The 71,309-nt window shown below is 51.8% G+C and overlaps 2 protein-coding genes across 11 annotated transcripts; both read right to left on the bottom strand.

The window, feature by feature from the left end:
* Nucleotides 1-36,314: 36,314 nt before the first annotated feature.
* On the bottom strand, nucleotides 36,315-39,945 carry LOC147991692 (uncharacterized). Its single transcript, XM_087525450.1, has 4 exons — nucleotides 37,998-39,945; nucleotides 37,743-37,827; nucleotides 37,322-37,588; nucleotides 36,315-37,238 (listed from the first exon to the last, which is right to left on the bottom strand). Exons 1-4 carry the CDS (start codon nucleotides 38,385-38,387, stop codon nucleotides 36,832-36,834), a joined length of 1,149 nt encoding a protein of 382 aa, XP_087381576.1. The 5' UTR covers nucleotides 38,388-39,945; the 3' UTR covers nucleotides 36,315-36,831.
* A 7,123-nt stretch (nucleotides 39,946-47,068) lies between these two features.
* Nucleotides 47,069-58,131, bottom strand: LOC147991691 (uncharacterized). Of its 10 annotated transcripts, none has more exons than XR_015603944.1 (8): nucleotides 57,438-58,131; nucleotides 57,231-57,369; nucleotides 56,015-56,269; nucleotides 55,432-55,471; nucleotides 48,773-53,821; nucleotides 48,519-48,603; nucleotides 48,098-48,364; nucleotides 47,069-48,014 (listed from the first exon to the last, which is right to left on the bottom strand). XR_015603944.1 is itself a non-coding variant. In XM_087525453.1 (2 exons), the coding sequence occupies exons 1-2, from the start codon at nucleotides 48,372-48,374 to the stop codon at nucleotides 47,608-47,610; spliced, it is 684 nt and encodes a 227-aa protein (XP_087381579.1). In that variant the 5' UTR covers nucleotides 48,375-48,509; the 3' UTR covers nucleotides 47,069-47,607. The 10 variants fall into 10 exon arrangements, 1 of the variants encoding a protein (XP_087381579.1); XR_015603932.1 differs by having other exon boundaries at nucleotides 55,359-55,471; nucleotides 57,438-58,130; XR_015603947.1 differs by having other exon boundaries at nucleotides 48,773-55,471; nucleotides 56,015-56,217.
* Between the last annotated feature and the right edge of the window lie 13,178 nt (nucleotides 58,132-71,309).

Genomic DNA, 71,309 nt, shown 5'->3' with positions numbered 1-71,309 from the left:
CAGGCGGTCAGCCGGATCTAGCTTTATCTGGTGGTATCCTGAGTAAGCATCCAAGAAACTCAACAGCTCGCATCCGGCCGTGGAGTCTATCACTTGATCAATCCTTGGCAGGGCAAAGGGATCTTTGGGGCAGGCCTTGTTGAGGCTCGTGTAATCTATGCACATGCGCCACTTGTTGTTCTTCTTTAGCACGAGGACCGGGTTGGCGAGCCACTCTGGAAAGAAAACCTCCATAATGAAGCCGGCTGCCAGAAGCCGGGCTATCTCTTCTCCCACAATCCTTCTTTTCTCCTGCGACAGTCGGCGGAGGGGTTGTTTGACTGGTTTTGCGCCTTCTCGGATGTGTAGCTTGTGCTCGGCGAATTCCTTCGAAACACCCGGCATGTCCTTAGGGGACCATGCAAAGATATCCCGATTCTCACGGAGGAAATCGGCGAGCTCGCCTTCCTATTTGCTGTTTAGGTTTGCCCCGATGATGGCGAACCTTTCTGGGTGCTCGGGGTCAAGAGGTATCTTCTTCGTCTCCTTGGCCGGCTGGAAAGATCCTTGGGCATCACACTCCTTGGGACCGGGGGACAGGGCCGGCTTTTTGCTGGCCATGGCCACGACTCGGTCCAACATCTTCTTTTCTTCGGCAATCACAAGGGACTCGGCCAGCCGGCTGCTGGCTGCTGCGCACTCGGAAGATTTCTTATAATCGCCGGCTATGGTGATGATTCCCTTGGCACTCGGTATCTTCATCTTGAGGTAAGCATAGTAGGGAACAACCATGAACTTGGCCAAGGCAGGACGTCCAAGCAATGCATGGTAGGGGCTCTCCAGGTCCACTACTTCAAACCAGATTGCTTCCCGGCGGAAATGATCCTTGTCCCCAAAGAGAACATCAATCTTGATCTTGCCAATGGGGGCGCAGGACAGGCCAGGTACAATGCCATGGAACACAGTCCGAGTAGGCATGAGTTGCTTCGTCTTGACGTTCAGCTTCTCTAGGGTGTCACGGTACAGGATGTTGATGCTGCTCCCGCCGTCTATCAGCACGCGGGAGAAACGGGCGGCGCGTCTGTCCGTTGCAAGGGTGGCATCCAAAACCAGCGCATAAGAGCCGGGAGATGGCATCATCTCTGGGTGGTCAGCCCGGCTCCAGCTGTAGGATCGAAAGTATGTCTAGAGGGGGGGGGTGATTAGACTACTTGACCAAATAAAAACTTAACCTTTTCCCAATTTTAGTTCTTGGCAGATTTTAGCTATTTTAGGACAAGTCAAGCAATCATCACATAATTCAAGCAAGCATGCAAAGAGTATATAGGCAGCGGAAAGTAAAGCATGCAACTTGCAAGAATGTAAAGGGAAGGGTTTGGAGAATTCAAACGCAATTGGAGACACGGATGTTTTTCCCGTGGTTCGGATAGGTGGTGCTATCCTACATCCACGTTGATGGAGACTTCAACCCACGAAGGGTAACGGTTGCGCGAGTCCACACAGGGCTCCACCCAAGGGTAACGGTTGCGCGAGTCCACACAGGGCTCCACCCACGAAGGGTCCACGAAGAAGCAACCACCCACAAAGGGTCCACGAAGAAGCAACCTTGTCTATCCCACCATGGCCATCGCCCACACAGGACTTGCCTCACTAGCGGTAGATCTTCACGAAGTAGGCGATCTCCTTGCCCTTACAAACTCCTTGGTTCAACTCCACAATCTTGTCGGAGGCTCCCAAGTGACACCTAGCCAATCTAGGAGACACCACTCTCCAAGAAGTAACAAATGGTGTGTAGGTAATGAACTCCTTGCTCTTGTGCTTCAAATGATAGTCTCCCCAACACTCAACTCTCTCTCATAGGATTTGGATTTGGTGGAAAGAAGGTTTGAGTGGAAAGCAACTTGAGAAGGCTAGAGATCAAGATTCATATGGTAGGAATGGAATGTCTTGGTCTCAACACATGAGTAGGTGGTTCTCTCTCAGAACATATGAGTTGGAATGGTGTGTGTGTTCTGATAGCTCTCTCATCGAATGAGAATGAGGTGGAGGGGTATATATAGCCTCCACACAAAATCCAACCGTTACACAGTTTTCCAATCTCGGTGGGACCGAATCAATAAGCTCGGTCGGACCGAAAATGTAAACCTAGTGACCGTTAGTGATTTCCGGTGGGACTGACATGCAACTCGGTAGGACGATATGGTTAGGGTTTGGGCATATCGTAATCTCGGTGAGACCGATTACACAAACTCGGTGAGACCGAATTTGGCAATTAGCTAACCAGAGAGTTGGCCAGGCAAACTCGGTGGGACCGATTTGCTCTTTCGATGAGACCGAGTGGAACTCGGTGAGACTGAAAGTTACAAAGGGGAAACACTGAGTTTACATTGCAATCTCGGTGGGACCGATTCGCTCTTTTGGTAAGACCGAAAAGTTACGAAAGGGAAACAGAGAGTTTGCAACCCCATCTCGGTGAGACCGAGATCCTTATCGGTAGAACCGAATTGCTAGGGTTTGGCAGTGGCTAATGACAAGTGAAACTCGGTGGCGCCCGATAGGAAGAATCGGCAGGACCGAGTTTGGCTTAGGGTTTAGGTCATATGTGGATATGGGAAAGTAGTTGAGGGTTTTGGAGCATATCACTAAGCACATGAAGCAAGAGGCTCATTAAGCAACACCTCATCCCTCCTTAATAGTATTGGCTTTTCCTAAAGACTCAATGTGATCTTGGATCACTAAAATATAAAATGAAGAGTCTTGAGGTTTTGAGCTTGAGCCAATCCTTTGTCCTTAGCATTTTGAGGGTTCCACTTTCACATCCATGCCATGCCAATCATTGAGCTTTCCTGAAATAATCATCTTGGAATAGCATTAGCTCAATGAGCTATATGTTGTTATGAATTACCAAAACCACCTAGGGATAGTTGCACTTTCAATCTCCCCCTTTTTGGTAATTGATGACAACATATAGATCAAAGCTTCAACAAATGATAATAAGCATGAAATATATCGTCGCTTTGAGAAGTATGTGATAAGTAAGAGCTCCCCCTAAATTTGTGCATATTTAAAATTTGCTTTGGACTGCAATTGCACAAAGAGTTAGAGTCATGGGTTACTCTTCCATGTCACATACATCTTGGTGGAGCGCTTAGAATGATAAGAATGAAATACATGCACTCATCACCAAGAATAATGAATGATCACATAAGATAGATAAGATAATAGCATTAAGCAAGCATTAAGTGTAGCTTATGATCAAACACATGATCATCAATGTCTCACAAATAATGACGTAGTATCTCAAGCACTCAAAAGCAAACAAGTTCAAAAAAACACCAAATAAAGCAAGAGAGAAAAGCAACACTCTCTCTCTCAAAGCCTATGATCTATACATATTCTCCCCCTTTGGCAACAAGTTACCAAAAAGTTCCTAGAAAATGCATAGCACTAGATCGACGCTCAGGCTTGATCTTCAGGTGGTGGTGGAGTCCGGATCACTCCAAGGACGAAGGCTTCGGTAGATGCTGAAGTATACGCTGGAGTTGGAGCTGAAGTAGATGCTGGAGCTGGTGGAACTGAGGCTGTGGCTGGTGCTGAGGTGGTGGCTCTTGTGTCAGCAACTAGCACGGCAGACGACCTCGGACCTCTTGGCACTCTGGCAAAGGCATGAGTAGTAGTCCTGCCTCTCCTCTCCTGCATGTCCTCCTGGAGCTGCTCCACTGCAGACTGAACTTCTGTTACTTTGACATCTAGGTCATAGAACTTCTGTTCCATGATTCTCTCTAGGCTCTGCTGATTTTGAGTGAGGGTGGCCAGACTTTGCTCAATCCTCAGCGTGGATGCAATCAAGTAACCAAGCTGCTCTTGTTTAGTCTTCAAGAAATACTCAGATGCCTCCTCTTGAGTTGGCATCTTGGCAGCTTTCTCCTTCCTCGCCTTCTCCTTCTTTGCATAGGCTTGTGCAGACGATGGCTCGTTCTCAGTCATCACAACTTCATTGTTCTCAAAATCTGGACGGATGGGCAAATGTTCCTTGTCCAATAAATATATGCCCGTGCCCATCTTGGAGTTGATGAGCTCCTGAATCTGAGGGGCATATCCGCAGCTCCTCTTCTGGTCTACTGTAGTCCTCTTGATTGTTTCCACTATGAGGCTCATCACCTTGAACTTCTGAGGCACATCAAACACATGTAGCAAGTTGATAGCATGGCCTCTGATCATCTTGTGATCTCCAGACTTGGGCAGTAAGGTGTGCCTTAGTATCCAATTGATCGTCGGGAGCCCTGACAGAAGGTAATGTGCTGAGCCAAACTTGAGGTATCAAGTGCTTCATTTGGGATCTCCTTGTACATATTTGACATTGAGTTGTGGTCCATTTTCTTCTTGGCATAGATATCCAAGTCATCATCTTGCTCCTCTGGGGCATTAATGATCTGTGCCCACTCAGCAACTGTGGATTGGTACCTTGTACCCTCAGACATCCATGTGATCCTCCCATCTGGATAAAACTGAGCTGTGGAGTAGAACTGCATGATGAGTTCCTCGTTCCACTTTGTGAGCTTCTGCCCAACAAAGTCAGCTACTCCACAAGCTATGATGCTGTCTCGCACTCCAGGATAGTGCTCCTCATTGTCCTTGATGTATGTCCAATCAACCCATCGCATATCACAGACAATGGGCTTCTTATCTAGCAGCACTGTCTCATAAAAATCCTGCTGCTCCTTGGTGTGAAACCTGTAGTCCACGGCAGTCCTTCTCCTTGAAGCATATGGGTCTGCTTCTCTCCACTTTCTCAGCCCTGAATCTCTCCTGAGCTTCATGTCCTCAGCCACAGGATGAGCATCGTTGTGGTCTGGGATCTTGGGCTTTAGCTTCCTTAGGACATTCTCTTCCTCTTCTTCAGCAACAGTCTCAGGCACTGGGGCCTTGTTCTTTTCAGCTGCAGGAATGCTTCTTGTGTTCCTCTTTGGCTTTGGCTTTGGAGCTGGCTTGGCCTTGGAAGCAGCTCCCCCTGATTTTATGGCATCTCCCATTAGCTTGGGTGCCTTGGGTGCTGGTGCAGCTACTTCTTCTTCTTCTTCCTCTTCCATGATGGAAGCTTTGCCAAGCACTCTAGCCACAGTCTTCTTCACTCTTTCCTTTCTTTTCTTGCTCTCAGCTGCAACTGGCTCTATGGGCTTCTCAGTTGACATTCTGGCCTTTGACATGGGCTGCCTGCCTGCTGGCCTTTTGATTTTCAGGCCTGGCTTAGTGCCTTGAGCTGGCTCAACTCTCTTGGAAGTGGCCTCTTCCTCTGCCACATAGTCTTCATCTTCGGAATCAGAAGTCCTCTTCTTTCTCTGTCTCGTGGCAGCTTTTGGCAAGTTGCTAGGAGTGCTCCTGCTGCCTTCATCAGAAGAGCTGGAGGGACTAGTGCCCTCACTCATCACCACTTGCTGTTCTGACAGATTCTGGCTATCACTCTGGTCTGACAAGCTGCAAGCTCTGACTGCTGACCCTGTGAACAGATTATAGATGAGGTAGAAAGGATGAGAATCACAAAATGCAGAGATTTTTGCAAAAAGAATGATCCAAAAACTTAGTTTTAGTTTCCTACTGAAATCATCTCGGATCTACCGATTTTCAAACTCGGTGATACCGAAGCAGTTTTGGAACCTAAACTAGTGAACTCGGTAGGACCGAGTCACAGTTCGGTGGCACCGAGACTGCTAGGGTTTCACAGAGTTCCAAAATCGGTCACACCGATAAGTAATTCTCGGTCAGACCGAGTCTCACTTGTGCAATGGCATAAGCCAAATCGGTGGGACCGAGTTTTTCAACTCGGTGGGTCCGAGATGGTTTCGGCGGAAACCTAAACCTAGAATTTTTGAATCAAACCTAATCTATGGGCGTTTTGACTGGATAGAAGTTTATCAAACGTGGCTAGAATCAATATGATCACAATGTGCTAGGAATCAGATTGAGGAATAGCACAAAGATCAAGTCCATACCCTAGTTCGGCGGGGACTTGCTACGGCGGCAACGGCGGGGCAGAATTCCCGTTGACGGCGATGGAGACCAGCGACTGGAGGCGGCTGGCGGCGAGAAGACGATCCGGAGACCACGAGGGCAGAGCAGGCTATCGCGCGGGCGAAGGGGTTCGGAGAAATTTCCAAATTTTTCCCGTGACTATATATAGCCCGACCCTGTCGGTGTGACCGAGTGGAACGACTCGGTGGCACCGAGATTCATAACTGCGTGCAGTTACTGAAACTCGGTGTGACCGAAAGGTTCAAATCGGTTGCACCGAGATCGAAAGCCTAGATCAACTTAATGATCTCGGTAGGACCGAAAGTGGAGTGTCGGTCAGACCGAGAATCATAAAGAGGTTTTGGAAGTTTAAGTCTATGACGAATCGGGGACTCCGAGCGCTCCTGACACAGAGTGGTTCAAATCTGACTTGATCAAATTTTGTGATGCAGCATGAATAGAGTTTGAGACGAGAAAAGCATAGATAGCTAGAGGAGGTTCTTAGGCATTCTTGTCCATCCACTTGGCAAAAAGAAATAAAGCCGAACAATCAAAACAACAAGTGGATGTCCTCGAATGAGTAAAATATGCAACCAGCATGCTCACACAATAAGATGGCGAATGAAATATGTGACAAGGAATGCACAACCAATTCTAGCATCTATCAAGCAATTTGCGATGACTAGGTCATCTATATATGAGTATATTGACTTAGGAGTCAAGTGAGATCACTTGATCATAGGTCATACTCATCGTTTAAGCTCAAGTGGGGTTACCACTTTTACATAAAGCATTGTTGTGTTCACATCTTTAGAGTTGCTTTAGCTCAGTCTTAGAGTAAAGCTCCCCCTAGATGTGATATCCCCCCTAAGAGGGATGAACTAACCTTGGGTTTTGTCGATGATGACTTCATGTAGATATTGAAGATGTGGATGCTCAATGTTGATGTAGATCTCTTGGAGCTATCCATTTGAGTGAATTGCACTTTCAATACCTACATGGGTTAGTCCCACAAGGAACAAACAAGGATATCCATAGACATAGAGTGATGCACACAAAAGATGATGTCGATGAAAACTTTTAGGTTACCTTGTCCCTTGTCTTACCAACAAGAGGGTTTGTGACTCCTTGAACTAGTGCAAGATGTGGAAGTTGATTGCACTTGTTCTTGCCAAAATGATAAGAGTGAAGTATGTTGGCGGAGTCACCCTCAAGAACTCTCTAGTTCTTCTTCTTTTGGATCCACATCATCTTGATGGGAATCCTTGGAGTTGTAGTCGTGCTTGATGAAGTGGAGCTTGAAGTAGTCTTGGGAATCCACTTGACTAAGGTCTTTGGAGCTTCTTCAAATACATCAATTTCCTCTTGAAGCTTGTCCTTGCCTTTTTGCTTGTAGTCTTGTGGTGGAAGATCATCTTGAGCTTGTGTCCCCTTGAAAGAAGTATACTTCTCATGTTGAGGGACAAACTTTGTCTTGGGGTATTGATCTTCTTCCCACTCAACTCCATTGGCATTGAACTTTCGCTCAAAACCAACACCTTGATTCTTCCGGTGCATTCCTTGATCGCGCACAATTTCCTCGAAGTGCTTACTCCCGGCAAGGCTTTTGTACACTCCTTTCTCTATAATTCCCTTCAATAAACTATTTTCTTGCTCAAGTGTAACTTGGCTAAGAGAATCATTAGTGGAATCAAGAGAGCTACTAGAAGTAACAATATTTGATTTAGCATGATCATTGTTACTACTAGAGGAAGAATCTTTCTTGTTAGACTTGACTTGAGGCATGTAAGTGGATAAGAGCAAACGCTTGGCAATGTAAGAAGAACTTTTCTTGCAGAGATCATCATTGATTGCTTTTAAGAACTCATGCTCTTGCTCAAGATTGAGCTTTTCAAAGCGTAATTTCTCATGAGCTCTTAAAAGTTCTTGATGATCTTCGAAGATGGTTTCATGAGCTAACTTAAGAGTGTTTAGCTCTTTAGTTAGGGCCTCAATTTTCTCCTTATCTCATTCATTTTATCTTGATTAGCATGTTTAATTGACATTTCATCATAGTATTCATCACTAGAGTTGTCAACAAGCAAATCATCACCTAACAAGTCATCTTCATCACTATTGAAATCAACATACTCGGGGTGTGTTACCTTAGGACCTTTGGCCATGAAGCATCTTCCAATTCCTTCATTTTGTGAGTCAAATATGTCGTAGGAGTTGGTTGACACAAGTGCTAGACCGGCAACACCTTCATGTTGAGTATCTTCGGAGTCGGAGTGATAACTTCTCTCGGAGTGGCTGTCGGAGTCGGAGCCGGATACCCATTCACCAACATGAGCTTGATGTCTTCGTCTTGTGTAGCCCCTTGATGATTTTTCCTTCCTTTCCGAATCCTTGCTTCTCCGTGAGTATCTTCGTTCATAACGATCATCTCTACTCCTTCTCTCTCTTGGTGGTGATCCTTTGCTTCTTCTTTTTGGAGAATCTTCTCTTCTCTTGTAGGGAGCCGTACACTCATTGGAATAGTGTCCGGGTCTTCCACAATTGTAGCAGTTTCGCTCTCGACTAGAAGATCTTTTGTCATTGTAGGACCTTGACTTGGAGCTTCTATCTTTGCTTCTACTCTTGTAGAACTTGTTGAAATTCTTCACCATTAAGCTCAATTCTTCATTGAAGTCTTGTTTCTCACTTGATGATGTAGGGGCTTCACATGAGGCTTTATGGGCACCACTTGATTTGTTGTGAAGTTCCTCTTTATCCTTAAGTGACATCTCATGAGCAACAATTCTTCCAATCACCTCCGTTGGCTTGAGATCTTTGTAATTGGGCATCATTTGGATCAATGTGCACACGGTATCATATTTTCCATCCAAGGCTCTTAGAATCTTCTTGATGATGAATCTATCGGTCATCTCTTCACTTCCTAAGCCGGCAATCTCATTTGTGATGAGAGCAAGCCTAGAGTACATTTCGGCGACACCTTCACCATCCTTCATCTTGAACTTGTCAAGTTGGCTTTGAAGCACATCCAACTTGGATTCCTTGACAGAGTCGGTACCTTCGTGCATATCAATCAAAGTGTCCCAAATTTCCTTTGCATTCTCAAGGCGGCTGATTTTGTTGAATTCTTTGGTGCACAATCCGTTGAAGAGAATATCACAAGCTTGAGCATTGTATTGCAACATCTTCAACTCATCCGCGGTAGCTTCACGGTTCGGTTCTCTCCCATCAAAGAAGTCACCTTGCAAACCAACACACACAATAGCCCAAACGGCGGGGTTATGTCCAAGAATATGCATTTTCATTTTATGCTTCCAACAAGCAAAATTAGTACCATCAAAGTAAGGACCTCTACGATGATAATTTCCCTTGCTAGACGCCATACTCTCCTAGGTTGTGAAACCAAGGCTATGACCACGAAAAGCTATGGAGATCAAGCAAATGGAGACCAAAGCTCTGATACCACTTGTAGGATCGAAAGTATGTCTAGAGGGGGGATGATTAGACTACTTGACCAAATAAAAACTTAACCTTTTCCCAATTTTAGTTCTTGGCAGATTTTAGCTATTTTAGGACAAGTCAAGCAATCATCACATAATTCAAGCAAGCATGCAAAGAGTATATAGGCAGCGGAAAGTAAAGCATGCAACTTGCAAGAATGTAAAGGGAAGGGTTTGGAGAATTCAAACGCAATTGGAGACACGGATGTTTTTCCTATGGTTCGGATAGGTGGTGCTATCCTACATCCACGTTGATGGAGACTTCAACCCACGAAGGGTAACGGTTGCGCGAGTCCACACAGGGCTCCACCCAAGGGTAACGGTTGCGTGAGTCCACACAGGGCTCCACCCACGAAGGGTCCACGAAGAAGCAACCACCCACAAAGGGTACACGAAGAAGCAACCTTGCCTATCCCACCATGGCCATCGCCCACACAGGACTTGCCTCACTAGCGGTAGATCTTCACGAAGTAGGCGATCTCCTTGCCCTTACAAACTCCTTGGTTCAACTCCACAATCTTGTCGGAGGCTCCCAAGTGACACCTAGCCAATCTAGGAGACACCACTCTCCAAGAAGTAACAAATGGTGTGTAGGTAATGAACTCCTTGCTCTTGTGCTTCAAATGATAGTCTCCCCAACACTCAACTCTCTCTCATAGGATTTGGATTTGGTGGAAAGAAGGTTTGAGTGGAAAGCAACTTGGGAAGGCTAGAGATCAAGATTCATATGGTAGGAATGGAATGTCTTGGTCTCAACACATGAGTAGGTGGTTCTCTCTCAGAACATATGGGTTGGAATGGTGTGTGTGTTCTGATAGCTCTCTCATCGAATGAGAAGGGGGTGGAGGGGTATATATAGCCTCCACACAAAATCCAGCCGTTACATAGTTTTCCAATCTCGGTGGGACCGAATCAATAAGCTCGGTCGGACTGAAAATGTAAACCTAGTGACCGTTAGTGATTTCCGGTGGGACTAACATGCAACTCGGTAGGACCGATATGGTTAGGGTTTGGGCATATCGTAATCTCGGTGAGACCGATTACACAAACTCGGTGAGACCGAATTTGGTAATTAGCTAACCAGAGAGTTGGTCAGGCAAACTCGGTGGGACCAATTTGCTCTTTCGGTGAGACCGAGTGGAACTCGGTGAGACCAAAAGTTACAAAGGGGAAACACTGAGTTTACATTGCAATCTTGGTGGGACCGATTCGCTCTTTCGGTAAGACCGAAAAGTTACGAAAGGGAAACAGAGAGTTTGCAACCCCATCTCGGTGAGACCGAGATCCTTATCGGTAGAACCGAATTGCTAGGGTTTGGCAGTGGCTAATGACAAGTGAAACTCGGTGGCGCCGGATAGGAAGAATCGGTAGGACCGAGTTTGGCTTAGGGTTTAGGTCATATGTGGATATGGGAAAGTAGTTGAGGGTTTTGGAGCATATCACTAAGCACATGAAGCAAGAGGCTCATTAAGCAACACCTCATCCCTCCTTAATAGTATTGGCTTTTCCTAAAGACTCAATGTGATCTTGGATCACTAAAATATAAAATGAAGAGTCTTGAGCTTTTGAGCTTGTGCCAATCCTTTGTCCTTAGCATTTTGAGGGTTCCACTTTCACATCCATGCCATGCCAATCATTGAGCTTTCCTGAAATAATCATCTTGGAATAGCATTAGCTCAATGAGCTATATGTCGTTATGAATTACCAAAACCACCTAGGGATAGTTGCACTTTCACCAGCTGATAGGCTTTTCTGACCAGTGCATGTGCTCGGCGGGGTTGGTAGCGACCACGTTGACTTCCTGGTGCTCTCGGCGTCTGCTGTGCCGGCCTTCGGGCTGGCTTGTAAAGATGACATAGGCGGCATGCTTGTCGGGGAACTCATCATGCACAGCTCCGACTGCTGGCCGAGCGGTCGGCGGCTGCGGAGCCGGAGGCGGCGGACCATCAGGCAGAGGCGGCGCGAGCCCTTCGCCTTTGGAGATTCGGGTGAGCCAGTGGCACTTCCGGTTTGTGTGGTTGGACGGCTTCGAGCCGCTGTGGAACTTGCACGGGGCGTCGAGAGTTTGCTCGTAGGAGAAGGCCGGCTGCCAAGCCGGCCTGCCGCCCTTCTGTTTCTTGGGTGCGGGCCGCCCTTCGGGCCGCTCGTCTTCGACTGTGGCCACCTGCCGACTGGTGGAGAGCGGCACGGGGCCCTTGCGCTTGTGGTTGTTCTGGTACGGGCGTTGGCCGGAGTCCCCAGCCGGCGTCTTGGGCGCTGGGTTGAGTACCTTCCCGGACGCGTCTACCCGGAGTTCAGTCTTCATTGAGGAGTCGGCGGTGGCGTACTTGTCCGCTATGACCAGAAGTTCGTCGAGGGTAGTCGGCTCGTCGCAGAGGAGCTTGTGCTTGAGGAGGGTGCCTTCTCGGCACCCGGTAGTGAAGTAGTCTATGGCTTGCACCTCGTGCACCCCTTCGCAAGAGTTGCAGAGCTCGGCCCAACGCGTGAGGTAGTCGTGAGTGGACTCGGCGGGGCCTTGTACGCACAAGGAGAGCTGTCTAGGCTTGGGAGCCCGCTTGTAGGTGCTGGTGAAGTTGCGGACGAAGGCTTCTGTGAAGTCTAGCCAGCTGTTGATGCTGTATGGCCTGAGGCTGTTGAGCCAGGTCCGCGCCGTGCCTTGCAGCATGAGGGGCACGTACTGCACGGCAACGCGCCTGTTGCCGTTTGGTATGCGAACCGCTGTGGAGTAGTCGATCAACCAATCTTCCGGCTTCACGGAGCCGTTGTACTTGGGCGTGTCTCTTGGGAGCGAGAACCCTTTGGGGAAAGGCTCGTCGCGGATGCGGGGGCCGAAGCAAGGCGGGCCGACATCATCTTCTTCTTCTAGCGCCAGGGATCGCGCTAGGCGGTCGATCCGATGGCGGGCGTCGTTCTCGCCGACTCCCTCGTGGCGACCTAGTAGGCCGCTGAGAGTTGGATGCGCGACAGGCGGTGGGGTGGGATATCTCTCCCCACGAGGCGGAGGCGGAGGCGGGCTGCCCCGCCGCTCCACGGCCCAGGGACGGCCTTCTGCGTCTCGCTCGATGGAGATCCGGGTTCGGCTTCGGCTGGCAGCCGGCTCTTTCTCGTGTCGCGCGCGGGTTTTACCCGCAGTCGGCGTCCGGCTCGTCGCGCCGTGCTCTTGGCGCGGGGAAGGGCTTTCCGCGCGGGCGTCGGCTTCGTGCCGCTGTGCGGCTGCATCGATTAGCTGCTGGATGCGTCTAGTCATGTGGGGGAGTTCTTCGGCCCCCGGTCCGTCTAGCTCGTCTACGGCTGCCTGGGCGGCGCGCAGGTTCTCGAGTGGAGTGGCGTAGACTGGGCGGTCAACCCCTAGCGTGTCGGCGAGGGCAGCGCCGCGCTGTCTGACAACGCCGGCTCGGCTTGGCCCGCCTGGGGGCGGCGTGTCAAAGGCGGCGCGGTCGGCTTCGCGCTGGTGGGCCTCAGTGAGGCGTCTCATGGAAGCCAACTTCCGGCCCTCCGCGAGGAGGGCGAGGCGGCGAGCCTCCAGTGCCTCGGCGTCGGCATCGGCCGGGAGGGGGATGGACAAGTCGTGGACCGCCGCATGCGGGGCCTCAAGGGCATTCTCGCTAGAAGCGCCGCCGTGGCCGATGACCATCACCTGGGCGGTGGCACTGTCGCAGCCATCGGCCCGGGGAAGAGGGTAGTTGTAGATCGCGACGTCGGTGGGGAAAGCGTCGAGCGAGGCCGTGTCGGAGTCGACAGGCATCGGATCGGTGGAGCCAACAGACTCCAAGTCCACAGCAGGCTCGCTGGAGACGTGGAGCTGGCCGAGGAGGTTGACGAGGTAGTCGGTGCCCACGTCAGAGGCGAGCTCGTCGGAGATGAGGGCCTTGTCAAGGAGATCGTCGAGGCCGCTTGCTGCGCAGACGTTGGTGACGCCTTGCAGCGCGTCGTGGCAAGCGCCATCGGGCGTGCTGGGCTGGCTACGCTCGCTGGGGAGGAAGAGGGTTCCCGTCTAGAATAGGTCTCCGGGCGACGGTGCACCTGGCCCCACGGTGGGCGCCAAATGTCGGGTGGTAGGTGTGACATATGCCAACGGGTGGCTTATCATTGTGGGAGCCAGTAAGACGTCGCCGGTGCCTGGAAGCGGGATGAGGCGAAGACATGCACGCCGGCGAATCTTACCCAGCTTCAGGGCTCTCCGAGGAGATAACACCCCTACTGCTGCTCTGCGGGGTCTCCGCATGATCACTAGATGAACAAGTGGCTACAAGATGCTCCTTGAGCTGTTTGGCGAGAAGAAGAAGGGCACGGCTAGCTCTCCTCTCCTCTCTGTGTGGTGTCTAAAACTAGCTCCGATCCACCCTTTGCATGGGTGCCCCGGGGGGTTTATATAGGCCCACCCCCGGGGGTACAATGGTAATCCGGCTGGGCGTGGGCCCCAGCCGTCTGTGTCTACGCTCGTCGGCTTCTGCGCCGGCTGCTGGGGCCCGCCGGCTGGTGGGCCCCGCCGGCTGCCGGCTCCTTGGTCGACAGGCAGGCCCCACTGTCAAGGGCCTTGTCGGTGGCTGGTCACTGTTGCCTCAAACCTGGTGACGAGGGCTTCGCCGAGGTAAGCGTGGCTATAGTGCCGCCGCCCGGCGGGCGATCGCTATAGCCACGCCTCGTCTTGTCCCCTTGATGGGGCATCTCCTTCGAGGGAGGAATCAAGCCGGCTGTGGGGAGCCGGCCCCGTCTTGGGCCGACTGGGGGATGCCTGGCCGCCTTCGGGTGTCTCTCTACTTGAAGGGGCCCACCGCCCATGGGCCGCGCTAATAGCCCGTCGTGGGCGGCATCAGGGTCAACATGGCAACAGTGCCGCACCGGACGGGTCATGGCCACCCTGTACGGCGCACTGTGCCAGGCATGCTCCGGGATTCGGGGGTGGCAGGCTTTACTGTAGCCACGCCCCATCACATCGCCGTTATGTGGATGCAGACTTCGAGGGTACGATCTTGACCTCTTTGTGGGAGTCGGCTTCTTGCGGCCGGCTTCTTGGAGCCGGCCCTCCCGCGGCTTTCTTCATGAGGGCTAAAGCCGGGCCGCCTTCCGATAGTCAGCCTGGGAGACAGCCGGCAAGGGGAAGGCGGCCCCACGTCTTGGATTCTTGAGGGCCGTATCGGCTCGTAATTTTTTCAGAAGGGCCAGGGGGAGCCAGCTAGGCTACCCGTGGTCATTTACTCCGACACTAGTGGTCTTGTTGACCATCAACACTTGATGCTCCTTCTTGATTTCTACCTCCGCAGCTTTTAGCATCGCGAAGAGCTCGGGAATTGTCTTATCCATCCCTTGCATATTATAGTTCATCACGAAGCTCTTGTAGCTAGGTGGAAGTGATTGGAGAATTCTGTCAATGACGCAATCATCCAGAAGATTAACTCCCAGTTGAATCAAGTGATTATTATACCCAGACATTTTGAGTATATGCTCACTGACAGAACTGTTCTCCTCCATCTTGCAGCTATAGAACTTATTGGAGACTTCATATCTCTCAATCCGGGCATTTGCTTGAAATATTAGCTTCAGCTCCTGGAACATCTCATATGCTCCATGACGTTCAAAACGTCGTTGAAGACCCGGTTCCAAGCCGTAAAGCATGGCACATTGAACTATTGAGTAGTCATCAGCTTTGCTCTGCCAGACGTTCTTAACGTCGTCAGTTGCATCAGCAGCAGGCCTGGCACCCAGCGGTGCTTCCAGGATGTAATTCTTCTATGAAGAAATGAGGATAACCCTCAAGTTACGGACCCAGTCCGTATAATTGCTACCATCATCTTTCAACTTTGCTTTCTCAAGGAACGCATTAAAATTCAACGGAACAACAGCACGGGCCATCTATCTACAATCAAACATAAACAAGCAAGATACTATCAGGTACTAAGTTCATGTTAAATTTAAGTTCAATTAATCATATTACTTAAGAACTTCCACTTAGAAAGACATCCCTCTAATCTTCTAAGTGATCATGTGATCCAAATCAACTAAACCATAACCGATCATCACGTGAAATGGAGTAGTTTTCAATGGTGAACATCACTATGTTGATCATATCTACTATATGATTCACGCTCGACCTTTCGGTCTCAGTGTTCCGAGGCCATATCTGCATATGCTAGGCTCGTCAAGTTTAACCTGAGTATTCTGCGTGTGCAAAACTGGCTTGCACCCGTTGTAGATGGACGTAGAGCTTATCACACCCGATCATCACGTGGTGTCTGGGCACGACGAACTTTGGCAACGGTGCATACTCAGGGAGAACACTTTTATCTTGAAATTTAGTGAGAGATCATCTTATAATGCTACCGTCAATCAAAGCAAGATAAGATGCATAAAAGATAAACATCACATGCAATCAATATAAGTGATATGATATGGCCATCATCATCTTGTGCTTGTGATCTCCATCTCCGAAGCATCGTCATGATCACCATCGTCACCGGCGCGACACCTTGATCTCCATCATAGCATCATTGTCGTCTCGCCAATCTTATGCTTCCTCGACTATCGCTACCGCTTAGTGATAAAGTAAAGCATTACATGGCGATTGCATTGCATACAATAAAGCGACAACCATATGGCTCCTGCCAGTTGCCGATAACTTGGTTACAAAACATGATCATCTCATACAATAAAATTTAGCATCATGCCTTAACCATATCACATCACAACATGCCTTGCAAAAACAAGTTAGACGTCCTCTACTTTGTTTGTTGCAAGTTTTACGTGGCTGCTACGGGCTTAGCAAGAACCAATCTTACCTACGCATCAAAAACCACAACGATAGTTTGTCAAGTTGGTGCTGTTTTAACCTTCGCAAGGACCGGGCGTAGCCACACTCGGTTCAACTAAAGTTGGAGAAACTGACACCCGCCAGCCACCTGTGTGCAAAGCACGTCGGTAGAACCAGTCTCACGTAAGCGTACGCGTAATGTCGGTCCGGGCCGCTTCATCCAACAATACCGCCGAACCAAAGTATGACATGCTGGTAAGCAGTATGACTTATATCGCCCACAACTCACTTTTGTTCTACTCGTGCATATAACATCAACACATAAAACCTAGGCTCGGATGCCACTGTTGGGGAACGTAGTAATTTCAAAAAAATTCCTACGCACACGCAAGATCATGGTGATGCACAACAACGAGAGGAGAGAGTGTTGTCTACGTACCCTCGTAGACCGGAAGCGGAAGCGTTATAAAAACGCGGTTGATGTAGTCGTACAACTTCACGGCCCGACCGATCAAGCACCGAAACTACGACACCTCCGAGTTTTTGCACACGTTCAGCTCGATGACGATCCCCGGACTCCGATCCAGCAAAGTGTCGGGGATGAGTTCCGTCAGCACGACGGCGTGGTGACGATCTTGATGTTCTACCGTCGCAGGGCTTCGCCTAAGCACCGCTACAATATTATCGAGGATTATGGTGGAGGGGGGCACCGCACACGGCTAAGAGATCAATGATCAATTGTTGTGTCTATGGGGTGCCCCTTGCCCTCGTATATAAAGGAGTGGAGGAGGGGGCCGGCCAAGGAGGGTGGCGCGCCCAAGGGGGGGAGTCCAACTCCCACCGGGAGCAGGACTCCCCTTTTTCCTATTAGGAGTAGGAGAGGGAAGGAAGAGGAAGGAGGGAGGAAGGAAAGGGGGGCCGGCCCCCCCTCCCAATTCGGATTGGGCTAGGGGGGGGGCGCCCCCTCCCTTTCTCCTTTCCCCTCCTTTCCACTAAGGCCCAATAAGGCCCATATACCTCTCGGGGGGTTCTGATAACCTCCCGGTGATCCGGTATTGTCCCAATCTTACCCGGAACCTTTCCGGTGTCCAAATATAGTCGTCCAATATATCGATCTTTATGTCTCGACCATTTCAAGACTCCTCGTCAAGTCCGTGATCACATCCAGGACTCCGAACAACCTTCGGTACATCAAAATATATAAACTCATAATGAAACTGTCATCGTAACGTTAAGCGTGCGGACCCTACAGGTTCGAGAACAATGTAGACATGACCGAGACACGTCTCTGGTCAATAACCAATAGCGGAACCTGGATGCTCATATTGGCTCCTACATATTCTACGAAGATCTTTATCGGTCAGACCGCATAACAACATACGTTGTTCCCTTTGTCATCGGTATGTTACTTGCCCGAGATTCGATCATCGGTATCTCAATACCTAGTTCAATCTCGTTACCGGCAAGTCTCTTTACTCGTCCCGTAATACATCATCTTGCAACTAACTTATTAGTTGCATTGCTTGCAAGGCTTAAGTGATGTGTATTACCGAGAGGGCCCATAGATACCTCTCCGACAATCGGAGCGACAAATCCTAATCTTGAAATACGCCAACCCAACATGTACCTTTGGAGACACCTGTAGAGCACCTTTATAATCACCCAGTTACATTGTGATGTTTGGTAGCACACAAAGTGTTCCTCCGGTAAACGGGAGTTGCATAATCTCATAGTCATAGGAACATGTATAAGTCATGAAGAAAGCAACAGCAATATACTAAACGATCGGGTGCTAAGCTAATGGAATGGGTCATGTCAATCACATCATTCTCCTAATGATGTGATACCATTAATCAAATGACAACTCATGTCTATGGTTAGGAAACATAACCATCTTCGATTAACGAGCTAGTCAAGTAGAGGCATACTAGTGACACTTTGTTTGTCTATGTATTCACACAAGTATTACGTTTCCGGTTAATACAATTCTAGCATGAATAATAAACATTTATCATGATATAAGGAAATAAATAATAACTTTATTATTGCCTCTAGGGCATATTTCCTTCATCCCTACCCTGGTACTGATATAGTAGGCCGCTTCAGCCCGGATGATCAGTCCTGCGTTGGTTTCCAGATCGACAATCGATGGCCTGTCCCAGAGAATCACTTGTGGTTCAAAGCAAGCGTTTCCAACATCGAGGAATGGTTGAGTTGAAGTTCATTTCATTGCTTGTTATTTGTTGTGTGGTGAAAACTTTAGTATTTATAATGTATCCTCGTTGTCGATGTGGGTTGATGACCTGTTGTACGTAATAAAATGATATGCCTGTGATAAACTTACTAAATTTATGAATGGATTTCGAGTCGCTTCTCTGAGTGAGTGGTGCGACGAGGAAAAAATATATTTTCCGAATACATAATTGTACGTGCATTGCAACAGGTTATCGTATGAGGCCAATCAACAATAGTAGTACACTATTTGTACTAGCTTCACATGCTTCGCGCGTCGGGCGGGTGTTTTTACTATAGCCATATGTTAATGTGTTCGTTGTACGTAACCAGCACCTCGAATCCTTGATACTAGTACTATATAGTAGGAGTAAGTAGTAGGAGTAGTAGGGTGGCATGGGCCAGAACAAGCATTCACGTCCAGGAGTACGGCACACACCACCACCACGACATCCATCTGACACCATATTATTTCTTGGAGTCCGTGCTAGAGCAATCTCTTCAACCTCGTCGTTTCTCTAACTTCAGCCATCGTGTGGCGAGCGAGGTGGGGATTTGCCGATAGTCGGTTTCCTTAACTGCGGTCCCACTTGTAAGGCCAACTCCAACGCATGACCCCAAACGGACCTCCGTTTTGCACGAACTCCAACGATAATTTTGACTAGAAAAGCAAGACCAAAGAAAACAAGAACCACAAGAATAAATTTTACTACTCCTATAAGTTGGATTAGTGCCTTCTCAATGCATTCATTGTTGATCTGCAGAGGCTCGATCTTGCGTGCTTCTTTCTTCTTTGAGTGTAAAGAAGTAGACGTTGCTTCCTCGCATCTAGTCTCATGTCTAGCCTCTATTCTAGTAGGAGTATCAACAAGTGCACTAATCTCATCTCTAGCCTCTGTGCTAGCTAAAAGTGATAGAACATCTACTAAATTGCGCTCTATCAATATATGGATGTACTCTTCTTCCCAATACAAAAACTTGCATCCATTCTACTCCCTCTATTGCACAATACATGCCTTCTATTTGTCAAAAAATATATGTATCTAGACATGTTTTAGTATATAGGTACATCCATTTTTGGACAAATGGAAGTCAAGTATTTTGGAACGGAGGGAGTACACAATAAATTTTTAAAGTTAGCACAACTAGTCTAATCCGAGAGCACAACCGAAGATTTGGTCGGGTTCTTCCTCCTTTTGCCGACACGTGGGACATCCAGCATCCAGGTCGTGTCATGAAAGAAAATAGAGTGGTAGTTGAAGCCACGAGATGTACATCTTGGGTTAAACTGTAAATAGAATCTTACTACTCTTGAGTAACTCCAAAAGCGACCAACGAAGATCTTTATTGGATTTGTTTTTCATCACCAGCACATCGAGGTGAAAGATGTGTAGGTTCAGTGGGTCCTCTTGCATTTTCACTGACATGTGGGGCCGCATGTGAGCAAACAGACGATGGGCTCCGCGCGTCCGCTGGCTGGCTGAGAAGAGAGATAGAGGAGGACTGAGCACGGACTGCAGGAAATTATTTCTACGTACCTCGATATAGGCTCGATATAGTGGGGTGGCATGGGCCATAACTAGCATTCACGTCTAGCAGTACAGCACACGCCACCCACACGAGTCCCATCCGACACCAATTTTTTTGGAGTCCGTGCTATAGCCATCTCTTCTCCCTCCTGTTTTCGCAGCCATCGGGCGGTGGGCGGGGTGGGGGTTTGCCGATAGTCGGTTTTCTCAACTGCGGTCCCACTTGTAAGTGAAAATGCAACACCGCGCGCATTCCCGCTTGAGCGGCATGCCGGACCAACCGTGTGGGGGTGCGACGCGAACACGGCAGGCTTTTCCTTTTGAACTCGTAACTTGTAAAATTTGGTTCCACTCCATGGCACGACCAATAGATAGAAAATAACAATTTTGCCTAGAGTAATGAGAAGTTTGGTTCTGGTGCCGTTCATGCATGGAGTATGTACAAAAATTATGAAGTTGATGCGAAAGGTAAGATAATTACTGTAGTATCATATACTACTACATGGATTTGACGGAAAGATAAAAATACACACGAATCCATCAACGACATCCTCACGCCCTAGTGCGTCGGGTCACCAACCGACGTGTGAGGAGCAGCGGCGTTGGCGGCGAGCTCAACGTGCTTCTGAATAGTGCTGTCCAAGGTTGCCCTACGGTCCAAGAAGGCCATCTTCCTATCATCCTCCTCTTGCATGTAGTAGTCCTTGTGGATGATTTGCGCGTAGACGTGGGTGATTATGTCGATGGTGTCTTGCTCCGCCAGGCGCTGCGCGGCGAGCGCGACCTCGAGGTGGACATTCTCCGGCGCGACGGTGGGCAGTCGCAGGGCCACTAGTGCGTCGAAGAGGTTGTCACCATAGTGGCCGTTGAGGGTGGTGGGCATCGCAGAACCTGGGCGCGTCGGCTGGAGGCTTACGTCAAAGTCGTCCGCAAGCTTCTTGACGACGGTGAACTTGTCGAGGAAACTGACGAGGACCTCGTCGAACAAGGAGACGAAGCTGTCGTCCAAGCGGCCCCTCGCCCTGGCGGCCTCAAGCAATACTACCTGGAGACGTTCCTCGGTGCTGGGCCGTAGGCCGGCGTTGTGGACCATCTGGCACAGCCGGCTGATGCTCGCGCTCATCGCCTCCATGGGTCTAGCTTAGCTTATAGTCAACTGATCTTGCAATTCGAGTGATCACTCTTGCCCTTGGTTAGCATGCGTAGGTGCGTAGGATTTCGTACTACTCCTCGGCCCTCTACTGCACCTGCCTTTGGCCGTATGATAGGTGGGCCAGCCACCCCCGGGGCCATGTGTCATTCACCCAAAGGCAGTTGCCGTAAGTCAATGAAGCCGCGTCCCCCTCCGTGCCAGTGCAGTATAGTCATCTCACAGGACCTCTAGTTGGGGCCAAACGAGAGAAGTTTGATGTTTACTGGTTTATTGGTCCCCTTTGCATTTTGCGCCAAGTTTTGACCTTTGATTTAACTAATAAAATGTTAATGCATGTAAACAAAAATGTTGTGTAAGTCACCTTACGAAAACCAAATAACCCCAAAATACTTAGGCACGATGCATTAACTCCCTCCTTGTTTCTTATTTCGTGACATATCAACCAATGAGAGATGTGGGCCGTGCATGCTTTCAATGACTTGAGACTACCAAACATGACATGCAGTGTTTAGTTCATTGCATGTAATCCTATTAGTACTCTAGTTAGCAAAACACATTAACTTCTCTCGTCGATAGGAATAAAACACCATGTATTTATTTACACAGGGAGTAGTACATTTTTTGTAACATGCATTACTAGATATTGCTAGTCAAATACTAAAATCCAGATGGACGTGGTAGTACTCCTAAATCCAGACGGTGGTGCTACTAGTACTAGTAGTAGTACTACCAATGTAGTAGTAGGAGTACTAGCACTGTATTACCCGTTGGTCAAATTATTACGTGCTGCTCCTCACAGTGAAGTGACAAGACCCCGCGCCGGAGATGACACCTGAGTATAGGCGCCGTGTTCGGCATACCATAGTCAGCCTCACCGTCTGCAGTCACTATCATCATGGCTGTAGAGCTAGCCTGCTTACAACTAGCCCTGTTCGACATAATTTCCCGTGCGTAGATGCCCGTGCTTTCCACGGAACACCAAGATTGGGGGTGGACGACTCCGGCAACGGCCATCGCGCCAGATTTTTCCACGGCCTTCTAGATGTGGTGGGGAGGAGATAAGGCTGATTGTGAGAACAAGGAGTTGTTTGTAAATAGGGAACAAGTGCGGGCATCTTTTTGCAAAAATGGAGAAGCTTGGTTTGTATGCGTCAGATCTAGATCCGATGGCTATTGGTGAAAAATGGGAGGCACAACATCATCACCAACTCAGGACCTGTTTGATTCGCAGGATTTCGAAAACGCGGGAATATGACACGACAATATTACAAGTTTCAAACTGATATTAGAAATGTTAGGAGTAATGCTGCACCTACAAAGAGGGAATTACTAGGAAGTTTACGTAAGAACTTTCGTTAATTTAGGTGGATGCAGCATTATCGTACAAACTAAAATCCACCGCCCTGACAAGTCACTAATGGGCAAATAAGTTTTCGAGTCGATAGCAGGAGTTGAAGCTGGCGCGGCGCAGCATTGGCGTGAGGCAGAGCGCGGACGGCGGTAGAGAGCGACATCGTCCAGCTTCAAAGCTGAGCTCCTCGAGCTGATCTAGGGCAGGGGATAAGAACCACTCGTCGAACTTGGGTTGGACCTTGCAGTTGGTACTGAACATGCGGATGTCAAGGCGTCTGGCTGGCCCAGGGTGCGATGAAAGGATCTTGGAGACTGCGGCCATGCGTTTGCAATCTCCGTCGCAGAGGCAACTATCGATGGTGAGGTTGACGAGGACGCAGCACTAGAGGGGGCGCCACCGCCGGGAGAGCAGGGCAGTCCGCACGACAGATTTGGTGGGGAGGAGGCCGATGATGACGAGCAACATGTCGTCGGGGAGGCTGCTGATGAAGTCCAGGCTCGCCGGATGCGGTTTTGGCTTGAGCCGCCTCCGCTTGTTGGCTGCCTCGCCGTCCATCTCAACTGGCGGCGACGCCGGTGTACACGTGTGCTGGTGTGTGTTGTGTGTTGGGTGTGCGCGAGTGCGTCCTTCTGTGCATGCCGCCGCGCAGTGGTGAATTGTGCGCGAGTGCGTCCTTCGCGCGCAAGAAGTTTGTCCTCAATGCACCCTCAATTTACTAGTGTGCGGGGTGCTACCCCGAGTGGTTTCAACTTTGTTTACTTCACCGCGTGTCAGATGGCCTCTAGTTTACTTATTTTCACCCACTGCCACATGGGCCAGCACACGAAGATACAGAACACGAGCTGACAAGGCAGCATGTGGATTGGTTGACCGGTCAACTAAACAATATACGGAGCTATACGCTGACACAGTGAGCGTATAATCCGTTGGTATAGAGAGTTCGAGTGAGAGGGGAGGCCCGTAAGAGATAGCAGAGAGAGAGAAAGAGCTACTCCCTCTGTTCGATAATGTAGTTACAACATTTTTTTAAGTCAAACTTTTGAAACTTTGACCAAGTTTATAAAGAAATTACTTATATCTACAATACCAAAGATAAATGATAGTATGAATTAAGTACATGTTGTGATGAATCTAATGATCGTTCCAGATGTAAATGTTTTTCTCCACATATACCTGGTCAAACTTTTCTGAGGTTTGACTTTTCAAAACATCCATATGCTTATGGACGTGACAGAGTCCCTAACTAGAGAGAGAGAGAGGGAGAGAGAGAGTGAGTGAAAAAAGTGTGTGTGCGTTTCACATGGACAACAGACGATAAAAGTAGAGAAAAAGCATGTGTGTCTTATGCAAACATATCACACATGCATCTTCGACAACGGAGGCAAGGTGAGGAGATAGTGTGTGGTTGTTTGGAACCGAGAGAGCAAGACCCCTAGCACGTGGCCAAGAGGGGTCTGACAAACAAGGGAGAGAGGTTGAGAGAGACGTACGAAGAAAATACAGACATGGGGAGGAGAGAGTGTATGTTTGTCATAGAGAGATCCCCTGGAGATCGTGATGGGACTACATGGGTGGGAGATCGAGTGACAAGGTGTGTGCGCGATAGAAGATGCCCCGAGAGATATCGAGATAGACGTATGGATGGAAGGAGACAATACGTGTGTTCCTGATGGCTAGTAAGAGATAATCATACTTAGGTGGGGGCGAGTGCTTGCGCCTATGATGGAGTGAGGGATTATGGTACTTAGGGGGGTGCATGTCACATGGAGAGAGAACAAGCGCGGAGAGTGTTGGATGGGTCTATATGTATAGCGCGAGCGAGACATGTGTATGTGTGAACCAGGGAGATATAAGGCCAGTTTGGCTTGCGTCCTGAGCATCTTTTGCCTGGCCTGGGGTTGTGGCTGGATTTCATGCATGCTTGTTTGGTTGCTACCCTGTGAAAAAGAAAGCCCGCCTGGCCTGGGTTCCCTTGCACTTTAATTAGCCTGGCTGAACTCCAGACACTGCAAGTAGCCTGGCCCAGGCGACCGATTTCGAACGCCTGGCCATGCCTGGTCGTGTGGCCACGAGGCTAACAACAACATGGATGGATATTAGCATTAAATAATTGATGCATGGATTGATTGATGGGACATTGATGCTTTGCCTGGCCCAGGCATGAACCAAACGCTTCAGCACCACACAAGCCTGGCCAGGCAGAAATATTTTACATCTCACGTCCACACCAGGCAGTACCGGCCATCAAGGCATGAGGGTTAGGTCACGAACCAAATTGACCAATAAAGTTTGAGAGAGATTGAGGAGCCCCGATAAGGCTGAGTGGTGCGCCAGATAGCTGAGAGGGGGAAAGAGATATTCCATCCGCTCGATAATGCAGTGCATGTAAATTTTTTAGAAGTCAAACTTTGGAAACTTTGATCAGGTTTACGCATATTTATATCTACAATACCAAAGATACATCATAACAAACTACATCTCATGGTGAATCTAATGGTATATGTTTGCCGTACTAGATGTAATTCTTTTTCTCCATGTACATGGTCAAACTTTGTGATGTTTGACTTTTCAATAAATCTATATGCTATGGACCGAGGAGAGTGCCTCAGTCGAGACAGATCAAGTGCGTGTGAAGGAGAATGAGTAAGTGTGCAAAAAGAGTATGTGTGTGAAAGAGAAAGTGACAACAAACGATAAATTAGAGAGAGAGTGTTTTTTCGTTTCTTATGCGAACATATCACGCATGCATCTCTGAGATGGAAAAGCGAGGCAAGGAGATACACGAAGATAGCTAGTGTGTGATTGTTTGCAACGGAGAGAGACACCCCTGTAGCACATGTCCAATAGAGGTCTGGCCAACAAGGAACAAAGGTCGAGAGGGACACATGGATGGCATGGACGCATGGGGAGGGAGAGAGGGTGTGTTTGTGATAGAGAGATCCCGTCGAGATCGTGAGGGCACTATATGGGTGGGAGATCGAGGGAGTGCGTGCACGATAGAAAGATGCCCCGAGAGAAATCGAGATAGACCATGCACATGTTTGTGATGGAGACTAAGATTAGCTAGTCATATACATATAGGGGGGACTGCGTGTGCCTACAATTGAGTGAGAGACCATCATACTTGGCTAGCTGGGCATGAGATTGTGTGTGTGCGCGTGTGAGATGGAGAGAGAACGAGGGGGAGAGATAGAGTTTTAGATGGGCCTATCGAGTGCGAGTGAGATATGCATGTGTATGTGTGACCCAGGTGGATGGAGAGTTTGAGAGAGGGGGGAATAGCTCCGAGATGACATAGTGGTGCGTGAGAGAGTTACGGGCAAAGAGCCAAGGAATTTGTGTGCGTACGATGAGTGCACCCAAGATATCTAGCTTGGACTAGCTAGAGTATCATACATAGTGTGCGAGAGAGACCTATAGATGGTGTATATATGCATGCGAACTAGAAAGACCCCCCCCCCACACACACACACACACAAAGAGAGAGAGAGAGAGAGAGAGATGGAGAGAAAGGGAGAGGGACCAACACGGTTTTTGTGTCGGATGCGTGCGACAGAATTGAAGATTGTCGACGAGAGAGAGAGAGAGAGAGAGAGAGAACAGGAGTCCGAGAGAGGGGGAAGTCGCGTTTTATGCATCAAAGACTGATATAAACCATGTTTCGATATAAACTTGCATTCAAATATTTAAATTGGAGAACATGTTGTCTGCAATCCACACATGAACGGATATATGCGTATATCAAACAAGTTCATCAATTTGACTTTCAACATGTTCATGGAGTACTATAATACTGTACAACATGCTACTCGATTGAGGTGTTCAATTTTGGATTTAGTTCACTATTTTGACCTACTGAACGAGCTATTTCATTGAATCGAGATATTTCATTTTGGGTTTGATTCACGTTTTTGAGTGGGTCAACTATTTGTCATATAGTAAATCGCTAGCAATGAGCATGTAAAAACACATTACTCCCGAGCATCGTCTCTCCATCTAAAAAAGAAGCAGCAAGCTAATATTTCAAAATTTGATCCGAATCGACTTGGTAAGGTAGACATGGATGCTCGTTCTCCCAAAATTTGAACGAACCGTTAAACATCCTCTCTGCTTGGTGGAATTCGCCCGAGCAAATAAATGGGAGACGCGAAATTACCGTCCTATGTGGGACACGCATCAATTGGCCCGTTGTACATCGAGGGTAGGTTCGTAACTTCATCCAAGCGCGCCTTCTCCTCGGCCGAAATGACATGTGCCGAATAATTCATAAACCATGGTCGGCAAAACACGCTCTCCTCGCCCAAAATAGCTCGCACCCACTATTTCAAAACACGCTCTTCTCGCCCGAAATCGCTTGCGCCCACTATAGTTCAAAACATGCCCTCCTCGCCCGAAATCGCTCCCGCCCACTATTTGGGGAGAAGCAAAGTTACTCTACTATCCCCGACCCTTATTACACAGACCCAAGCCGAGAAGCCTATAGGCAAGGGTAGAACTGTAACTCCCCCTCACATTTCAGACAAATGCGTCCATAAGACATGGTTCCACTCCCCTCCCAATCCCCCGCCCCCCATTCATACCTCGTGGGCGCCAAATCACCTTCTCCCCGGAAAGCTCCCTTCTCCTGAGCCCTGAAACCTCAGCCCCACCTCCATGGCGCCCCCACCGCACCAATTTCACAGCCGCCCTCCTCCCTAATGCCGGAGACGCTGTCCATTTGCCGTCGTGCACTGGGCTGTGTGCCTCTTACTCCGTGCTGCTGGTGCTGCCTCGACGACGGCCGCGTGAACCGTACCGGAGCCGATTCACCCCCGCCATTGTTCACGGCGCTGGAGCGGCTCCAACTTCGGATCTGTCCAGAGTCCTGGCGCTGCTTCCGCGTAGCTTCGACCGTCCCGACATCGCTCTTTCCCTGCCGCCGGTCGCCACCACAACCGCACCGGCCTCACCGACTCGGCAGCTGGACCTGCCTACTTCACCATGCCACCAAATAGGTCGCACCCTCATCTCAAATCACTTTATTTAGGCGTCAGTTGTCTGAATTTTTATTCTGGACCAATCGATTCCCAATGGGAAGCAACACCCCTCGAGGCGGCGAAGCTCCTAGGTTGCCGGTTGGCTGGTGTCTAACGTAAGGGTGCGGGGCCACAAGTTCGCCGCGGAAGCAACACTTAGATGGCTATCTTTTAGAGTTGCGTGGGTTGAAGGTACTTCCACCGCCGGATCTAGATGACGGGGAGTCTTTGTGGATTGGCCCGGGGGCAGCGCAACCACGGCAGTGTGGTGGGGCGGGGAGTGGGGTTTTGGCCGGGGCCACGGACGGCGGAGGCAGGGTGCTCTGCCGTTGGTCGCTGGCTTTTCGGGGAAGATTCTGAACAGTGTCAGCCGGGAGGCACAAGACGGCCAGCCATTCGGCGTAGATCGGACAGTACCAAAATAAAATAAAATCGTGTGACCCCAATTTAGTCTTCAGTCAACAGAGGTGTGACCACTCTCGTACCTTGTTGTTGATCTCTTAGTGTATTTCTTCAGATCAAAGAGATATGTCGTTCTTAACATTATGCATTATCCGCATCTTCAGACACACCGTCTTCCGACTCACCGCAGCTGCTCCAACAAGGGAAGCATACACCAGAAGGGAGCTATAATCCCCACTCAACAGTTCCTTGCATCGAATGCGCATGCCCGACATGGACAGCCACAACAACTGCAGGGCCATCAACAAGTCAGCACATGATGCTCACTCCTACGGATGGCAGCCAGATAGGTTGTACCCTCATCTTACTTGTGTGCAACATTTATGGCTTTGTTATTCATCTAAGCATGGAAAAAAGATCATCACATTTCACTGTATATTCATGCTGATCTCTTACGGGTCTTGTTCAGGAGTTAACGCTATTCCATAGTTCAACTAAGATACTTGTTCTTTAGGTAACGCTGTTCCATAGTTATCATCCATCAGCCAATGCTATCCCACAGGCTGGTGATTATAGTATTATACCACTTCTAGTATTACCAATGTTGTTCTTTAATACTTTTGTGTGCCATCTAGTTAATCTTGAGTACAAACGATACATATTCTGTATCTTTCATCTGTGTTCTCCCTTTAGTTTATGAGACCTGTTGCTGCTAGTTAACCCCAGTCCTACTATTTATGTCGTCTCCTATAGGCACTCATTACATAAATCTAACTACTAGTTGTCTTCCATGCATGTCAGATATAATTGCACACACTGATATATCCACAAGAACCTCACGGAGCAATGTAAAGGCCAATAAACTTGATGTCAATGATACCCAATATCATGGAACATGTAAAGGCAGTTCTTCAGAAGACTTGCAGAAAGATGATGAATCCTCTTCACCCCACAAGGTCCTTGCTCTAACTTGGCCTGTGATATGGGTACAACATGCATATAATGTCTTGGAGTGTATCTACTCTGTTGTAATGCCATGTGCTTAGCATGCTGATCATGCATGTAAATATGTCATGCCTTCCTGTTTTTCAGTACCTATTCCATTCATGATAACATGTTTTCAAATTCAAGTACTGTCATTATACTCTATCGCAATGCCATCTGCTTAATTTGGACATCATGCTTCTGAATATCTTATGCATTGTTATTCATCAGTATGTACTTCATCTGTCTACCATACCATGTTTTTTTACATTGAAGTGCTGTTCTAGTGCTCTGTTGCAATGCCATCTTATTTTCCCAATCATACATGTGTATGTTGCCTTAGTTATTTCTGTACGTATTCCGCTAGCATACAGTTTTACATTCAACTAGTTTTTTTTGTTGTGTTGTCCTGTCGTATCCCTAGCTCTTACACCATACTCCCTCCGTCCGGATTACATGTTGCCAAAATGGATAAAAAAGGATGTATCTAGAACTGAAATACGCCTAGACCCATCCATTTTTTCCGGTTGGAGGGAGTACATGTCAATATGTCATGCCTTTCTATTCTTCAGTACCCCACTCTCTGCTGTCGCATGTTTTATAATTAAAGCACCATTCTTCTATACAAGGCATGCAAGGGGAAGACGACTATGTTAGAATCTGAAGGATTACAAACAAGGCCTTTGCAAAAGATCCAAACGCCAGGAGATAATAAACCAACTCCAGTTTTTATAGATACTGCTCCAGCACAAAGAAACCCAACTCCTACTGATAATAAGCAGATTCCAGTGGCCAAAGAACTAGTCTGCTCCAGTCCAACAAAAATATGTCAACTCAATTCTAAGAAGCGTGTGCGTATCCTTGCATCATGAAATTTTATAGCATGATGATCATATTTTCTACATGTTTCTTACCCATCTCTCTTTTAGAAAACTAGTTGACCCGTTGCGCCAAATGGCGCAGAGACCCACTAAAGCCATGTTGTCGATGAAAATAATTTCATTTTGCAAGGACATATTCGATATTGATAGTAGAAATCCCATGTGTTAAATCATGCTATATTGAAGATGTGTTTATCACGCTGAGAAATCCGAGTTTGAAAAAAATCATATTTGTATAAAAATGTATAGACCTGTTTAGGAGGCATTTTTTAGTTGAAAATATGGTTATCACGCTGAAAAATCTGAGTTTGAAAAAGAACATATTTGTATAAGATGTATAGACCAGTCAAAGATGTAATTTTTTAGCAGTGTTTGTACCAAACTTTTTGTCGGAGTAAACGACCATAGGTAGCCTAGCCGGCTCCCCCTGGCCCTTCTGAAAAAATTACGAGCCGATCCGGCCCTCAAGAATCCAAGACATGGGGCCGCCTTCCCCTTGCCTGCTGTCTCCCAGGCCGACTATCGGAAGGCGGCCCGGCTTTAGCCCTCATGAAGAAAGCCGCGGGAGGGCCGGCTCCAAGAAGCCGGCCGTGAGAAGCCGACTCCCACAAAGCGGTCAAGATCGTACCCTCGAAGTCTGCATCCACATAACGGCGATGTGACGGGGCGTGGCTACAGTAAAGCCTGCCACCCCCGAATCCCGGAGCACGCCTGGCACAGTGCGCCGTATGGGGTGGTCATGACCCATCCGGCGCGGCACTGTTGCCATGTCGACCCTGATGCCACCCACGACGGGCTGTCAGCGCGGCCCACGGGCTGTGGGCCCCTTCAGGCAGAGAGACACCCGAAGGTGGCCAGGCCTCCCCCAGTCGGCCCAAGACAGGGCCGGCTCCCCACAGCCAGCTTGCTTCCTCCCTCGAAGGAGACGCCCCATTAAGGAGACAAGACGAGGTGAGGCTACAGCGATCGCCCGCCGGTCGGCGGCACTGTAGCCACGCTTACCTCGGCGAAGCCCTCGTCACCAGGTTTGAGGCAACAGTAACTAGCCACCGACAAGGCCCTGGACAGTGGGGCCTGCTTGTCGACCAAGGAGCCGGCAGCCGGCGGGACCCACCAGCCGGCGGGCCCCAGCAACATAGAGAGGAGAGGAGAGCTAGCCGTGCCCTTCTTCTTCTTCTCGCCAAACAGCTCAAGGAGCATCTTGTAGCCACTCGTTCATCTAGTGATCATGCGGAGACCCCGCAGAGCAGCAGTAGGGGTGTTATCTCCACGGAGAGCCCTGAAGCTGGGTAAGATTCGCCAGCGTGCATGTCTTCGCCTCATCCCGCTTCCAGGCACCGGCGACGTCTTACTGGCTCCCACAATGATAAGCCACTCGTTGGCATATGTCGCACCTACCACCCGACATTTGGCGCCCACCATGGGGACAGGTGCACCGTCGTCCGGAGACCTGTTCTGAACGGGAACCCTCTTCCTCCCCAGCGAGCGTGGCCAGCCCGGCACGCCCGACGGCGCTTGCCACGACGCGCTGCAAGGCGTCACCAACGTCTGCGCAGCGAGCGGCCTCGCCGATCTCTTTGACGAGACCCTCATCTCCGATGAGCTCGCCTCTGACGCGGGCACCAACCACCTCGTCAACCTCCTTGGCCAGCTCCATGTCTCCGGCGAGCCTGCTGTGGACTTGGAGTCTGTTGGCTCCACCGATCCGATGCCTGTCGACTCCGACACGGCCTCGCTCGACGCTTTCCCCACCGACGTCGCGATCTACAACGACCCGCTTCCCGGGCTGATGGCTATGACGATGCCACCACCGAGGTGATGGTCATCGGCCACGGCGGTGCTTCTGGCGAGAACGCCCTCGACGCCCTGCATGCGGCGGTCCACGACTTGTCCATCCCCCTCCCGGCCGATGCCGACGCTGAAGCACTGGAGGCTCGCCGCCTCGCCCTCCTCGCGGAGGGCCGGAAGTTGGCTTCCATGAGACGCCTCACTGAGGCCCACCAGCGCGAAGCCGACCATGCCGCCTTTGGCACGCCGCCCCCAGGCGGGCCAAGCCGAGCCGGCGTTGTCAGACAGCGCGGCGCTGCCCTCGCCGACACGCTAGGAGTCGACCGCCCAGTCTACGCCACTCCACTTGAGAACCTGCGCGCCGCCCAGGCGGCCGTAGACGAGCTAGACGGACTGGGGGCCGAAGAACTCCCCCACATGACCAGATGCATCCAGCAACTAATCGATGTAGCCGCACAGCGGCACGAAGCCGACGCCCGCGCGGAAAGCCCTCCCCCGCGCTGATAGCATGGCGCGACGTCCCGGACGCCGACTGCGGCTAAAACCCGCGCGCGACACGAGAAAGAGCCGGCTGCCAGCCGAAGCCAAACCCGGATCTCCATCGAGCGAGACGCAGAAGGCCGTCCCCGGGCCGTGGAGCGGCGGGGCAACCCGCCTCCGCCTCCGCCTCGTGGGGAGAGATATCCCACCCCACCGCCTGTCACGCATCCGACTCTCAGCGGCCGACTAGGTCACCGCGAAGGAGTCAGCGAGAACGACGCCCGCCATCGGATCGACCGCCTAGCACGATCCCTGGCGCTAGAAGAAGAAGATGATGTCGGCCCGCCTTGCTTCGGCCCCCGCATCCATGACGAGCCTTTCCCCAAAGGGTTCTCGCTCCCAAGAGACACGCCCAAGTACAACGGCTCCGTGAAGCCGGAAGATTGGTTGATCGACTACTCCACAGCGGTTCGCATAGCAAACGGCAACAGGCGCGTTGCCGTGAAGTACGTGCCCCTCATGCTGCAAGGCACGGCGCGGACCTGGCTCAACAGCCTCAGGCCATACAGCATCAACAGCTAGCTAGACTTCACAAAAGCCTTCGTCCGCAACTTCACCAGCACCTACAAGCGGTCTCCCAAGCCCAGACAGCTCTCCTTGTGCGTATAAGGCCCCGCCGAATCCACTCGCGACTACCTCACGCGTTGGCCGAGCTCCGCAACTCTTGCAAAGGGGTGCACGAGGTGCAAGCCATAGAATACTTCACTGCTGGGTGCCGAGAAGGCACCCTCCTCAAGCACAAGCTCCTCTGCGATGAGCCGACTACCCTCGACGAACTTCTGGTCATAGCAGACAAGTATGCCACCGCCGACTCCTCAATGAAGACTGAACTCCGGGTAGACGCGTCCGGGAAGGTACTCAACCCGGCGCCCAAGACGCCGGCTGGGGACTCCGGCCGACGCCCGTACCAGAACGACCACAAGCGCAAGGGCCCCGTGCCGCTCTCCACCAGTCGGCAGGTGGCCACAGTCGAAGACGAGCAGCCTGAAGGGCAGCCCGCACCCAAGAAGCAGAGGGGCGGCAGGCCGGCTTGGCAGCCGGCCTTCTCCTATGAGCAAACTCTCGACGCCCCATGCAAGTTCCACAGCGGCGCGAAGCCGTCCAACCACACAACCCGGAAGTGCCACTGGCTCACCTGAATCTCCAAAGGCGAAGGGCTCGCGCCGCCTCCGCCTGCTGGTCCGCCGCCTCCGGCTCCGCAGCTGCCGACCGCTCTGCCAGCAGTCGGAGCTGTGCACGATGAGTTCCCCGACGAGCATGCCGCCTATGTCGTCTTTACAAGCCAGCCCGAAGGCCGGCGCAGCAGACGCCGAGAGCACCAGGAAGTCAACGTGGTCGCTACCAACCCCGCCGAGCACATGCACTGGTCAGAAAAGCCTATCAGCTGGAGCCGGGCCGACCACCCAGAGGTGATGCCATCTCCCGGCTCTTATGCGTTGGTTTTGGATGCCACCCTTGCAACGGACAGACGCGCCGCCCATTTCTCCCGCGTGCTGATAGACGGCGGGAGCAGCATCAACATCCTGTACCGTGACACCCTGGAGAAGCTGAACGTCAAGACGAAGCAACTCGTGCCTACTCGGACTGTGTTCCATGGCATTGTACCTGGCTTGTCCTGCGCCCCCATTGGCAAGATCAAGATTGATGTTCTCTTTGGGGACAAGGATCATTTCCGCCGGGAAGCAATCTGGTTTGAAGTGGTGGACCTGGAGAGCCCCTACCATGCATTGCTTGGCCGTCCTGCCTTGGCCAGGTTCATGGTTGTTCCCCACTATGCTTACCTCAAGATGAAGATGCCGAGCGCCAAGGGCATCATCACCATAGCCAGCGATTACAAGAAATCTTCCGAGTGCGCAGCAGCCAGGAGCCGGCTGGCCGAGTCCCTTGTGATTGCCGAAGAAAAGAAGATGTTGGACCGAGTCGTGGCCATGGCCGGCAAACAGCCGGCCCTGTCCCTCGATCCCAAGGAGTGTGATGTCCACTCGGTAGGCAATACCAACCGGTGTCTCTCTGCAACACCTGCTCAAGCCGTCTATCAAGCCGTCTCCAGAGTCCGATTCCATCTTTGTGCCGCCTGACCCCGACGCAGCCGGGTCCGGCTCGAACAACCAAGCAGGTGACCCGGGGACTTCGATAGTCGGCCCGGGGACGTCAGTAGGCGGCTCGGGGACTTTCGTAGTTACGCCCGACCCGAGGACTGCCACACCCGGCTCGGGGACTGCGGTAGTCGGCCCGGGGACTGCACCAACACAACAGGCGGCGGCCGACTCCAGCATTTCACCAACCAGCCCGCCCGCCCTGGTCGCAGTAGCCATATTGGCAATAAATGAAGTCGCAGCTCCATCATGGGCCCAGTCCATCCTCAACTTCCTAATAAACCAAGATCTACCGGCTGACGAAACAGAGGCAAGACAAGTCCAAAGCCGAGCCGGAGCATACACAATCGTCAACAGAGAGCTCGTCAGGCGCAGTGTCACTGGAGTCTTCCAGCAATGCGTCGAGCAAGAGAAGGGCATTGCAATCCTCAGAGACATCCACCAAGGAGAATGCGGCCACCATGCGGCCTCAAGATCACTCGTCGCCAAAGCTTTTCGCCATGGGTTCTTTTGGCCGACTGCTTTGGATGACGCCAAGGAGTTAGTTAAACATTGCAAAGGGTGCCAAGTCTTCAGCTCCAAGCAACACATGCTGGCTTCGGCACTCAAGACCATTCCCCTCACTTGGCCCTTCGCCGTTTGGGGACTGGACATGGTGGGCCCATTCAAGACGGCGCGTGGCGGCATGACACATCTGCTTGTCGCCGTGGACAAATTCACCAAATGGATTGAGGCAAAGCCGATCAAGAAGCTGAATGGGCCGACTGCCGTGACATTCATCGCAGATATAACAACTCGGTACGGCGTGCCACACAGCATCATCACCGACAACGGCATGAATTTCGCCAAGGGAGCATTGACACGTTTCTGCGCGACGCGGGGCATCCGGTTGGACTTAGCATCCGTTGCCCACCCGCAGTCAAACGGCCAAGTCGAGCGAGCCAACGACCTCATCCTTTCCGGCATCAAACCCCGACTGGTCGTACCACTGGAACGTTTGGCCGGCTGTTGGCTCGATGAGCAGGCGGTCGTCCTCTGGAGTCTGCGCACTACCCCAAACAAGTCAACCGGCTTCACTCCTTTCTTCCTCGTGTATGGTGCTGAGGCGGTCATCCCAATTGACATCGAGTTCGACTCGCCTCGGGTAACCATGTACACGGAGGCGGAGGCCAAGGAAGCACGGGAAGACAGCGTCGACCTGCTGGAAGAAGGCCGGCTGTTAGCCCTCAGCCGGTCCGCCATCTACCAGCAGGGCTTGCGCCGCTACCACAGCCGGAAGGTCAGACCAAGATCTTTCCAAGAAGGCGACCTCATGCTCTGGCTGATCCAGCGAACAGCCGGCCAGCACAAGCTCTCGGCCCCTTGGGAAGGCCCTTTTGTCATCAGCAGAGCGCTGGGAAATGACTCCTACTACCTGATCGACGCACAGAAGCCGAAGGTACGAAAGAGAGACGACTCCAGCAAGGAGTCGGAACGACCATGGAACGCCAACCTCCTCCGAAGATTTTACAGTTGAAATGCAGTATGTATCAAGCTAACTTTTGTACTAAGTACGAGACAATAGGCCCCCCGAGGAGAGCTCGGGGACTGCCATCTTTTATCTATGAATGAAGAGTATCATGCTTATGATCATGTCATTACATTCACTTTTTTTGTCTGGCACCGGGTTCGACTAGTCAGCCCGGGGACTGGCCGCCTTAAGTTATATTAGAAGTCCTACCCGCGGTCAGACAAGTAGTGTGCCGGCACCCAAGCCTTCTCTTGCCAAAAGTCGCAGTTCGAAGAACCGGCTGTCCGGTTGGCAAGAGTTAAAGGCAGGAAAGGACGCCCACACGAAAAACGGCTAGGGACTAACGGACTAATATAACAAAAGTCGGTTTTTCTCCCACCACCGACCGACTACCAGAGTAGCCGGCCGGCCGGCTTCCATTCACCTCGCTTCAATTTAAGAAAGCTCGAGTACTTGCCTTCCCAAAAAAAATAGCCAAGTCCTTCCCTAGCCACAGGCTGCAGAGCAGCTGCCGGTTGAGAAGGCAGCAGCCAGGGGAAGGCGGCAAAGGAAACAGCCTAAGGATAAAAAAGCATACGCGAATGGAAGCCAAACACACACTGATCATATTTATACAAAAGACCTTCGAAAGGCCAGCATTTAACATAGTTTGAATACACCCCAGTGGGTGGAACTGCGCAAGTTTAATAAAAATTGTTCAAATAGTAACAAGCAGGAAAAGCAAGGACGACAGATTAAGCCAAGGGAGCGACTGGCGAGTCAGGCGGGTCGGTAGAGACGACAGTGCTGGCTGGAGGAGTGGCCAGCTGGCGAACCTCGGCATGATCACCACCTCCCGCAGAGGGCGCGCTAGCACGCGCCCCGTTGCTGGAGGCACGGTCAAGCTGAGGCTGGCTGGCCGCTTCGCCGACTCGACGTCTTCGCCTTCCTCTCCTTCGTCGTCTTCACCTTCATCACTAGAGGCGATCTCCTCCGCCGAGTCCTCACCCTCTGCCGGGTTCAGCCCGAACCATTCCTCCGACTGGGCAACATCGTCGTCATTTATCTCAGCAGCAAAGGCGCTGATGTCAGTGCACTCGGCGATCGTCGAGGCATGCTGAGCGATAGCCGGCCGCACCTACTCCATCTCCCCATCGGCTTCCAGCCGCCAGGTGCGCAGCTGGTCCAGGTTCAGCCTGGGATACCAGGCTCGGACGAACTCCAGCGCCCGCCCAGCTCCAAGCCGGGCTGCCGATGCTTTCCAGGCCTCGAAGCGGCCAACCGCAACCTCCAGCCAGTCGGCAGTCCGACTCGGGGTGCGGGGAATCGCTTTGCCTGTCGAGAGGGCGGCCAACACCTGCGCCCCGGCGCGCTGGAGGCGGCGGAGCATGCGGTGAGCCGGCTGCAGCTGGGCTTGGACCGCCAAGAGTTGCTCCTCAAGCGTCCGGCTCGCGTCCGGCGCGATTTCAGCCCCCGCCTGCCGGCGCGCCTCGCGGTGGGCCTCGATGGTCTGGGTGGCAAAGGCGGAGTAGCCAGGGAAGTAGTCTGCACAAAGAACAAAAAGCAGCACAAGTCAGAACACAAATCAGGGGGCAAGGGGCAAGCAAGGAGTGAGGAAGGCGGCTTACCATCGATCAGATCCTCAACCCGGCCGTAGCCCTCGCTCAGCGCTTGTTTTGCCTCAGCCCAGCCCGCCGCTTCGGTCTCGAACTCGGCTTTGAGGGCGTCCTCGCTGTCCTGCGCCTTCTTCAGGGCCGCCTTGTGGCTCTCCTCCTGGTCGGCCAACTTCTTGGCCAGGCGGTCACGCTCCAGGACTAAGGCGTTGCACTCGGCTTCCTTGGCGCGAAGGGCGGTCTGGGCCCCGCTGAGCTGCTCCCTCAAGTCGGCATTGGCTCCTGCAAGCATGAAGACAAAGGAAAAATCAATAAGGAAGAAGTCGTGAGGAAAGATCCGACCCGACTGCTCAGCAGTCGGCCCGAATCTTGGGGACTACACCCAGTGGGTGCGCTGACGCGCCCCCACAGGAGATGAACGAGACAAAGCACGCACTCCGGCTGTTGGTCAGGTCCTCGGTTTTCTGGCCCAGCTCCTGAGCCTGGGAGTTGAAGGCAGCAGCGCGGAGGTTATGGTATTCCTGGAAGATCAGACAGGATGCAAGAATAAGATAGCTGTCAGGACCTAGTAAGTTCCAAGCCGCCTGCTCAGCAGCCGACTCGAAACTCGGGGACTACACCCAGTGGGTGCGCTGACGCGCCCCCACGGAAGAAATCAAAAAAGCAAAACAACCAAGGCCAGAAGGCTCACCCGGATGATGGCCCGCGTCGTGAGGAACTCTTGGGTATATCGCTGCAGCGAAGCGGCCTGGGCTTGAAGCCGGTTCCGGACCTCCTGGGTCGCCGTATTCAGCTCGGTCGTCCCCCCGCTGGGCGTCCACTCGGACGTGCTGGCGCTGGCCGCCTCCAGGGCCTCCGCCGTCCGGCTGGTGCCCGCAGCTCTGTGCGGCTCCGGCGCGGAGGTAGTTCCCCCTGCGCGCCGGTGAAATGCCGGTTGCACCTCAAGGCCGGCCCCTGCCTCCGGCTCGCCCCCGGCCGGCTGCTCTGGCGTCGCGGTTGGTTGGCCGCTTTGGCCCGCTCCAGTCGGCGCCGTCTGCGGCGCCTCCTCCACGAAGACCATGTGGTCCTCCCTCCTCTCCATCACCGGTGGGTCTCAGTCGACCTCCTCCGACGAGGGCACGGGGATGTCGGGGGCCACGGCATGGAGGGGAACGACGAGTTGCGGAGTCTGGTTGCGCGAGGCCTCCGCCTCCTTCTCTGCGGCCGCCACCTCCGCCCGGGCCTTGGCCGCGACGTCGGCCTGCTCCTTCGCCGCCCGGGCGGTCCTTCGCTCTGCCGCCTCTCGCTCCTCCCGCGCCTCCCGTGCGTTCCGCTTCGTGGCCTCCATGAGCTCGGGGCGGCGATCCACGCGGCGGGAGCCTGAGGACCCTCCAGTCGGCCCGACTACGGAGCCGCCAGGACCTCGCTCGAGGGAAAGTGGTGCCCTGCCCGGCGAGCAAAGAAAAGTTTAGAAGTGCCTCAATCGAAGAGGACAACAAAAAATACAAGACGTTTGACGCTTACGCCGAGATCGCCTGCGGCTGTTTCACCGCCTTGCGGAAGCGGGCCGCCTTCACGGCCGCCTCATCCCGCTTGGTCGCCGCCGTGGAACCTTTGGGTTTCTTCGGCCGGCTGCCGAAGTAGGTCGACGCGGCCCGGCGTTTCTACGCGCCGCCACGGGCAGCCGGCGCGGCAGACGGGCCCGCGCCTTGATGATCAAGCGCCGGCTGGCGGTGCGGAACAGCTTCTACCTCGTCATCGTCCGCCCAGTCCTCGAGGCCGGCCCCGAGCCCCGCGCCGCCTGCCTCATCGCCTTCCCCCATGACGGCATCCTCCATGGCGGCCGCTCCCAGGTCCGGATCATCGACGTCGTCCACCGTGCGGTCGGGGAGGAGCTGGCGCTCTACCCCTGCGGCCCCGGCCGTCGGCAGAAGAAGAGGGTTCTGCTGAGGGCAAACCAATTGATCAGAAGTCGGCCATCATGAGGCCGGCTACAAAAAGGAAGAAAAGAAGAAAAACTTATGGCAGGCGGAGGTTTGGCGCGAGAATACGACCCCTTGCCGTATCGCCAATCCTCGGCGAGCTTGCAGTTGGAGATGTAGTTCACCATGTAAGACACCTCGGCATGAGGCATCTCCCTGGTGCTCAGCCGGCACGGGTCGAAGCGGCCGCTCATCTAACAAATCATGTGAGGCCGGCCTTGAAGCGGAAGTACTCGGCGCTCCACAAAGGCGGCCACCAGGTCGGCTCCGGTCAGGCCCTCCGATTGGATCATCACCCGGAGCCGGGCGACGACTGCGTTCCCGGCCTGAGACAACGACCTGGCCCGGTAGCTCCACAAGGGTTCCCTCCCAGCCGGCAGGTTGACGAAGTTGCCTTGCTGGGCGACGTTCTTCACGTAAAAATAGGACTTCTGCCAGAGCTTCACCGACTGGATCAGCGGGATGGGCGGGAACGGATTGTTCTCGCCCGTCCGCCTCATAGCAATGAAGGCTCCGCAGGGGGCGGGCACGCTCGCGACAATGGTGCCGAGCTTGCTCTGGAAGAATTCTCCCTAGAGCTCGAGAGTGGGGAGAACCCCAAGAAAGCCCTCGCACAGGGTGACGAAAGCCGACAGCAGCATCACCGCGTTGGGTGTAAGGTGATGCGGCTGGAGGTGGTAAAACTCAAGAAAAGCACGAAGCAATCCGCTCGCCGGGAGGCCGAAGCCGCGCAGGCAATGCGAGCGGACGATTACCCGCTCGCCCTCCTCCGGTGCCGGCGAAATCTCCCTCGCCGGCGCACGACGAACCCGCACGTAGTTCTTGCCCGGCAGACGCCGCGTCCGGCGGAGGAACTCAACGTGGTCCTCGTGGATGTTGGAGCCGTCCCACAAGCTCGACAACGCCATGGGAGCGACGCGGCGAGGAACAAGGCGATGCGATGGCGGAGACGCGCACGACCCCGCTACGGCGGGACCGAAGGAACCAAGAGGTCCGACGGCGGAGCGGCACGGCAATGGGTCGCTGCGGCGGCGGAAGGAAGAAGAAGGAAGGCGAGAAAGGGTGGGGCGAGGGAGAGCGTGCGATCCTCTGCCGCTCCCTCTCCTCCCCCTACTTATAGACCCGCGCGGCGGAGCCGAGGAGGCGTGGTGTGGGGGAACGTGGGATCAACTGCGCCCACTCCCCCACGTCCCGCGATTATTGCACCCTGATGACGAAATGAAACCGCCGCGGGAAGGCGAGCGGTACATTGTGGGTCGCAGAAGATCCGTGCTTGGGCCGAGGCCTAGAAGTGGCGGGCCCGGGCCTGCGGCGGCGTCCCATCGCGCGCGTGCATTGGCAGGTTTTCCTTGCCACGTGGCCCGCGGGGTGGCGCGCGGTCAGCTCGCAGGCCGACCCACGTTCCCGCCTACAAGATACGGAGCTTTCCGAAGACGGCGCGCATAAGCAAAGCCGGCTCCTCAGGATAGGAAGCTGACCAAGCTTCTCATCCCTTTGTCAGCCTCGAAGCTCGATCAGCTTCGGGGACTACTGTCGGAGTAAACGACCACGGGAAACCTAGCCGGCTCCCCCTGGCCCTTCTAAAAAAATTACGAGCCGATCCGGCCCTCAAGAATCCAAGACGTGGGGCCGCCTTCCCCTTGCCGGCTGTCTCCCAGGCCGACTATCGGAAGGCGGCCCGGCTTTAGCCCTCATGAAGAAAGCCGCGGGAGGGCCGGCTCCAAGAAGCCGGCCGCGAGAAGCCGACTCCCACAAAGCGGTCAAGATCGTACCCTCGAAGTCTGCATCCACATAACGGCAATGTGACGGGGCGTGGCTACAGTAAAGCCTGCCACCCCCGAATCCCGGAGCACGCCTGGCACAGTGCGCCGTACGGGGTGGCCATGACCCGTCCGGCGCGGCATTGTTGCCATGTCGACCCTGATGCCTCCCACGACGGGCTGTCAGCGCGGCCCACGGGCTGTGGGCCCCTTCAGGCAGAGAGACACCCGAAGGCGGCCAGGCCTCCCCCAGTCGGCCCAAGACAGGGCCGGCTCCCCACAGCCGGCTTGCTTCCTCCCTCGAAGGAGACGCCCCATTAAGGAGACAAGACGAGGTGAGGCTACAGCGATCGCCCGCCGGTCGGCGGCACTGTAGCCACGCTTACCTCGGCGAAGCCCTCGTCACCAGGTTTGAGGCAACAGTAACTAGCCACCGACAAGGCCTTGGACAGTGGGGCCTGCTTGTCGACCAAGGAGCCGGCAGCCGGCGGGACCCACCAGCCGGCGGGCCCCAGCAACCGGCGCAGAAGCCGGCGAGCGTAGACACAGACGGCTGGGGCCACGCCCAGCCGGATTACCATTGTACCCCCGGGGGGTGGGCCTATATAAACCCCCGGGGCACCCATGCAAAGGGTTGATCTGAGCTAGTTTTAGACACCACATAGAGAGGAGAGGAGAGCTAGTCGTGCCCTTCTTCTTCTTCTCGCCAAACAGCTCAAGGAGCATCTTGTAGCCAGTCGTTCATCTAGTGATCATGCGGAGACCCCGCAGAGCAGCAGTAGGGGTGTTATCTCCACGGAGAGCCCTGAAGCTGGGTAAGATTCGCCGGCGTGCATGTCTTCGCCTCATCCCGCTTCCAGGCACCGGCGACGTCTTACTGGCTCCCACAATGATAAGCCACCCGTTGGCATATGTCGCACCTACCACCCGACATTTGGCGCCCACCGTGGGGCCAGGTGCACCGTCGTCCCGAGACCTGTTCTGGACGGGAACCCTCTTCCTCCCCAGCGAGTGTGGCCAGCCCGGCACGCCCGACGGCGCTTGCCACGACGCGCTGCAAGGCATCACCAACGTCTGCGCAGCGAGCGGCCTCGCCGATCTCTTTGACGAGACCCTCATCTCCAACGAGCTCGCCTCTGACGCGGGCACCGACCACCTCGTCAACCTCCTCGGCCAGCTCCACGTCTCCGGCGAGCCTGCTGTGGACTTGGAGTCTGTTGGCTCCACCGATCCGATGCCTGTCGACTCCGACACGGCCTCGCTCGACGCTTTCCCCACCGACGTCGCGATCTACAACGACCCGCTTCCCCGGGCTGATGGCTATGACGGTGCCACCACCGAGGTGATGGTCATCGGCCACGGCGGCGCTTCTGGCGAGAATGCCCTCGACGCCCCGCATGCGGCGGTCCACGACTTGTCCATCCCCCTCCCGGCCGATGCCGACGCTGAAGCACTGGAGGCTCGCCGCCTCGCCCGCCTCGCGGAGGGCCGGAAGTTGGCTTCCATGAGACGCCTCACTGAGGCCCACCAGCGCGAAGCCGACCGCGCCGCCTTGGGCACGCCGCCCCCAGGCGGGCCAAGCTGAGCCGGCGTTGTCAGACAGCGCGGCGCTGCCCTCACCGACACGCTAGGAGTCGACCGCCCAGTCTACGCCACTCCACTTGAGAACCTGCACACCGCCCAGGCGGCCATAGACGAGCTAGACAGACTGGGGGCCGAAGAACTCCCCCACATGACCAGACGCATCCAGCAACTAATCGATGTAGCCGCACAGCGGCACGAAGCCGACGCCCGCGCGGAAAGCCCTCCCCCGCGCCGAGAGCACGGCGCGACGTCCCGGACGCCGACTGCGGATAAAACCCGCGCGCGACACGAGAAAGAGTTGGCTGCCAACCGAAGCCGAACCCGGATCTCCATCGAGCGAGACGCAGAAGGCCGTCCCCGGGCCGTGGAGCGGCGGGGCAACCCGCCTCCGCCTCCGCCTCATGGGGAGAGATATCCCACCCCACCGCCTGTCACGCATCCGACTCTCAGCGACCGACTAGGTCGCTGTGAAGGAGTCGGCGAGAACGACGCCCGCCATCGGATCGACCGCCTAGCGCGATCCCTGGCACTAGAAGAAGAAGATGATGTCGGCACGCCTTGCTTCGGCCCCGCATCCACGACGAGCCTTTCCCCAAAGGGTTCTCGCTCCCAAGGGACACGCCCAAGTACAACGGCTCCGTGAAGCCGGAAGATTGGTTGATCGACTACTCCACAGCGGTTCGCATAGCAAACGGCAACAGGCGCGTTGCCGTGAAGTACGTGCCCCTCATGCTGCAAGGCACGGCGCGGACCTGGCTCAACAGCCTCAGGCCATACAGCATCAACAGCTGGCTAGACTTCACAAAAGCCTTCATCCGCAACTTCACTAGCACCTACAAGCGGGCTCCCAAGCCTAGACAGCTCTCCTTGTGCGTACAAGGCCCCGCCGAATCCACTCGCGACTACCTCACGCGTTGGGCCGAGCTCCGCAACTCTTGCGAAGGGGTGCACGAGGTGCAAGCCATAGAATACTTCACTGCTGGGTGCCGAGAAGGCACCCTCCTCAAGCACAAGCTCCTCTGCGACGAGCTGACTACCCTCGACGAACTTCTGGTCATAGCGGACAAGTATGCCACCGCCGACTCCTCAATGAAGACTGAACTCCGGGTAGACGCGTCCGGGAAGGTACTCAATCCGGCGCCCAAGACGCCGGCTGGGGACTCCGGCCGACGCCCGTACCAGAACGACCACAAGCGCAAGGGCCCCATGCCGCTCTCCACCAGTAGGCAGGTGGCCACAATCGAAGACGAGCAGCCCGAAGGGCGGCCCACACCCAAGAAGCAGAGGGGCGGCAGGCCGGCTTGGCAGCCGGCCTTCTCCTATGAGCAAACTCTCGACGCCCCATGCAAGTTCCACAGCGGCGCGAAGCCGTCCAACCACACAATCCGAAAGTGCCACTGGCTCACCTGAATCTCCAAAGGCGAAGGGCTCGCGCCGCCTCCGCCTGCTGGTCCGCCGCCTCCGGCTCCGCAGCTGCCGACCGCTCTGCCAGCAGTCGGAGCTGTGCACGATGAGTTCCCCGACGAGCATGCCGCCTATGTCGTCTTTACAAGCCAGCCCAAAGGCCGGCGCAGCAGACGCCGAGAGCACCAGGAAGTCAACGTGGTCGCTACCAACCCCGCCGAGCACATGCACTGGTCAGAAAAGCCTATCAGCTGGAGCCGGGCCGATCACCCAGAGGTGATGCCATCTGCTGGCTCTTATGCGTTGGTTTTGGATGCCACCCTTGCAACGGACAGACGCGCCGCCCGTTTCTCCCGCGTGCTGATAGACGGTGGGAGCAGCATCAACATCCTGTACCGTGACACCCTGGAGAAGCTGAACATCAAGACGAAGCAACTCGTGCCTACTCGGACTGTGTTCCATGGCATTGTACCTGGCTTGTCCTGCGCCCCCATTGGCAAGATCTAGATTGATGTTCTCTTTGGGGACAAGGATCATTTCCGCCGGGAAGCAATCTGGTTTGAAGTGGTGGACCTGGACAGCCCCTACCATGCATTGCTTGGCCGTCCTGCCTTGGCCAGGTTCATGGCTGTTCCCCACTATGCTTACCTCAAGATGAAGATGCCGAGCGCCAAGGGCATCAGCACCATAGCCGGCGATTACAAGAAATCTTCCGAGTGCGCAGCAGCCAGGAGCCGGCTGGCCGAGTCCCTTATGATTGCCGAAGAAAAGAAGATGTTGGACCGAGTCGTGGCCATGGCCGGCAAATAGCCGGCCCTGTCCCCCGATCCCAAGGAGTGTGATGTCCACTCGGCAGGCAATACCAACCGGTGTCTCTCTGCAACACCTCCTCAAGCCGTCTATCAAGCCGTCTCCAGAGTCCGATTCCATCTTCGTGCCGCCTGACCCCGACGCAGCCGGGTCCGGCTCGAAGAACCAAGCAGTTGACCCGGGGACTTCGATAGTCGGCCCGGGGACGTCAGTAGGCGGCTCGGGGACTTCCGTAGTTACGCCCGACCCGGGGACTGCCACACCCGGCTCGGGGACTGCGGTAGTCGGCCCGGGGACTGCACCAACACAACAGGCGGCGGCCGACTCCAGCATTTCACCAACCAGCCCGCCCGCCCTGGTCGCAGTAGCCATATTGGCAATAAATGAAGTCGCAGCTCCATCATGGGCCTAGTCCATCCTCAACTTCCTAATAAACCAAGATCTGCCGGCTGACGAAACAGAGGAAAGACAAGTCCAAAGCCGAGCCGGAGCATACACAATCGTCAACAGAGAACTCGTAAGGCGCAGTGTCACTGGAGTCTTCCAGCGATGCGTCGAGCAAGAGAAGGGCATTGCAATCCTCAGAGACATCCACCAAGGAGAATGCGGCCACCATGCGGCCTCAAGATCACTCGTCGCCAAAGCTTTTCGCCATGGGTTCTTTTGGCCGACTGCTTTGGATGACGCCAAGGAGTTAGTTAAACATTGCAAAGGGTGCCAAGTCTTCAGCTCCAAGCAACACATGCCGGCTTCGGCACTCAAGACCATTCCCCTCACTTGGCCCTTCGTCGTTTGGGGACTGGACCTGGTGGGCCCATTCAAGACGGCGCGCGGCGGCATGACACATCTGCTTGTCGCCGTGGATTCACCAAATGGATTGAGGCAAAGCCGATCAAGAAGCTGAATGGGCCGACTACCGTGACATTCCTCGCAGATATAACAACTCGGTACGGCGTGCCACACAGCATCATCACCGACAACGGCATGAATTTCGCCAAGGGAGCATTGGCACGTTTCTGCGCGACGCGGGGCATCCGGTTGGACTTAGCATCCGTTGCCCACCCGCAATCAAACGGCCAAGTCGAGCGAGTCAACGGCCTCATCCTTTCCGGCATCAAACCCCGACTGGTCGTACCACTGGAACGTTCGGCCGGCTGTTGGCTCGATGAGCTGGCGGCCGTCCTCTGGAGTCTGCGCACTACCCCAAACAAGTCAACCGGCTTCACTCCTTTCTTCCTCGTGTATGGTGCCGAGGCGGTCATCCCAACTGACATCGAGTTCGACTCGCCTCGGGTAACCATGTACACGGAGGCGGAGGCCAAGGAAGCACGAGAAAACGGCGTCGACCTGCTGGAAGAAGGCCGGCTGTTAGCCCTCAGCCGGTCCGCCATCTACTAGCAGGGCTTGCGCCGCTACCACAGCCGGAAGGTCAGACCAAGATCTTTCCAAGAAGGCGACCTCGTGCTCCGGCTGATCCAGCGAACAGCCAGCCAGCACAAGCTCTCGGCCCCTTGGAAAGGCCCTTTTGTCATCAGCAGAGCGCTGGGAAATGAGTCCTACTACCTGATCGACGCACAGAAGCCGAAGGTACGAAAGAGAGACGACTCCGGCAAGGAGTCGGAACGACCATGGAACGCCAACCTCCTCCGAAGATTTTACAGTTGAAATGCAGTATGTATCATGCTAACTTTTGTACTAAGTACGAGACAATAGGCCTCCCGAGGAGAGCTCGGGGACTGCCATCTTTTATCTATGAATGAAGAGTATCATGCTTATGATCATGTCATTACATTCACTTTTTTCGTCCGGCATCGGGTTCGACTAGTCGGCCCGGGGACTGGCCGCCTTGAGTTATATTAGAAGTCCTACCCGCGGTCAGACAAGTGGTGTGCCGGCACCCAAGCTTTCTCTTGCCAAAAGTCGCAGTTCGAAGACCGGCTGTTCGGCTGGCAAGAGTTAAAGGCAGGAAAGGACGCCCACACGAAAAACGGCTAGGGACTAACGGACTAATATAACAAAAGCCGGTTTTTCTCCCACCACCGACCGACTACCAGAGTAGCCGGCCGGCCGGCTTTTATTCACCTCGCTTCAATCTAAGAAAGCTCGAGTACTTGCCTTCCCAAAAAAAATATAGCCAAGTCCTTCCCTAGCCATAGGCTGCAGAGCAGCTGCCGGTTGGGAAGGCAGCAGCCAGGGGAAGGCGGCAAAGGACACAGCCTAAGGATAAAAAGCATACGCGAATGGAAGCCAAACACACACACGATCATATTTATACAAAAGACCTTCGAAAGGCCAGCATTCAACATAGTTTGAATACACCCCCAGTGGGTGGAACTGCGCAAGTTTAATAAAAATTGTTCAAAGAGTAACAAGCAGGAAAAGCAAGGACGACAGATTAAGCCAAGGGAGCGACTGGCGAGTCAGGCGGGTCGGTAGAGACGACAGTGCTGGCTGGAGGAGTGGCCAGCTGGCGAACCTCGGCATGATCACCACCTCCCGCAGAGGGCGCGCTAGCACGCGCCCCGTTGCTGGAGGCACGGTCAAGCTGAGGCTGGCTGGCCGCTTCACCGGCCGGCTCGACGTCTTCGCCTTCCTCTCCTTCGTCGTCTTCACCTTCATCACTGGAGGCGATCTCCTCCGCCGAGTCCTCACCCTCTGCCGGGTTCAGCCCGAACCATTCCTCCAACTGGGCAACGCCGTCATCATTTATCTCAGCAGCAAAGGCGCTGATGTCAGTGCACTCGGCGATCGTCGAGGCACGCTGAGCGATAGCCGGCCGCACCTACTCCATCTCCCCATCGGCTTCCAGCCGCCAGGTGCGCAGCTGGTCCAGGTTCAGCCCAGGATACCAGGCTCGGACGAACTCCAGCGCCCGCCCAGCTCCAAGCCGGGCTGTCGATGCTTTCCAGGCCTCGAAGCGGCCAACCGCAACCTCCAGCCAGTCGGCAGTCCGACTCGGGGTGCGGGGAATCGCTTTGCCTGTCGAGAGGGCGGCCAACACCTGCGCCCCGGCGCGCTGGAGGCGGCGGAGCATGCGGTGAGCCGGCTGCAGCCGGGCTTGGACCGCCAAGAGTTGCTCCTCAAGCGTCCGGCTCGCGTTCGGCGCGATTTCAGCCCCCGCCTGCCGGCGCGCCTCACGGTGGGCCTCGATGGTCTGGGTGGCAAAGACGGAGTAGCCGGGGAAGTAGTCTGCACAAAGAACAAAAAGCAGCACAAGTCAGAACACAAATCAGGGGGCAAGGGGCAAGCAAGGAGTGAGGAAGGCGGCTTACCATCGATCAGATCCTCAACCCGGCCGTAGCCCTCGCTCAGCGCTTGTTTTGCCTCAGCCCAGCCCGCCGCTTCGGTCTCGAACTCAGCTTTGAGGGCGTCCTCGTTGTCCTGCGCCTTCTTCAGGGCCGCCTTGTGGCTCTCCTCCTGGTCGGCCAACTTCTTGGCCAGGCGGTCACGCTCCAGGACTAAGGCGTTGCACTCGGCTTCCTTGGCGCGAAGGGCGGTCTGGGCCCCGCTGAGCTGCTCCCTCAAGTCGGCATTGGCTCCTGCAAGCATGAAGACAAAGGAAAAATCAATAAGGAAGAAGTCGTGAGGAAAGATCCGACCCGACTGCTCAGCAGTCGGCCCGAATCTCGGGGACTACACCCAGTGGATGCGCTGACGCGCCCCCACAGGAAATGAACGAGACAAAGCACGCACTCCGGCTGTTGGTCAGGTCCTCGGTTTTCTGGCCCAGCTCCTGAGCCTGGGAGTTGAAGGCAGCAGCATGGAGGTTATGGTATTCCTGGAAGATCAGACAGGATGCAAGAATAAGATAGCTGTCAGGACCTAGTAAGTTCCAAGCCGCCTGCTCAGCAGCCGACTCGGAACTCGGGGACTACACCCAGTGGGTGCGCTGACGCGCCCCCACGGAAGAAATAAAAAAGCAAAACAACCAAGGCCAGAAGGCTCACCCGGATGACGGCCCGCGTCGTGAGGAACTCTTGGGTATATCGCTGCAGCGAAGCGGCCTGGGCTTGAAGCCGGTTCCGGACCTCCTGGGCCGCCGTATTCAGCTCGGCCGTCCCCCCGCTGGGCGTCCACTCGGACGTGCTGGCGCTGGCCGCCTCCAGGACCTCCGTCGTCCGGCTGGCACCCGCAGCTATGTGCGGCTCCGGCGCGGAGGTAGTTCCCCCTGCGCGCCGGCGAAATGCCGGTTGCACCTCAAGGCCAGCCCCTGCCTCCGGCTCGCCCCCGGCCGACTCCCTGGCGCCGCGGCTGGTTGGCTGCTTTGGCCCGCTCCAGTCGGCGCCGTCTGAGGCGCCTCCTCCACGAAGACCATGTGGTCCTCCCTCCTCTCCATCACCGGTGGGTCTCAGTCAACCTCCTCCGATGGGGGCACAGGGATGTCGGGGGCCACGGCACGGAGGGGAACGACGAGTTGCGGAGGCTGGTTGCGCGAGGCCTCCGCCTCCTTCTCTGCGGCCGCCACCTCCGCCCGGGCCTTGGCCGCCGCGTCGGCCTGCTCCTTCGCCGCCTGGGCGGTCCTTCGCTCCGCCGCCTCCCGCTCCTCCCGCGCCTCCCGTGCATTCCGCTCCGTGGCCTCCATGAGGTCGGCGCGGCGATCCACGCGGCGGGAGCCTGAGGACCCTCCAGTCGGCCCGACTACGGAGCCGCCAGGACCTCGCTCGAGGGAAAGCGGTGCCCTGCCCGACGAGCAAAGAAAAGTTTAGAAGAGCCTCAATCGAAGAGGACAACAAAAAATACAAGACGTTTGACGCTTACGCCGAGATCGCCTGCGGCTGTTTTACCGCCCTGCGGAAGCGGGCCGCCTTCACGGCCGCCTCATCCCGCTTGGTCGCCGCCGTGGAACCCTTGGATTTCTTCGGCCGGCTGCCGAAGTAGGTCGACGCGGCCCGGCGTTTCTGCGCGCCGCCACGGGCAGCCGACGCGGCAGACGGGCCCGCGCCTTGATGATCAAGCGCCGACTGGCGGTGCGGAACAACTTCGACCTCGTCATCGTCCGCCCAGTCCTCGAGGCCGGCCCCAAGCCCCACGCCGCCTGCCTCATCGCCTTCCCCCACGACGGCATCCTCCATGGCGGCTGCTCCCAGGTCCGGATCATCGACATCGTCCACCGTGCGGTCGGGGAGGAGCTGGCGCTCTACCCCTGCGGCCCCGGCCGTCGGCGGAAGAAGAGGGTTCTGCTGAGGGCAAACCAATTGATCAGAAGTCGGCCATCATGAGGCCGACTACAAAAAGGAAGAAAAGAAGAAAAACTTACGGCAGGCGGAGGGTTGGCGCGAGAATACGGCCCCTTGCCGTATCGCCAATCCTCGGCAAGCTTGCAGTTGGAGATGTAGTTCACCATGTAAGACACCTCGGCATGAAGCATCTCCCTGGTGCTCAGCCGGCACGGGTCGAAGCGGCCGCTCATCTAACAAATCATGTGAGGCCGGCCTTGGAGCGGAAGTACTCGGCGCTCCATGAAGGCGGCCACCAGGTCGGCTCCGGTCAGGCCCTCCGACTGGATCATCACCCAGAGCCGGGCGACGGCTGCGTTCCCGGCCTGAGACAACGACCTGGCCCGGTAGCTCCACAAGGGTTGCCTCCCAGCCGGCAGGTTGACGAAGTCGCCTTGCTGGGCGACGTTCTTCACGTAAAAATATGACTTCTGCCAGAGCTTCACCGACTGGATCAGCGGGATGGGCGGGAACGGATTGTTCTCGCCCGTCCGCCTCATAGCAATGAAGGCTCCGCAGGGGGCGGGCACGCCCGCGACAACGGTGCCGAGCTTGCTCTGGAAGAATTCTCCCTAGAGCTCGAGAGTGGGGAGAACCCCAAGAAAGCCCTCGCACAGGGTGACGAAAGCCGACAGCAGCATCACCGCGTTAGGTGTAAGGTGATGCGGCTGGATGTGGTAAAACTTAAGAAAAGCACGAAGGAATCCGCTCGCCGGGAGGCCGAAGCCGCGCAGGCAGTGCGAGCGGAAGATTACCCGCTCGCCCTCCTCCGGTGCCGGCGAAATCTCCCTCGCCGGCACACGACGAACCCGCACGTAGTTCTCGCCCGGCAGACGCCGCGTCCGGCGGAGGAACTCAACGTGGTCCTCGTGGACGTTGGAGCCGTCCCACGAGCTTGACAACGCCATGGGAGCGACGCGGCGAGGAACAAGGCGATGCGATGGCGGAGACGCGCACGACCCCGCTACGGCAGGACCGAAGGAACCGAGAGGTCCGACGGCGGAGCGGCACGGCAATGGGTTGTTGCGGCGGCGGAAGGAAGGAGAAGGAAGGCGAGAAAGGGTGGAGCGAGGGAGAGCGTGCGAGCCTCTGCCGCTCCCTCTCCTCCCCCTACTTATAGACCCGCGCGGCGGAGCCGAGGAGGCGTGGTGTGGGGGAACGTGGGATCAACTACGCCCATTCCCCCACGTCACGCGATTATTGCGCCCTGATGACGAAATGAAACCGCCGCGGGAAGGCGAGCGGTACGTTGTGGGCCGCAGAAGATCCGCGCTTGGGCCGAGGCCTAGAAGTGGCGGGCCCGGGCCTGCGACGGCGTCCCATCGCGCGCGTGCGTTGGCAGGTTTTCCTTGCCACGTGGCCCGCGGGGTGGCGCGCGGTCAGCTCGTAGGCCGACCCACATTCCCGCCTACAAGATACGGAGCTTTCCGAAGACGGCGCGCATAAGCAAAGCCGGCTCCTCGGGATAGGAAGCTGACCAAGCTTCTCGTCCCTTTGTCAGCCTCGATGCTCGATCAGCTTCGGGGACTACTGTCGGAGTAAACGACCACGGGTAGCCTAGCCGGCTCCCCCTGGCCCTTCTAAAAAAATTACGAGCCGATCCGGTCCTCAAGAATCCAAGACGTGGGGCCGCCTTCCCCTTGCCGGCTGTCTCTCAGGCCGACTATCGGAAGGCGGCCCGGCTTTAGCCCTCATGAAGAAAGCCGCGGGAGGGCCGGCTCCAAGAAGCCGGCCGCGAGAAGCCGACTCCACAAAGCGGTCAAGATCGTACCCTCGAAGTCTGCATCCACATAACGGCGATGTGACGGGGCGTGGCTACAGTAAAACCTGCCACCCCCGAATCCCGGAGCACGCCTGGCACAGTGCGCCGTACGGGGTGGCCATGACCCGTCCGGCGCGGCACTGTTGCCATGTCGACCCTGATGCCACCCACGACGGGCTGTTAGCGCGGCCCACGGGCTGTGTGCCCCTTCAGGTAGAGAGACACCCGAAGGCGGCCAGGCCTCCCCAGTCGGCCCAAGACAGGGCCGGCTCCCCACAGCCGGCTTGCTTCCTCCCTCGAAGGAGACGCCCCATTAAGGAGACAAGACGAGGTGAGGCTACAGCGATCGCCCGCTGGTCGGCGGCACTGTAGCCACGCTTACCTCGACGAAGCCCTCGTCACCAGGTTTGAGGCAATAGTAACTAGCCACCGACAAGGCCCTGGACAGTGGGGCCTGCCTGTCGACCAAGGAGCCGGCAGCCGGCGGGACCCACCAGCCGGCAGGCCCCAGCAGCCGGCGCAGAAGCCGGCGAGCGTAAACACAGACGGCTGGGGCCCATGCCCTGCCGGATTACCATTGTACCCCCGGGGGGTGGGCCTATATAAACCCCCCGGGGCACCCATGCAAAGGGTTGATCTGAGCTAGTTTTAGACACCACATAAAGAGGAAAGGAGAGCTAGCCGTGCCCTTCTTCTTCTTCTCGCCAAACAGCTCAAGGAGCATCTTGTAGCCACTCGTTCATCTAGTGATCATGCGGAGACCCCACAGAGCAGCAGTAGGGGTGTTATCTCCACGGAGAGCCCTGAAGCTGGGTAAGATTCTCCGGCGTGCATGTCTTCGCCTCATCCCGCTTCCAGGCACCGGCGACATCTTACTGGCTCCCACAATGATAAGCCACCCGTTGGCATATGTCGCACCTACCACCCGACACTTTTATGGGGGCATAGTTATTTGAAAGGCCCATATGCTACCTAGCCCAGTCCACAAATAATTCTATGTGTTGCCGGTCCATAGTAGAATATGAAGCAGCACGGACTGCATCCATCATGCATGTTTATCCCCTTTTCTTCCATGGTTCCTCATTTGGGCGAGAGATCAACTGGTGAGATTTCACATTTCCTACTATTTCAGATTTCTCTGCATGCATGGATTTTCTTTATTGAAGGATAGTACCGATGTTGTCTTGGGTTGGCAGCCCTTCGGGTGGCATCAGTTGCCAAATAGATGAGAGATCAGTAGGAATCGAAACGCAGAGGATTGACCAAATCACAACAGCGAAACTGTGGTCGTTTTTCATGTATACATGGAGTGGCAGGTCATAGCATTGCTGAAGCGGACTAAAATTCAGGAGAACAGATGAGAACAGAAATGATTTAAAGTCAGGTCTGGGTTTAAAATGGGCATATGAAGTACTCCCTCCGTTCCTAAATATAAATCTTTTTAGAGATTCTATTACTGACTACATACCGAGCAAAATGAGTGAATCTACACTCTAAAATATGTCTATATACATCCGTATGTAGTTTGTAGTGTAATCTCTAGAAAGACTTATATTTAGGAACAGAGGAAGTATTTCAGTAGAGCTGTACCCAAATGCACAAAGGATTAGTAACCACAATACTAATTTACTCAAGGAAGATCTGCACAACTTCTCAAGTAAGAGCTGCACAATTTGTCATCAAAACAAACTATAATAGGATGGTGGGAATTATATGTTGATGCGTACACACCTTCACAACTATAACTCTATGTAACAATGCACAAAGGAGTAGCATCAGCAATACTAATTTACTCAAGGAAGAACTGGTCAATTCTTTCATCAGAATAAACTGTAATAGGATTGTGCAAATTCTGTAAACCTTGAATGTGGTCCATAGTACCTTCCAACGCCTATTAACATCAATATGTAATAAGGCGAGAGAAAAATAATTGTAACTATCTTTTCCTTCAAACATTTGAGAAAGCTTAGAGAATCTGCCCTGTTGCCTTTTCCTCCAATGTTCTCTTTTCCTTTTACCTGGCAAAAATGAAACATCCACACTTTGTTTAGAAGAACAAACTGGCAAAATCAATGTTCTTACCAACAGACTTACATATTGCAAGAGGGATTCTGGAGGTATTGACGCTAACTAAATTCAGGAAAGACCCAAAAGCATAATAATTTTGCAGCCCAGTATTGATAAAAAGCTCAATTTTAGTATATACATACACGACATATCACATTCAAAATTGAGATATACTGCAGATAACGCATGACATGCATCAGGGTCAATCATATGGGTTCTACTTTGCTGTCAAATGATCCAAACAATTGTAAACAGGAAAGCTGGTCTGGTCGCATTTCTTGTACGACTTGACTGCATGCCTCGAGTACTCGCCCAAGGTGCCCCTACTGGTCTCGTTCTGGACCCAAAGAAGATGTCTGGCCAGTAGCACGGGCTGTAAGGGCTCATCAGGGTCGGGTGTTTAACACTAATAGTGCCCATTGGCCTGGCTCTGCCAGGTCTTAACGCCTACCGCGGCAAAGGTGAATAATCCTCTCCGTTACTGAAAAATATGTGTTGAGGACTCAAGTCAATAACATCATTTCTACATCGGAAAAGAAGTGTCCAAAATATCTGCCACTACTTTTACCTGAAGATTCGACTACCTATTGTGAAGTTTAATATCAATGGACCAATACCTATTTCAAATTGCAAAAACAGAATGCCGACGCAAACCAATGATATTCAACTATCTAACAATCATGAGTTAAAGAGAGGAATGCATGGATATGGAAACATCTCCGTGATTTGAGTACAGTCCAAACAAAACCTACGTGTGTATACATAGCTAGCCATATGGAGCTGTAAACCAAGACAGAGGACACCCAAGGCAGAACATCAGACAGTTACAAAGGAATATCAAAGAAACACTAAAGATAGAAAATAGTAAAGATGAAGGAAGCTTGTGCAAATACACAAAAGCCCATGGCTTCCGAAACACCGATCAAGAAGCATCAAAATTAGTACACCGACCAACCGACATGCATTGTTAAACCTGAGGTAGGGAGCATCAATCTATTATTCCAAGAATGAGAGTAATTTACTTTAAGAAAAGGCTTGCAGTGGGACCATGCAGTACAAATAAATGGTATGGTGGCAACTCTTCCCTTCTCTCTAGCTCTAATTATGAACACAACACAATGATTCACCCCTATTCTAAACAGTATACTGAAATCTGAATTCAGTGGGCATCATGTATGTATAACAACCTAGCCACTCCAACTTCAAAAGAATCAAGTTCCAACTCCACAACACATATGACTGTTACAGAACCACTTCTTAGTACCACCATTCTGGCCTTACAGTCACGTGGCAACGAAACTGATCCTCTTTTTTTATAGAAAAAGCAACTACTCTACTGACCATTCATAGGCACAATTCAGTTAACCGGGTGGTCAACCAAGCATTTTGTGCCTGCTGCAATCTTCAAGTATATACTATAACCAGCTTATTTGTTGATACTAAGAGATGTAAAAAGAATCTAGAGTAGCAAAGGTTTAGATGTTGTACCAGTCAGCAAATCTGCACTGCACTGTTTGGAAGAGCATCAAATGGATCCAGCTATCTCTGGTCAGAGACGCACCAAAAGTCCGACCTGACAGCCCCTTTTCTTCTCCCCTCGCCTCCTCACATATTAAAAATATCGAGTATTAAATTTCTTCTTTAGCAATGGAAAGCATTAAGGGAAGCCCGATGAGAATTGAATAACTTCCTTCAAATAAATAAGTGACAATTAAATGAGGCACTCAACCAAGGCAAAAGCTTCATGATTTGTATGCCTTCTTTTCACTAACGGTGATTCTTACTTTAGTGTAGCCCTGAGTGAAAAAGAAAATAAACTTGTGCCTTATCGATCAAAATGTCACTACCTAGACTAATGGTCCAAACAAAATCACCTCTATGGACAAAAGATTCCAATGGATAATTGACTGTAATGTGTATTATGAATCATGCATATCTGGCTCTAAATTAGCATGCCAGGAAAAAAATCAAGAAATTGAAGGCAATATTTCTCGGGGGATAAGATGCATCTTTCACATCTCAGTTAAAAAAAGCCCCAACATCACCAGTAAAAGTGTTTGTCTAAGTCTTGTCAATGAGTGGGATTGAAGGATGTAAAACTTTAGAGAACATAAGCATGGCAATACATGGATTGTTTTCTATACCTCAATGAAGATGGTCACCTATCGATGGTCGTGGTCTGGCTGAGCTACAACATGATGGTGGCTGCTGCAGTCACGAAGATTCAGGCGTTATCATTGGCACCACCAGTTTCTCTGACCTAAAAGAGAGTCTTGCTGTTTCCATCCTTGATACTGCCGGCAGCGCCATCAGTGCATGTCAGGCTTGCATGTTTGCCTCGAGCAAGCTGCCGTGAGCAGAAGAAAATCAACCATTAAGCAAAGGTCCTTCTTCTATACCTACAAAAATGAAGCAAGTTATACACTTTGTTTGGTTGAACAAACTGGCAAATTTGGTGTTGTTACCAACAGATCACAAGATGGATTCTGGAAGTATACTTGCTTGAACTGCTCTAGTAAATTGCCTATTGTCTATCACTACTAACAACACTATCAGTCAATTAAGTTACTTCATCCCATTATAATTGAACAAAATAAATATAAATACGCACATCGAGCCGTCTCCTTTTCTCACAAAAACAACACCAGGATCGTCATCAGTAAGAAGTGCACACAACAACCATGCCTCAGTTGATAAATAATGATGCAGTAATCAGAATATATAAAAAGTTAAAAACTTGACTTAAATAACATTGTATTGTCGCTTATGAACTTAGACCGAGCAAACTAACATGGGATCTTTAACCTGGCCCACAAATAAGAGTTTAGCACATTATTTTGCGGACCTTTAACTTGCACAACATCCATATACAGATTAAGATTACTGTAGCCTCTACAATACTCAATGATGGCATACATGACAAACAAAAGATCATGCAGGAAACACTACCATTCTGCATAGCAGAACTACTATCCATCCCATTCATCTGGATGTAGAATAATTACTACTATATCTTGCCAGTTCACTAATCAGTACAAAATGTCACGTTGCTGAAATCAGCAGCTTGCTTATCTTCATGATAGCTCCAATGATCCACACTTTAAAGATAAAATGCAAGGCTTTTTTTGCGAGATAAAATGCAAGGCATTATTAACTCTCTATCATTGCTAATACACCCAGCTGGGTGTTTCAGATCATGCGAATTGGTCTGAAACCAATTATACATACACCCAGGTTAGTGCTTATACACACAATTAGATTGGTCTGAAAGCACCCTTCCCCAATTCGAATTTTGTTCTCTTACACATACATCAAACCAACACATATGATCTGAAACAAGAGGAACAGCGGGCTAGATACCTTGGAGCAAAAACAAGAGGAATTGCGGCCGGACCTCGAGGTCAGCAAGAGAGCACATTTTGTGTGGTAGCCACAAGCATCTGGCTGTCGATCTCTGACTCGGGCTACCACAATCGCTGGAGAAAACCCTCATCTCAGCCTGGGAGCAAGGTGACACATCAACTACTGTAACTACCTCTCATTGATGAGAAGGGAGAAGAAGCTCACCCAGCAGCAGAAAGGAAGGCGATAACCAGAGGGATGACATGCTCCACCCCACGTCCTCGTCCTCGTCCTTGCACTTGGCCAGGCGATGAACGCGGGAACACCCTCTTCAATCCCTGCGTCCTCACCCTCTTCCTCGGGCAGCCCTCTTGCTCGGTGTTAGGCAGTGGGGAAGTGGAACAATAAAGATCCAGGAGTGGATCGAGCCACCACCAACCATTAGGTCACACTTGACCTCGCCGGCGCCGGCTGGTGACCCTCTCCTGTCCGCCACTGGGTCCCCCTCCTCTCCTTCCTTCTTTCCCTCTCTCCCATCTTCTATCTCCTGCAGGGATCGATCCATGTGGTCGCCTTTGCCTCTGCCACCGGAGAGGCTCGCCTCCGCGGTCGCACGCCTTAGATCCGGCCGGAGGAAAAGGAGGAAGCGGCCCGCACTATCCTATTCATCGACGGCGACGACCTGAGCGCAACCGATGGGAAGGCGAGGAGGAGAAAGAGGCGGGGTGGTGGAGGAGCAGCCGAGGGCGACGGCGGCGTCCTTGGCCGAGCGCACGCACAGAAGGGAGAGGGAGGGGTGCAGCGGCTATAGGGATTGAGGCGACGAAGGAAGGGGGCTAGGGTTCGTTTGGCGGCTGGGGTCGGATTGGGGCGAGACACGGGTGATTGGGTGCGAAGCGCCTCCTGCACCCGCAAACAGCCAACCAGCTAATAAGTGCCCGACGTGAGCCCACTTGTCATTGGACTAAAAACAACCCTGACGTAAAATAAGATGTGACTGCAGGTGAACATCCTATGGCTCAGGCGCGCCAGAAAGGCAGATCGGACGGCTGACGAAGCTCCAATCGGGAGAGCCTTGTGAAGGTGAGTTGGCTAGCTTCATTATAGTTTTAAATAAGCTTAACAGATAGAAGAATTTCTGCAATGGTATCGTTTATGAGGAAAGATTCTTGCAGGAATTCTCTATGCTCCAATGTAGATGTAAGTACTTGTTGTATATCACTATATTTTTACATCAGCATGTATTTTGTTAATCGGCGTGAATCCAACCTTTATATGATCTAAATTTAGTTGTAGCAAAATGTATGATTAAAGGCCACAATGTTGATTTTTGCAAGGAAAACTGCCTGATAGTTTTGCATCCTGAGCTGCATGAGTGTACTATCTCATATCAGTGGGTTTGAATACTTTGGTTCTGCGGTGGGTTTTTCAGTGTGTTTTTTTACTGTGTTGTCCTGTCGTATCCCTAGTTCTTACATCATACTCCCTCCGTCCGGATTAAATGTCGCAGAAATGGATAAAACTGGATGTATCTAGAACTGAAATACGCCTAGACACATCCATTTATTTCCGGATGGAGGGAATACATGTCAATATGTCATGCCTTTCTATTCTTCAGTACCTATTCCATCTCTGTTGTATCATGTTTTTATAATTGAATCACCATTCTTCTATATAAGGCATGCAAGGGGAAGACGGCTATGTTAGAATCTGAAGGGTTACAAATCAGGTCTTTGCAAAAGATCCAAACACCAGGAGATAATAAACCAACTCCATTTTTCATAGATACTACTCCAGCACAGAGAAACCCAACTCTCACTGATAATAAGCAGATTCCAGTGGCCAAAGAACTAGTCCGCTCTAGTCCAGTAAAAGAATGTCAACTCCATTCTAAGAAGCGTGTTCGTATCCTCGCATCATGAAATTTTATAGCATTCTGATCATATTTTCTACATGTTTCTTACCCATCTCTTTTTTAGAAAATAAGGTTAAACGATACAAGAATTCCTCCATTGGGATCGTATTCGAGGAAAATATCTTGCGGGAATTCTCTGTGCTCCAATGCTGATGTAAGTACCTGTTGTATATCACTATATTTTTACATCAGCATGTATTTTGTTAATCGGCGTGAATCTAACCTTTATTTGATCTAAAATTAGTTGTAGCAAAATGTTAAAGGCGCCAATGTTGATTTTTGTAAGGAAAACTGCCTGGTAGTTTTGCATACTGAGCTGCATGAATGTATTATCTCATATCACGCACATTACTGAATTTTAGTGCTTATCTGGTTGCCCATTCATTCATTGTGTCAATGTTTCTTTCGTATTACCTTACCTGGCTGATGATAGCTATGCCATATTGTGTTAATTTGGTGTAGGCTAGTTGCCCAAACGTTCGTTGTGTCAATGTTGCTTTCCTATTATCTGACTTGGTCAATGATAGCAATGCTAGTGTGTTAATTTTGTGCAGGCTGCTGAAGATAAGAAAACAAACTCTGAAAACGGCAAGGCAACCCCATTGTTTTTTCCAATAAATCTAGGCCAGGTAATATGGAAATAACTCATGATTAATCTGTTTGGTTCCCGTCCTAATTTATGTTATGATGCAGTGGTCGAGACACTCTCCACTATCAATAATACAAGCCTGCCAAAATCGCCATCTGAATCTGTTCAGTATCCTCTGTCTCGAATGCAACGGAATAAATGTATGTTTGTGAACCAATTAATGGCTGAAGCAATGATGGAAATGGTGGATGAATCAGAGGTGCAGAGTCGTGCGACACAACAACTGATGAATGTTTTTAGAGACAGTGTAGCAAAGCAGCAAGAACTTGCCCACATGCTTATGGGCGTCATCTGTGCTGAGGTTGCAGATTGTGATGTCGTAGATGGTTAGGTTCTGCTCATTTATTTGCACTGGCATCAATCTTTGATTGCCCACTGGATGTAATTTTCTGTAATATATACTGGATGTGCAATGTTATTCCCTGTATGTCGTACCTTTACTTGATCGGTTTTGGTCCTGTGCATAATTGCTCGTCGTAATGGCTCAAATTATCTAATTTGGCCTAAAGACATGAACGAACTTTAGTGGGCCCATTAAGTTAATGGGCCGTTACTAGGCCGAAAGTTAATGGTCGTCCCTCTTACCTCCCGGGTCATTAACATGTCGACATCGAAGTGGGCAACAGGTGGCCCCAATTTATTTCTCGGGCCGTTAACAGGCCATTACTAAGTTTGGGCTACATATGGCCCAACTATACTGTAGGCCTTTAGCAGGCCGAAAGAGACAGCGGGCTTGTACTGGACCATGAAGAGCATGGGCCGATAAGAGGCCGAAAGTCAGGTCGTATTGTAAACGACCCAACTGTGTTGTGGGCCTTTAGCAGGCCGAAAGAGAAACCGGACTGGTATTGGACCATGAAGGGCATGGGCCGTTAAAAGGCCAAAACTAAGGTCCGACTACAAATGGCCCAACTCATTTATGGTCTGTTAACAGGCCGAAAGGCACACAGGGCCGGGAATTGGCCCAACACTTAAATGGGTCGCTAAAAGGCCCAAACTCAGGTCTGACTACAAATGGCCCAACTGATTTATGGGCCGTCAACAGCCTGAAAGTGACACCGGGCCAGAAATTGACCCAACACTTAAATGGGCCGTTACAAGGCCGAAACTCAGGTCCGACTACAAATGGCCCATCAGATTTATGGGCCGTCAACAGGCTGAAAGACACACCGGGCCGGAAATTAGCCCAACATTTAAATGGGTCGCTAAAAGGCCGAAAAATGTACATCCTAAAAATTGGCCCATACATTAAATGGGCCGTTAACAGGTCGAAATCTCATCGGGCCAATATTGAGCCCAAATATATAGCGGGCTTTTAACGGGCTCGAACTGACGATGGGCTGCAATGGTGTCAAATCTTTAACGGGCCGTTGACGGGCCGAATTGGCACATCTCGTATGGGCCGTGGGCTTAAATGGACCTGACACAAGTAGGCCTTATATGGGCCGGCCTGCTAATTTTTACCGGGCCGGCCTTTTTCACCGGAATGGGCCACTGTTGGGCTGTGCCACGTGTCGACCTATCATAGGCGCATCCTGTCCAATGAGTGGATGACATCTGTCCCAACGGTGAGGCAACACGTGTTTCCTGCGGCCAATGATGATTTTACACGTGGAAAATCCCCATTGGTCCGGGCTGTTAACGGGTTATCGGATCCAAAACCGGACTTGATAGCTTAACGGCGTTCCGTTACGATGGATGCCACGTGTCGGTCACCCTTGACGAAAGCACTTCTGTGACGCGCGATTTATTGTCATGGAAGTGGACACTTCCGTGATGATAATTTTGGTAATGTCATGGAACACTTCTACGACAGCACAGATATGACTATCTTGATTTTGTCATAAAATCGTCATGGATGTACATGCATGACAAAAAACGCGACCTACTATGACAAACACGTATCATCACGGAAGTGTGTTTTTTTTGTAGTGCAACGTAACTGGGTGATTATAAAGATGCTCTACAGGTATCTCCGAAGGTATTTGTTTGGTTGGCAAAGATCGAGATTAGGATTTGTCACTCCGAGTATCGGAGAGGTATCTTTGGGCCCTCTCGGTAATGCACATCATAAGAAGATTTGCAAGCAAAGTGACTAATGTGTTAGTTGCAAAATGGTTTATTACAAAATGAGTAAAGAGACTTGCCGACAACGAGATTGAACTAGGTATGTAGATACCGACGATCGAATCTCGGGCAAATAACATACCGATGGACAAAGGGAATAATGTATGTTGTCATAACGGTTCGACCGATAAAGATCTTTGTAGAATATGTAGGAGCCAATATGAGCATCCAGGTTCCGCTATTGGTTATTGATGAGAGAGGTGTCTCGGTCATGTCTACATAGTTCTCGAACCCGTAGGGTCCGCACGCTTAACGTTTGATGACGATATTGTATTATTTGTTCGGAGTCTTGGATGAGATCACAGACATTACGAGGAGTATCGAAATGGTCGAGAGGTAAAGACTGATATATAGGACGATAGTATTCGGACACCGGAAGTGTTCCGGAGTGTATCGGTATTTATCAGAGTACCAGAGGGGTTACCGAAACCCCCGAGAAGGTACATGGGCCATATGGGCCATAAGAGGGGAGCACACCAGTCCACAAGGGGTGGCGCCTGAGGGAGTCCTGGATTAGGGGGTCCTCGGACAGCCGGACTATATCCTTCGGCCGGACTGTTGGCTTATGAAGATACAAGATTGAAGACTTCGTCCCGTGTCTGGGTGGGACTCTCCTTTGCGTGGAAGGCAAGCTTGGCAATTCAGATATGTAGATCTCCTCCCTTGTAACCGACTCTGTGTAACCCTAGCCCCCTCCGATGTCTATATAAACCGGAGGGTTTAGTCCGTAGGACAAGAACAATCATAATCATAGGCTAGCTTCTAGGGTTTAGCCTCTACAATCTCGTGGTAGATCAACTCTTGTAATACTCATATCATCAAGATCAATCAAGCAGGAAGTAGGGTATTACCTCCATCGAGAGGGCCCGAACCTGGGTAAACATTGTGTCCCTTGCCTCCTGTTACCATCCGCCTTAGACACACAGTTCGGGACCCCCTACCCGAGATCCGCCAGTTTTGACACCGACATTGGTGCTTTCATTGAGAGTTCCACTGTGCCGCCACGACAAGGCTTGATGGCTCGTCTTGTTGTCAAGGACAACATTACCTAGGGGGGAGCCCTGGCTGTAGGCCAAACTCTCCGACTAGGCGGCTTCGTCATGACCGCCCGTTCGGCCGTCACGCCAACGATGACTTCTCGGGTCATCAAAAACAGCCTCCACGCCGGCTTGGGATTCGCCGAGCAGATGGATCCAATAGAGCTCTCTTTCCTGAACAAGCTCTTAGATCGCATCGCCGCCCTGGGAGTCGCAACGGACTATGATCAGATCGGGCTTAAACCCGACCAAAGGGATATTAACTCTCCGCCGGTCACCCGTCAAATAGCGGTGGTGGAGGAGCAATGTAGCAATTCTTCCTCTATTTTGAGGACAAACTATGTCCAGATTCCCGAGCTCTCCGAGCCGGATACCCGTCCACGGGAGGACATGGCCCAAGCCTCGAACCTAGAATCAGACGGCGGGCCTGAACTATTGGGCAACATCCCGGAGTCCGAACTGCCAAGCTCGGAAACGCCTCCGCGCCTGGGTCTTAGATCGGGTCAGGGTTTGGACCTAAATCTACCCACCCACCCAGACTCAAGTGATCTCTCCCATATTAGACAAGAGCCCCAAGAGACAGTACATCACTATTGGGCCAGATTCCTCCTTGTAATGAGCAAGGTCAAGGATTGTCGCGAGGAAGACGCAATTTCATTCTTTTGCAAAAATTGCACGGACAAGGGAATCCTCAACGCCATAAGTCGCCGTGACATAGCACACTTTGCTGACTTAGCGGCCATAGTACGGAAGTACTGTGTGATGGAAAGCACCTGGAAAACCCAAACCAAATTCTGGGACCCTCCGGCTCTCACTAAACCCCCCGTCCGAACTAAAAGGGTGTACTCTAGTAAGTCACCCGATCCAATTACAAAGAAACAAAATCCCACTACAGGGCGTAGAACTGTATTGGAGGGATGGCTCGATGGGCCATGCAAAATTCACAGTACAACGGATACCATGCCAACACACAGCCTTAGAGCATGTTGGATACTCCGGCAGGTGGCCAAAAGCGGTGAGGATATCCTCACCAACAATACAACAGAGTACCATCCTGCGGAGAATAACAATACAATATTGACAGTCTTCGAGACCTTCGCCTCAAATAATAGGCGCAAGCGAACACTCCGCGGCCTTGCCGAAGTCTACCATGTTGCAGCAATAAATCCATGGAACGACACGGCCATAACATTCAATGCCAGTGATGAACCTCAATTCTGAACAGCCCGAGCACCAGCCACTTTGGTCCTTAGTCCAATTGTGGACGGCTTCCGGCTTACTAAAGTGCTCATGGACGGTGGTAGCGGATTAAACCTCATCTACGAGGAAACTCTTAGAAAAATGGAAATAGACAAGAGACACATTGAGCAAAGCAGCGCGACCTTCAGAGGAATCATCCCTAGTCGGGAGGCACGATGTGCGGGAAAAATCACACTAGATGTGGTATTCGGCACGCCGGAGAATTATAGGTTCGAAGAAATCACATTCCAAGTGGCCCCATTCAGTAGCGGATACCACGCCCTTTTAGGGCGGGAGGCATTCACGATTTTCCAAGCTATACCCCATTACAGGTACATGAAGCTCAAAATGCCCGGGCCTAATGGAATCATCACTCTGGCTAGTGATCCGGACGTAGCACTCCGCGCCGAAATTAAAACCGCTGCACTAGCCCTCAAGGCGTTATCCGAAGCCCTCGCGACCGAAGAACTAACTACGCTGCGCTCCACAGTGGACAGGGACGACGTGATACTCGACAAAAGACCCAAGTCCACCTCTTTTAAACCAGCGGACGAAATAGTCAAATTCCAGGTCCACCCAACGGACCCTACAAAAACAGCATCCATCGAGGCACAGCTGAACCCCACAACAGACACCGCACTGCGGGAGTTCTTGCGCGAGAATTGGGACATCTTCGCCTGGCAGCCTTCAGACATGCCAGGAATCCCACGCAGGCTGGCCGAGCATAGCCTTAACATTCTAAAGGGGTTCAAGCCGGTCAAGTAGACTCTTTGGCGTTTCTCTGAGCCTAAGCGACAAGCCATGGGAGAAGAGCTAGCCAAGTTACTCGAGGCCGGATTCATTAGAGAAATAAAACACTCGGACTGGCTAGCAAACTTGGTGATGGTACCAAAGAAGGACAAATCTTGGCGCCTATGTGTCGATTTCAAGGACCTTAACAAGGCTTGCCCCAAGGATCCCTCCCCCTCCCCCGCATCGATCAAATTATCGATGCTACCGCAGGACACGACTTATTGTGCTTCCTCGACGCATACTCCGGATACCATCAAATTAAGATGTTGGAGCCCGATCAAGCTGCAACGGCATTCATCACTCCATACGGCCCCTTCTGTTTTAACACCATGGCTTTCGGGCTCAAAAACGCCAGCGCAACCTATCAACGCATGATTCAGACATGCTTGGAAACACAAATCAGCAAAACAGTGGAGGCATACGTAGACGATGTGGTCATTAAAACAAGACACGTCGAATCCTTAATAGACGACTTGAGGCTCACGTTCGACAACCTCCGAACATATGACATCAAACTCAATCCGGAAAAATGCGTTTTCGGCGTGCCCGCCGAAAAGCTCTTGGGCTTCATCGTCTCCAATAGAGGAATTGAAGCAAATCCGGCTAAAATCCAAGATTTGTCACAGTTGGCTATCCCAACAGACCTCAAGCAAATCCAGAAGTTAACTGGATGCGTGGCTGCCTTAAGTCGCTTTATCTCCCGATTAGGAGAAAAGGCACTACCTCTTTATCGCCTTCTTCGACGCACCAAACACTCGAGTGGACGGATGCGGCCACGGCCGGATTGGAAGAAATAAAGGCCGTATTGGCCACCAACCCAATCTTGGCCACGCCAAATGTCGGCGAACCAATGCTGTTATATATAGTGGCAACACACCAAGTTGTAAGCGCAGTGCTCATCGTCGAACGAGAGACGGACGGACATAAGTTCCCGCTTCAAAAGCCAGTATACTATGTATCCACCATCCTCACTCCATGCAAATCACGGTACCCACATTATCAAAAGATAGCATACACGGTCTTCATGGCATCCCGGGAACTATGACAGTACTTTCAAGAGGGTTCAATTACGGTGGCCTCCGAAGTACCACTCAACGACATAATAAATAACCATGATGCCACGGGCCGGATTGCCAAATGGGCTATCGAGCTCCTCCCGTTCGACATAACATATAAACCACGGCGAGCCATTAAGTCGCAAGTACTGGCTGATTTCGTCGTCGAATGGACGGAAGCCAAACTCCCTAAAAAGTACGTCGCGTACTCCAATTGGATCATGCACTTTGACGTCTCTAAAATGCTTGCTGGTCTGGGGGCAGGCGTTGTCCTGACATCCCCCACCGGAGATTCAGTCCAATACGTACTCCAAATATTATACACAGACTCCAACAATGCAGCAGAATATGAGGCCCTGTTGCATGGTCTCCGAATGACAGTCTCCATGGGCATTCAACGCCTAGAGGTGCGGGGGGATTCGAACCTCGCAATATATCGACTAAATGGGGACTTTGACGCCAAGGACCCAAAAATGGCGGCTTACCGCAACGCCGTCCTCAAAATGTCAGCTCGGTTCGAAGGCCTCGAATTCCACCATGTGGTCCGAGAAAACAATCAAGCGGCGGATATCCTCGCCCGCATCGGCGCTAAGCGCGACCCTGTCCCACCTAATATCTTCTTGGAAAGGCTGTTTAAGCCATCCGTGGTGTGGGAAGGGGAGACCGGCAAAAACAGTCCGGATCCGGCCACAACACTAGACCCCGAACACTCTGACGTAATCGGAGGCTCTGCCACCGAAATAACATCTTTGACCCACGTGATTATGGCTGTCATCGCCCCGTGGACAGAACCCTTCTTGGCTTACCTAACTAGGCAAGAACTCCCTGATGACCCAAACGAGGCACGTTGCATTGTGCGGTGGTCTAAAGCCTACAAGGTCCACGAGGGAGAGCTTTATAAGAAAGGCGCTACCGGAGCACTTCAAAGTGAAGGAAATACGCCCTAGAGGCAATAATAAAGTTATTATTTATTTCCTTATTTCATGATAAATGTTTATTATTCATGCTATAATTGTATTAACCGGAAACATAATACATGTGTGAATACATAGACAAACAGAGTGTCACTAGTATGCCTCTACTTGACTAGCTCGTTAATCAAAGATGGTTATGTTTCCTAACCATAGACAAAGAGTTGTTATTTGATTAACGGGATCACATCATTAGGTGAATGATCTGATTGACATGACCCATTCCATTAGCTTAGCACCCGATCGTTTAGTATGTTGCTATTGCTTTCTTCATGACTTATACATGTTCCTATGACTATGAGATTATGCAACTCCCGTTTGCCGGAGGAACACTTTGTGTGCTACCAAACGTCACAACGTAACTGGGTGATTATAAAGGAGTACTACAGGTGTCTCCAAAGGTACATGTTGGGTTGGCGTATTTCGAGATTAGGATTTGTCACTCCGATTGTCGGAGAGGTATCTCTGGGCCCTCTCGGTAATGCACATCACTTAAGCCTTGCAAGCATTGCAACTAATAAGTTAGTTGCGGGATGATGTATTATAGAACGAGTAAAGAGACTTGCCGGTAACGAGATTGAACTAGGTATTTGGAATACCGACGATCGAATCTCGGGCAAGTAACATACCGATGACAAAGGGAACGACGTATGTTGTTATGCGGTCTGACCGATAAAGATCTTCGTAGAATATGTAGGAGCCAATATGGGCATCCAGGTCCTGCTATTGGTTATTGACCGGAGACGTGTCTCGGTCATGTCTACATTGTTCTCGAACCCGTAGGGTCCGCACGCTTAAGGTGACGATGACAATTATATTATGAGTTTATGCATTTTGATGTACCGAAGGTTGTTCGGAGTCCCAGATGTGATCACGGACATGACGAGGAGTCTCGAAATGGTCGAGACATAAAGATTGATATATTGGAAGCCTATGTTTGGATATCGGAAGTGTTCCGGGTGAAATCGGGATTTTACCGGAGTACCGGGAGGTTACCGGAACCCCCCGGGAGCTATATGGGCCTTAGTGGGCTTTAGTGGAAAAGAGAAGGGGCAGCCCAAGATGGGCCGCGCACCTCCCCCCTCCCCTAGTCCTATTAGGACAAGGAGAGGTGGCCGGCCCCCCTCTCTCTTTTCCCCCTCCGCGAATCCTATTCCAACTAGGATTGGGGGGGGGGGATCCTACTCCCAGAGGGAGTAGGACTCTCCTGGCGCACCCTCCTTGGCCGGCCAGCCTTCCCCCCTTAGTCCTTTATATACAGAGGCAGGGGCACCCCAGAGACACACAAGTTGATCCATGTGATCATATTCTTAGCCGTGTGCGGTGCCCCCTTCCACCATAGTCCTTGATAATATTGTAGCGGTGCTTAGGCGAAGCCCTGCGACATTAGTACATCAAGATCGTCACCACGCCGTCGTGCTGACGGAACTCTTCCCCGACACTTTGCTGGATCGGAGTCCGGGGATCGTCATCGAGCTGAACGTGTGCTAGAACTCGGAGGTGCCGTAGTTTCGGTGCTTGATCGGTCGGGCCGTGAAGACGTACGACTACATCAACCTAACGCTTCCGTTGTCGATCTACAAGGGTATGTAGATCACACTCTCCCCTCTCGTTGCTATGCATCACCATGATCTTGCGTGTGCGTAGGAATTTTTTTGAAATTACTACGAAACCCAACAATGGCATCCGAGCCTAGGTTTTATGTGTTGATGTTATATGCACGAGTAGAACACAAGTGAGTTGTGGGCGATATAAGTCATACTGCTTACCAGCATGTCATACTTTGGTTCGGCGGTATTGTTGGACGAAGCGGCCCGGACCGATATTACGCGTACGCTTACACGAGACTGGTTCTACCAATGTGCTTTGCACACAGGTGGCTGCCGGGTGTCAGTTTCTCCAACTTTAGTTGAACCGAGTATGGCTACGCCCGGTCCTTGCGAAGGTTAAAACGGAGTCAAATTGACAAACTATCGTTGTGGTTTTGATGCGTAGGTAAGATTGGTTCTTGCTTAAGCCCGTAGCAGCCACGTAAAACTTGCAACAACAAAGTAGAGGACGTCTAACTTGTTTTTGCAGGGCATGTTGTGATGTGATATGGTCAAAACGTGATGAGATATAAGTTGTTGTATGAGATGATCATGTTTTGTTAAAGTTATCGGCAACTGGCAAAAGCCTTATGGTTGTCTCTTTACTGCATAAGATGCAAGCGCCAAATAATTGCTTTACTTTATCGCTATGCGATAGCAATAGTTGCAAGAGCAATAGTTGGCGAGACGACCGTGTGACGACACATTGATATAGATCAAGATGATGGAGATCATGGTGTCATGCCGGTGACGATAGAGATCATGACAGTACTTTGGAGATGGAGATCAAAGGCGCAAGATGATGATGGCCATATCATGTCACATATTTTGATTGCATATGATGTTTATCTTTTATACATCTTATTTTGCTTAGTTTGACGGTAGCATTTTAAGATGATCTCTCACTAATTATCAAGAAGTGTTCTCCCTGAGTATGCACCGTTGCGAAAGTTCTTCGTGCTGAGACACCACGTGATGATCGGGTGTGATAGGCTCTACGTTCAAATACAACGGGTGCAAAACAGTTGCACACGCGGAATACTCAGGTTATACTTGACGAGCCAAGCATATACAGATATGGCCTCGGAACACGGAGACCGAAAGGTCGAGCGTGAATCATATAGTAGATATGATCAACATAGTGATGTTCACCAATGAAACTACTCCATCTCACGTGATGATCGGACATGGTTTAGTTGATTTGGATCACGTGATCACTTAGAGGATTAGAGGGATGTCTATCTAAGTGGGAGTTCTTAAGTAATATGATTAAATTGAACTTAAATTTACCATGAACTTAGTCCTGGTAGTATTTTGCAAATCATGTTGTAGATCAATAGCTCGCGTTGTTGCTTCCCTGTGTTTATTTTGATATGTTCCTAGAGAAAATTGTGTTGAAAGATGTTAGTAGCAAAGATGCGGATTGGATCCGTGATCTGAGGTTTATCCTCATTGCTGCACAGAAGAATTATGTCCTTGATGCACCGCTAGGTGACAGACCTATTGCAGGAGCAGATGCAGACATTATGAACGTTTGGCTAGCTCAATATGATGACTACTTGATAGTTTAGTGCACCATGCTTAATGGCTTAGAATCGGGACTTCAAAGACGTTTTGAACGTCATGGACCATATGAGATGTTCCTGGAGTTGAAGTTAATATTTCAAGCAAATACCCGAGTTGAGAGATATGAAGTCTCCAACAAGTTCTATAGCTAAAAGATGGAGGAGAATTGCTCAAGCAGTGAGCATGTGCTCAGATTGTCTGGGTACTACAATCGCTTGAATCAAGTGGGAGTTAATCTTCCAGATAAAATAGTGATTGACAGAATTCTCTAGTCACCATCACCAAGTTAGTAGAACTTCGTGATGAACTATAATATGCAAGGGATAACGGAAACGATTCCCAAGCTCTTCGTAATGCTGAAATTGACGAAGGTAGAAATCGAGAAAAACATCAAGTGTTGATGGTAGACAAGACCACTAGTTTCAAGAAAAGGGCAGAGGGAAGAAGGGGAACTTCAAGAAGAACGGCAAGCAAGTTGCTGCTCAAGTGAAGAAGCCCAAGTCTGATCCTAAGCCTGAGACTAAGTGCTTCTACTGCAAAGGGACTGGTCACTGGAAGCGGAACTACCCCAAGTGATTGGCAGATAAGAAGGATGGCAAAGTGAACATAAGTATATTTGATATACATGTTATTGATGTGTACTTTACTAGTGTTTATAGCAACCCCTCAGTATTTGATACTAGTTCAGTTGCTAAGATTAGTAACTCGAAACGGGAGTTGCAGAATAAACAGAGACTAGTTAAGGGTGAAGTGACGATGTGTGTTGGAAGTGGTTCCAAGATTGATATGATCATCATCGCACACTCCCTATAAATTCGGGATTAGTGTTGAACCTAAATAAGTGTTATTTGGTGTTTACGTTGAGCATGAATATGATTTGATCATGTTTATTGTAATACGGTTATTCATTTAAGTAAGAGAATAAATTGTTGTTCTGTTTACATGAATAAAACCTTATATGGTTACACACCCAATGAAAATAGTTCGTTGGATCTCGATCGTAGTGATACACATAATCATAATATTGAAACCAAAAGATGCAAAGTTAATAATGATAGTGCAACTTATTTGTAGCACTGCCGTTTAGGTCATATTGGTGTGAAGCGCATGAAGAAACTCCATGCTGATGGGCTTTTGGAATCACTTGATTATGAATC

The sequence above is a fragment of the Triticum urartu genome, chromosome 1A (genome assembly GCF_056163025.1).
Source record: "Triticum urartu cultivar PI428250 chromosome 1A, HENAU_Tu73, whole genome shotgun sequence".
NCBI classification, from domain to species: Eukaryota; Viridiplantae; Streptophyta; class Magnoliopsida; order Poales; family Poaceae; genus Triticum; species Triticum urartu.
The sequence above is the reverse complement of the archived record's forward strand: the minus strand, read 5'-3'. Positions and strand labels throughout refer to the sequence as shown.

Bases quoted from the DNA above. Each gene is read 5' to 3' on its own strand.
- LOC147991692 (XM_087525450.1), bottom strand. From the start codon at position 38,387: ATGGAGAGGAGGGAGGACCACATGGTCTTCGTGGAGGAGGCGCCGCAG. The intron at 37,828-37,997 runs GTGAGCCTTCTG...CTGATCTTCCAG, and splicing joins CGACGCGGGCCATCATCCGG to GAATACCATAACCTCCGCGC. The intron at 37,589-37,742 runs GTGCGTGCTTTG...TCATGCTTGCAG, and splicing joins GGACCTGACCAACAGCCGGA to GAGCCAATGCCGACTTGAGG.
- LOC147991691 (XM_087525453.1), bottom strand. From the start codon at position 48,374: ATGCTTGCAGGAGCCAATGCCGACTTGAGGGAGCAGCTCAGCGGGGCC. The intron at 48,015-48,097 runs GTAAGCCGCCTT...TTCTTTGTGCAG, and splicing joins GGTTGAGGATCTGATCGATG to ACTACTTCCCCGGCTACTCC.